The 70125-nt window shown below is 41.3% G+C and overlaps 6 protein-coding genes across 10 annotated transcripts; 3 read left to right on the top strand and 3 right to left on the bottom strand.

The window, feature by feature from the left end:
- Positions 1–3720: 3720 nt before the first annotated feature.
- Positions 3721–7369, bottom strand: LOC122970549 (UPF0500 protein C1orf216 homolog). Its single transcript, XM_044336718.1, has 2 exons — positions 7250–7369; positions 3721–5411 (listed from the first exon to the last, which is right to left on the bottom strand). The coding sequence occupies exons 1-2, from the start codon at positions 7252–7254 to the stop codon at positions 4289–4291; spliced, it is 1128 nt and encodes a 375-aa protein (XP_044192653.1). The 5' UTR covers positions 7255–7369; the 3' UTR covers positions 3721–4288.
- A 6562-nt stretch (positions 7370–13931) lies between these two features.
- On the bottom strand, positions 13932–26938 carry LOC122970279 (claspin). Its single transcript, XM_044336397.1, has 24 exons — positions 26673–26938; positions 25765–25882; positions 24896–25320; positions 24351–24503; positions 24157–24210; positions 23924–23996; positions 23603–23705; positions 22753–23369; positions 22472–22660; positions 22212–22375; positions 21920–22119; positions 21629–21681; positions 21278–21471; positions 20643–21192; positions 20247–20280; positions 19952–20039; positions 19679–19857; positions 19357–19518; positions 18991–19112; positions 18309–18442; positions 18024–18144; positions 16991–17070; positions 16176–16340; positions 13932–14534 (listed from the first exon to the last, which is right to left on the bottom strand). The coding sequence occupies exons 1-24, from the start codon at positions 26697–26699 to the stop codon at positions 14409–14411; spliced, it is 4131 nt and encodes a 1376-aa protein (XP_044192332.1). The 5' UTR covers positions 26700–26938; the 3' UTR covers positions 13932–14408.
- Positions 26939–30463: 3525 nt separating this feature from the next.
- On the top strand, positions 30464–52472 carry ago4 (argonaute RISC component 4). Of its 5 annotated transcripts, none has more exons than XM_044335904.1 (19): positions 30464–30671; positions 37644–37815; positions 37936–38056; positions 39530–39711; positions 40472–40608; positions 41356–41490; positions 42299–42386; positions 42501–42648; positions 42773–42892; positions 43137–43265; positions 45514–45662; positions 46196–46380; positions 46537–46696; positions 47039–47219; positions 48122–48265; positions 48613–48747; positions 48832–48933; positions 49651–49850; positions 50669–52472. In XM_044335904.1, the coding sequence occupies exons 1-19, from the start codon at positions 30653–30655 to the stop codon at positions 50775–50777; spliced, it is 2616 nt and encodes an 871-aa protein (XP_044191839.1). In that variant the 5' UTR covers positions 30464–30652; the 3' UTR covers positions 50778–52472. The 5 variants fall into 5 exon arrangements, with proteins under 5 accessions (XP_044191839.1, XP_044191838.1, XP_044191836.1 ...); XM_044335903.1 differs by having other exon boundaries at positions 43137–43298; positions 45529–45662; positions 47039–47210; XM_044335901.1 differs by having other exon boundaries at positions 43137–43298; positions 47039–47210.
- Positions 52473–56363: 3891 nt separating this feature from the next.
- On the top strand, positions 56364–59563 carry cldn35 (claudin 35). Its single transcript, XM_044336296.1, has one exon. The coding sequence runs from the start codon at positions 58603–58605 to the stop codon at positions 59290–59292; it is 690 nt and encodes a 229-aa protein (XP_044192231.1). The 5' UTR covers positions 56364–58602; the 3' UTR covers positions 59293–59563.
- An 86-nt stretch (positions 59564–59649) lies between these two features.
- c19h1orf109 (c19h1orf109 homolog (H. sapiens)) lies at positions 59650–61874 on the bottom strand. The gene is made up of 4 exons (XM_044336297.1): positions 61407–61874; positions 60561–60740; positions 60364–60482; positions 59650–60219 (listed from the first exon to the last, which is right to left on the bottom strand). The coding sequence occupies exons 1-4, from the start codon at positions 61694–61696 to the stop codon at positions 60179–60181; spliced, it is 630 nt and encodes a 209-aa protein (XP_044192232.1). The 5' UTR covers positions 61697–61874; the 3' UTR covers positions 59650–60178.
- An 85-nt stretch (positions 61875–61959) lies between these two features.
- Positions 61960–68407, top strand: cdca8 (cell division cycle associated 8). The gene is made up of 11 exons (XM_044336294.1): positions 61960–62055; positions 62380–62472; positions 63696–63824; positions 64910–64950; positions 65118–65193; positions 65335–65402; positions 65547–65629; positions 65746–65844; positions 67152–67281; positions 67594–67680; positions 67830–68407. Exons 2-11 carry the CDS (start codon positions 62382–62384, stop codon positions 67863–67865), a joined length of 840 nt encoding a protein of 279 aa, XP_044192229.1. The 5' UTR covers positions 61960–62055; positions 62380–62381; the 3' UTR covers positions 67866–68407.
- The last annotated feature ends 1718 nt before the right edge of the window (positions 68408–70125 follow it).

Genomic DNA, 70125 nt, shown 5'->3' with positions numbered 1-70125 from the left:
TTTTAGAGGTCTGAAGAGACTAAATTATCCTGCAATTCACACAAATACAAAATAAAAAAAGCAAATATTAGAGGAAAGTCTGGAAAAATAAACATAGTTTTGTGTGGTAGAAGTCTGTTTTTCTTCTGCTTTCCTTTTCTGTGAATCACTCCTCAGATTTATCTTGACCTTCATGTTGGGAATCACTTTTTTTTTTTTTTTTAATATATTATATTATTCAGACTGTAGTGAAAAACAATCTGGCCCCCCACTAAGTGCACCACTGCTCCACAAACTGCTGGATGATCCACCCATGTGCAAACTGCTGCCCCCTGCTGTCAAAACACGGAAACATGAACATGTGACAATCTGCTCTAAGTGGGTCTGTGATGGAGTGTCTCCCCCTAGTGGACACTGTTTACTGGTCATCATCACCATCATCATCAGAAAGAGAAGCTGGTGTGTATGCGTGTGTGTGTCCTCCAGGTCAGAGATGTATGAGTGTGTGAATGTCCATGAAATGTGAAAAAAACCTGGTATTTCTCACGGGGGGATTTCCAGCAATACAAGATTTTCTTGTTCTTGACAGCATTTGAAGTGTGATTCAAGACTGAGTCAGAGGTAACAGGTCAAGCAAGCTGAGGTCAACTCAGACAGAGGTTATATTACTGTGTTTAGTATCTCTGTAATGCTCTTATACCTTTCTAAATCATGATTGATGATTTTATTGATTCTGCTGCAGTACAAGAATAATCTTTAAACGTAAGGTTGATCATGTCAGAGTCATTTGTAACCTGATTTATATATTAAAGAAAGCCTGGAACATTAAAGTGTCTCCACTCCACCACTGTGTGTGTGTCTTTTGGTGTTAAAGGGGAAGGTAATATTAGATATTTTTCAAAATTTGTTACAAATTGCATGTTCTGTGTGTTTGTTGGAAGTGTACACTGAAGTGATCACAATGGAAACAAGCCACATCCTCGATGATTGTAACTACTGCTGTGCAGAGTTATTGTGTGTTTTTAGTCATAAAATAATAATTAAACGAGTCAATCAATGATAGATTATAATACTAGTCTGCCTCTTTCTTTAATGTAGTGAAAATAGATCTGATTGTAAATGTATTATTATCAATCAGTCAGGCTATGTGTATCTGAGGAGGTCAGATAAATGTTTATGTGAAAGAAATGTTGAACTTGTGCTGGTGTAAAGGTAAAGACAGCATCAAAAAATAGCTTATATAAAAACCATAAGAATGTCATGTGACTTCTTTAGTGATACTTAGGATTAAAAACACCTTTATATAGAAACGACAGTGTATAAATAGAAGTATTACAGTCATTTTTCTCTCTGGCATGAAAACATAGGAGTCCTTTGTCAGACACTGAAACATAGAAATGTTGTGTTCTCACTGTTGGTGTTGGTAGTGAAGAAGGTGAACTGTATTACAAAACAGGAAGATACAGTCTCACAAATGCAGATCCTCCTCCTGGCGCTCCATGGCGCCGTGGGGGTGCCACCAGGCCCAGCTGTGCGCACCTCTCTGCTCCACAGGAAATTTTTTGCATTGGAACAAAAAAAGAAAAAGAAAAACTGCATCTAACACGCTACCTGTCATTTTCATGCCTTGTTTTCCAACCTCCCCTCTCTCTCTCTCTCTCTTTTTTTTTTTTTTTTTTTTTTTTTTACTACTGACTGAATTAGCAGGTTTACAACCAAACACTCGGGTGCATCCATGTGTGCGCGGTGCGCCCGCAGCGGGTCACAAGTCGCGCTGTGTCACCAAGAGTAATGTGTTCAGGTTCAGGATGAGGAGAGAATATCTCCTACTTCTTTTTATTTTCATGTCAAGTGCATATAAATATTATGAAGTCATCTTTCTTTTTTAAATGTCAGTGCTTTCTAATAAGATACCGTTTATAAAGGGTGTATAACGCATATATTGGGTTGTAACTAACGGCTTTATTGTTGATTAATAAACAATTTACTAATGATTTATTTACAACGTATTCATAAGAACAAATTCTGGTCTGTCTGGCTGGTGTTTAACCTCCTCTATGAACACTTTCTTTGTCTTTTTTTTTAGCTCTTTAGTTCACCAGGGACCTCATGGGACCGTTTGACCTCTGACCTTCAGGAAAACAGCTGCAGAGCATCTGGAACTATATTTATCCTCAACTTTTTTAACACAAGCAATTTGTTGTTTTGACCTTTTGTTATTAACCTCAGACGAACCACAAACGTTTGCTGTTAGTTTATTAGAACGAGAGAAACACGTGACTCTTATTATTTACGACTATTTATCATTTATAGCTGCAGATTGATGACTTATTAGAAGAAAATTCACAGGCAAACTTTAGGTTGATCCCAATCAGTGTCACATAACTGATCTGTAAACCATTAGTAGATGATTTATTAACAGTAAGGAAGTCGTTACACCTCATAAACCCTTTATAAATGGCGCCTTAATAGAAAGTGGTTGGACCTTTGATTCTCACTAGTGGGAGGTGAAATAATAAACATGCCTTCTTCCAGCTGATATTTTCATATTGAATTACAATTCCTAAAACGTCGTCATATGCTCTAAAAAAATACTGAAACACTTATATTTCCTGAGGTGAAACTGAGCAGGTGCCACTTTTTTTTCCTTGCGTGAGCTTTCGGGCTCATTTATCTCTGTGTTTCATAAGCTTTGTTTGGATGAATTTATACCCTCTCCTCCTAACTAGCCTGAAATCACGTCTCGGTTATTTACGAAATCACCATAAAAGCCATGTTTGTTCTTCCACTGTGTCCCTTTTTTCTAGAGGTGGTTGCTTGCACGTTACTTACAAGTCACTATCCCGGTGTAAACATGTTATCCGTCCTCTTTGATGCCTCGCAAACATCCACCTTCAGCCAGAGAACAACGGATCAATATGTAAATTCACTCAGACTTTCACTGCGATGTCTGCGTCCAAGAGAGGCGATAAGCTTTTTTTTTTTTCAAAAAAATGGGAGTAAGTTAGGAGGCATAGCCGGGGATTATCCCAAACTTGCCCCGGGGTTTGGCTCTCCTGCGCGTAACCGGACCGGCGTCTGTTCACCGGGGCCCTTATAGGACATGCAGGGCCCCGGGGCGCAGACTGACAGGCTCCCCGAGGGCCCCCCCTACAACTCGCTAAAGCTGGAGATTATAGGGTGGCAATGAGGCTGGTATCTCTGTGAACACACACACACACACACACACACACACATATATATATACACACACACACGGAAAGAGGTGAGATGATCTCGGGAGTGCCTGAAGGCAGCAGCTATGCCCATAAAGATTGACGCTTGAGCCTCACACGGCTATCACACTCCCTGCAGAACACACACTCTCCAACCCCGTGTGATGAGCCGATACAAACCAACTTTGTTCAGCTGACAAAGAGGCAATTGTTAGCTGAAAGGTCATTCGCCCAAGGGGCTGGAATACAGCAAGAACAGCTATAGAAGATAAAAAAAACAAAAAAAAAAAACTGCCCCTTCTTAGCTTCTATCTTCTCTGAGAGAGCTTTGATAAACCTGCTCCTTGAAATCAACATGCTGATCTGGAATGAAATGAAGGCTCTAGGCCCTTAAAGCGGTATTATCAGCCAACTCTGTCTACTTCCCCTCAGATTAATCTATTAAAAAATGTGATAACGAAAAGTCAGATTTCATTAGATCGGGTTTTATGAGTGTGTAAACAAAAAGAAAGGAACGCACGAAATGTTGAGATATAAGATACTTTTATTTATTGTTTTAATTTATCATAGTTATCTCTATATACAGCTTCATCATTTCCAGGTATAAATCATCTATAACACTGTTAAAGTCTACATGATATCTTCCAATACTTTTTTTTTTGGCATGGCAGGTACTCACAGGTCAAGACAAACAAACACAGCATACACACATTGAACATTTTTCATATAAACAACATATTAATCCCACCATATAGTGTCAAAGCATCTCATTATTTTGACCAAAATACATCCTAAGTTTTAAATTTTGGTTTGGTGTAGATATAGAGGAAGATTTAAGATGAGTTGGATACATTTATTGATCATCTGGGTGGGACATCATAATGAAAATCAATAAAAAAACAAGTTTTTTTGTCATTACAATCAGCAACATGAGTGTGAAAACTCAAAAACATCAGACAGAATGACTGGAGATTGTCTTATTTTCAGGGGAAAATGTCTTCAGGATAGAAGCAAACAGAGCAAAAATGCAGTTTGAGTTCCCTCTCTGTTAACCACTTCCTGTTCCAGTGCCTCCCCTCTCTCTCTCTCTCTCTCTACGACTGTCCGACAGCGGCGGCGGGCGCGGCGGTGGTGGCCACGGCGGCGCCCATACGCAGCAGTTCCTTCCTGTGTGTGAGGATGACGTCGAAGCTGGACTGCAGGCGGTTCTGCTGCTCCTGGATGCGGCCCTGCAGGGTGCGGACCCAGCGGATCAGCGCCAGCCGGCGGTACATGGTTAGCTGCACCTGGTGTTTCTCCATCTCCTGAGCTTTGAAGCGCTCGCGGTCCCGCAGCGTCCAGACGGTGTCCATCAGCTCTGGCAGCTCGCCGTCTGAGTCTGACGACTGATCTTCATCTTGCTCTTCCGCTCCTTCCTCCAGAAGATTTCCCAGGTTGCTTCCTGTCAGCGACTTGCGGCTGCAGCTTTGCTTTCTTTCGGCCGGATCTCTGTTGCTGTTTCTGGTCACGTCGTTCTCCTGGTGGTTAGATTTGGGTTCCCCGACACCGATGCGGTCCCAGCCTCCCATGAGCATCCCTTCACCTCCGCTCTCCAAGTTGAGGGAGGGCATGCTGCTGCCAGACCGGTAGCTGAACTCAGACTCAGAGTCGCTGTCTCCCCATTCGTCGTTATCCTCCAGCTCCACCTCTTCCTCGTCTTTCTCTCTTCCTCTGGAGCCCGAGCTGCCTTTCCTATTCTGCAGCTCCCTTTTCTCTCTCTGCTTCTCCTCATTCTGGCTCATCATCATCATCATCCTCACCTCCTCTTCCTCCATCCTCCTTTCCTCCGCTCCGTCGGGGGGCACTCGGCCGTACCCGTCATCCCCGCTCTCGATTTCCGGCAGAGGCTCAAGGGTTCTCCAGCAGGGCAGGCGGGAGCGGGGCGACACGACCGCCGTGTTGTGATACCCGGGGGACGAGGAGGAAGAGTTCGGAGGGTCGCGACCCAACGGGCCCAAATTACGAGGACGCACCTGGTTTCGGTTTTCGTCTCCCCCTCCGCTGTTGCCCGTCATCGAGAAGTTTTCATCATCTTTGCCAGGCAGGAAGTTGAAGTTGCCGTCTTTGTCACACTTCCTGTTTCGCAGCGAGGAGGAAGAGCCGTTGTCGGAGCCTCCGTAGGCCGAGTTCAGAGGTTGGTCCTGATGGTGAAGCATCATGGACCTCGACTGAGACTCACTGAAATGACAAGGAGACAAAGACACATTACAGCTCTCTTTAAGGTCAAATTACTTACTTATTACTGACAAACATATTCTTAAGCAGACTTAAAGTTGTTCAGTGTTTTTAAAACCTTCTAAGCAGCCAAAAGGTTTAGTTTATATCTATACAACATGAAAATCAACTTGAAAAGACTTGAAACTTGCTTGAGAACGATAATCCATGACAGTGAACATCATGTTGCCTTTACTGGTAATCCGTTTAATGGAACTGAGTGTCAAACCTCAACACATTTCTTGGTATCAAGGAAATCTTAAGTCTTTGTGCGTGTTCAAACAACACTTAACATTTGAGAAGTTTTGCTTTTATTAAAGGGTTTGTAGAAGGATATTTATAATCTTCAAAGTAAGGTTTTGTCATATCAGCGTTAGTATCGAAAGATTTCAACGACACCCGACCCAAACAAGCAACGCCACAGATTGTCTTCTGTGGAAAAGTCCAACATCCGAGAGATAACAGCAACCCCTTGTTTTGATGTAACGAGCTGTCAAATCCACACCGTCCTCTTGACAACATCCTGTGTTTTCCCGTTGTTTGTCTCACAAGTTTGATTTTCCAGACAAAACACTGCTTGTTAACTCAGAGCTGTTCTGCAGTGGACTCTCAGATAGATCTTAGAAGTGGCCTCATCGCACAAGAGCGGCAATCTGCGGCATTATCAGGCGACGATAAAGCGATTTTGACAGCAGAATTAAAAAAAAAAAGGCGACTAAATGTTCTCTGTGATTATATCATGAGCGGTTTTTCCTTTCTCTGCAAGTTGATTTAGTGTACAGACATGAGTCAGAACCAGTAGCTGCATATTAGACACAAAAACACAAGTAATTTGTCTAAAAAGCTTTGATGCACTCAGGAAAACGGTTAATAAAAATGTAAAGAATTAGTCATTTGTGTGCTGGATTATAAGAACAATTGGACACACACACAGATGAGCCAAAGCAACAATAAAACTGAAGAAAAGAGGCTAAATTAAACCCAGTTCACCCTCTCACCCCACCCAAAACACACACACACACTCCTGGGCTGCACCAAATTCCTTGTTTATAATGTCTATAACTACAGGCTGGTCTGCGCACTCCACTTCTATTAGCATCAAATATTTACATGTCTCCTCAGAATGGAAATTTCTCTAATCCTGACTTCAGGCTGCTGTCAATCAATCCCCCCTCTCTCCTCTCCTCTCCTCTCCTCCCCATATATGCACGCGCGCTCACGTGGTGCTGAAGGACAGCGACCGTGTCTCTCTCTCTCGGGGGCGCGCATTCTGGATGCTCGACGATGACAGCAAAAAAAAAAACAAAAACAACTGAACATCCATGTTGACATCGACATATTTATAGCTCCAGAGCTGAATATTAAAACGTGAAATGATCGATATTGTCTTAAAAGCATGCTTAGGGATGATTTCTGTTTAGTAAAAAGGTATTTTCTCCATGCAACAACGTCAAATACGCCAAATATGCCTTTAATGCGATGAAAAAAAAGATAAAAATAATACCGGAACAGTCCAGCTGCAGGGTGGATATGTGTAATATTTAAAAGCGGATGCCTGTTTATGGTCGGACGACGACAGAAAATATATAAAAGGCGACCAATGGCGCTCAGTGGCTGCATCTTTACGGCTTAGTGATGAATATAATTCACTAAAGGTTATAAAAAAAACAAACAAACACCCTATGTCATCTACAGCAAACGACGAAAAAAGAAGCGACATTTATTCTAATCGTGGTTAAATTAGATAAAAAACACAGAGAAAAGAGATATTTCATCTCCGTCGCGCGTTATGTAACGCTCACCCCATATCAGTGCAGTCTCCTCTCTATTCCTTCTCAGTAAAAAAAAAAAACCTCAGCTCAGATCCTTCCTGTCCTTTCCTATTTGCCGGTTGCAAAAGTCAACTGACTGACAGAGATCTGTGTGAATCTATTCGCAAAGGTTCTGGTTTATTCTTACCTTTTTTCGCTGGTTTGCTGTTCGGTGGAGAAGCTGGACTCTACCGCCCTCCCAATTTTTTTCCCCCTCCTCCTCCGACCCTCCTATGTGATGTTTATCTTCATCTTCCTCTCTCCTCCCCCCCTCCTCCTCCACCACTCAGCCCCTCACTCCCACAGTGGTTCTGGGAAAAAAGAAAAAAAAAAAAAACATGGCTGGTTGAGTCATAACACTTCCTAAACTGGGTTGGGACTTATGAGGAAAAGAGGAAACCGTAGAGAATGAGCTGAAACAATTCATAGCGGGAACATGAATGGCTGTCATGTTACTATGATGCCTTTGTTATTTTAGCTACTGTAATGATGCACAGCAACAGCCCTATATATATATATATATATATATATATATATATATATATATATACATATATATATTTATCACTACCCCAACAGCCACATGATGGCACAGTGTTAACCAAATTACAAGGTTATACAGTGATGTCTTGAAATGTTCTTCCAGCCCTCCAGCAACAAAAAAAAAAAACCTCAGAAAGAGTTTTATAACCATACTGAGACTTTAAGTGGTTCTGTATTACAACAAGGACTTTAAAGTGGAAACATCCCAGTAGGCTAAATTTGGTGACTTGCTGTGGGAAAGGCGAAAGTCTTCCATTAGAGGAAAATACAAGATATGTTTGAAAAAGGTTTGGGGACCATTTATTACTTTTGTGAAGTGTATGGACCTGATAGATGATCAAGAGGAGGAGGAGGAGGAGGAGGAGGGATGAATTCACCTTGATGTAAACCTTGATGGCATTCAGATGAAGCCAGTTGGGTCAGCCGCTGTAGTTCTGGTGAGGATGGGATGCAAGAATGCTTTAACGGTGGACTAGGTCAGACAAAAAGGGAAGTGAAAAGTACTTATATGAATTATTTGTGAGCTAGATAAGTAAGGATGACAGCTGGACTACTGAGTGGACGTTAAGTTGTCTATCAAGCCAGTTGGGTCAGCCACTGTAGTTTTGGTGAGGATAGGATGCTAGGATGTTTCCATGGTGAACTAGGTCAGAGAAAAGATGTGCAAAGTTCTGATATAACTATTCAGAAACTCAATAAGTAAGGATGACAGCTGGATTACTGAGCAGGCCGTGGCATTACAGTGACGCTGCCTATCGAGCCACAGCAGTTTAGCCTGTAAGCAGATACAATGCGGATGCAAGTATCTGCTCTTTTCTCGGGATTTGAAGGCAGTTTAAAAATAAAGTTAGGTCAGGGCTAAAGATGGTGTCGCCTGTCATGAAGCCCAGTAGATTTATGACGGTGATGATTTATGCCTGATTCCCACTGCGGGGCTTAACTTGAATACTGAGCCTCCAGTGGCAGGTGGCACATTTTACTATATTGATAACTGACAATGAGGTGTTATTTGATGATCTATTTTCACTTTAGAAATGTGTTTTTTTTCTTTTCAGGGATTACAGATGTACAAAACATTTTTTTTGTGTGTGTCTGAGAAGCAGTTTGTTCTTCATGTTCTGGGGTGTTGGGGTGTACTTCTGTTTACTTTTTGTACCTATGTGTGTATTTAAAGCAATAAACAATAAATATAATGTTTTAAAAATGGTGATTTGAAGGTGAAATAACCAAAGTGGGTTAAACTAGTTCATATATGGTTGAAATCCATGAAGTCATGATACAACTCTTGAGGTCACGAGTATTTTTCTAGGAATAAGGTTCAAGGTTCATTTTAATTATCATTATACAATGCAGGATTGCACAATGAAATTCAGTTGTAGCTCCTCCGCTCTACACACAAAGACAATGTATTAATAAATATTTAAAAGTATCAATCAATCAATTTGGCAATAAAAATAGAACAAAGTAAAGCAGCAACCTGTGGAGGAGTTTACATCCTGCTATTCAAACACTTACACTGCGTAGACTTACAGAGTTTGATGGATGGATTTGTCTTTCTTTGCTTTCTTAATCATCAAAAATAAACAGATTTTGATTTTGACAATTCATTCATGACCTTTGAAACCGAAGTTGACACAAGAATCTCAACTTGGCAGAAAGCTAGTTAGCTGGACCTTGAGTTGAGATTATGTTAATTAAACTCCCTAAAGGGCTTCTAGCTAGACTCATTAATAAACTCACTAATAGTAAAAAATCAACCATAGCAAAAAAAAGTTAAAGGTTATCGAGCTTAGAGACAAAACTCACTTTCATTTACTAAAAATAAACATGATGTGTTGCTTTTACAAGGCTGTTGCTATTTCTGTCTCTCTGTCTCCACCTTCTCCTCACTAATGGCAGCGAGCAAGGTCATGCTCATCCTGTGGTGGTTGCAGAAAGGCACTCTGGGAAATGCAGGCAAACCAACCAAGTGAATTTGAAGTAGAAAAGGCAAATCAGTGCAGAAAATGCCAACACTTTCTGGTAGGCAGTGAACACATCATCATCATCAAGCTGTACAGTATAAACCTAAAAGAGTGTCGGAGGATGGATTTTTTAAAAATCTTATGATATTATAAGTTATCTACCATCTCAGGTGTGTTTAAGGCATTCAAAATGTTACCCACAATGCAACACTGAAAGGCAACATCATGTTTCCAGTCCTCGCAAAGGGAGGACTGCAGGATTTGTTGCAGCGTGATATTTCTGCAAACTGGTGACTGACTGCTTTTATGATTGTCAATCTCAGATCTAATGGCACAGCAGTTGTCTATGAGTGTGTGTGTGTGTGTGTGTGTGTGTGTGTGTGTGTGCAAGTGTTTTCTAGAGGTGTGTGTGTGTGCGGTATAGAGAGGCTACATCAGACAGACTTAACAAGTGTTCACTGTCTCTCTCCTCCCTGCTCTCATCCCCCTGACATGTCGTCGCTGGCGGCAGAAAAACTCATGTCCCCCCCCCTCTTCTTCTCTTCTCCACGCACACACAAAAACACACACACACACACACAAACATACACACACACACACTTCTAGCCCTATCCTCCTGCTCTTCTTCCTCCTCCCCCCCTCCCTTTTTCTCCTTCAACAACATCCCCATTCAAGTGCATCAGCTCCAGGCGTCCTCCCTCTCTCCCTCCCCTCCCTCCCCCCCCCCCCTCCTCCCCATCGTTCACCAGTAGCCTAAGCACATAAAAAATACATCAAACACAGCCGTCCGCCCAAGGCCTCGTCACACGCAAAATCATCTCTCCCTCCATCTCTCTCTCTCTCTCTCTGAAAAAAAAAGAAAAAGAAAAACCCAAGTTACAAAAGACAACTACAGAGGACACTGATAGAAAGAGAGATAGACTGAACTCGGAGGGTTGAGGGTCGTCTGCGAGGCCTCCTGAGGGAAGAAAGATTATTGTAATGTTAACACTAACCACCCTCTCGCCTTTCACGCACACTCACACACACACACACACACGGAAAGAGTAAAAAAAGGAGCATGACTTACCTTGTGCATAATAAGACCTTGTTTGAATTGTACACAGCCTGCAGCGCCATGACCCACTTCCCTCAGTTCAGCTCCACATCTGCTCCAGCACCAGTCTCGGCTGTGACAGTGGCCGAAGGCGGCCAGCACCCATGGGCCTCACTGTCAGATCCCCGGTGCTGAGATGCACATAGACTGTAAAGAGAGCCCTTCTGCACCCGGAGCTCACAGCCAGCACTCTTAAAAAATCAGCCAAATCGGTCAAGACGTGCTAAATTGAAACAGTAATCCAGCACGGGGTCGCTTTGCACAATAATTATACACTTTTATTTTAAGCGTAGATGTGAGTAGACACACACATACAAGTGCATACGTCACGGCACGCAGACAAACACAGCAACACACCCTTGGGTGCTACAGCTCATGTTTCTCTTCAATTATTCCACCCTCTGCCCTCTCTCCTCCTCATAATCTGAATAAAACTAGATCCGTGTCCTCTAGATATTTAGAAGCCGGGGCCTCGGTGCCAAAACATGTAACCTTCCTCCTCTTTCAAGTGTGGAGTGAATTGGGAGTTCAGGGGTTTTTTTTTTGGGTTTACTGCGCTGACCTCGTAATTCCCTCTCGGGGGGTTAAACAAAGTTGTGAAATTCAGTTTGGAGAAGCGCATACGGTGTTGATGCTTAGAGAAGACAGGGAAAAAGAATTAAGGGATAAAAAGCAAAAGCTAAATTACTCTCCTAACATCCACAGTCGTTATTCCTATTAAAATCTAATTAAATTTGATTTCTTGACCCCGCAAACAGACCCTTAGGATTCGGAATCGAGTCTTTATCTCGATTAATTGCATAGTAATGACTCAAAAATAATGATAGAGGCAGTTCCGCACCAAACTCTATCAAATTATTCATTCATTCACAGAATCCAGTGATGTTTCTGAGACTTTTGACTCTCAGAAAAAAAACAAACAAAACAGGTGAAAACCTTTTTGACAATGCTAAAAATGCAATAATTGAATAAACAACACCAGGATTAAGCCCGCCTGCCTGCAGGTACAGCAGCTCACTATAGGCGGGGCCCACCATGGGGTTCATTCCAGACCCTCCTGGCATTGGCCCCTAATGATGTGTAATGGGGCCCCCTGTGCCCATCCTAACCCCGGGACCTCCTCTTAATCACCGTGGCTACTAATGAGATGGAGAGAGATGAAAGGGCTCGTTAGAAGACCCTCCCTTTAATGCCGGCCTATTATTAGCCACTTACCAAATCATTAGTCTCCTAAATGCAATTACGCTTTAAACCAGGAAGAAAAAGTGAAAGAAAGAGTCAAGAGTCCCTAAAAGAGTTTCAGCGAAGGACGGTTGGAGAAGTGTTAGATGATTGGATATTCATGCATGAAATGGATTAACTTGTTTAAAAGCTTTCAGCTCTGTCAAAACCTAAATCACTTTGCCAAAATTGTTTTTTCATGAACAACCAGGAACAAAACATCAGTTATATTCTGTTTCTCCGCTTGTGTTTTAATCACAAAATGGGTTCACTGGTTTCCAGTAGCCTTTTGAGTGTGCAGTTTTTGTAAAAGACACTTACATGTTGCTTTTAGTTGTGGCTTTAAAACCTTTTTTATTAGTTTTTTTCTTCCCTTTTTGTTTCCATTTTGACAATTTAGTTTCTTTTTATTGGGAGTTTGTATCGTCTACCTTTTTAGAGTTATTTTCTGATCTCTATGTTTGTTTTATTGTTGTTCATGTTGACTAGCGACCACTTTGTAGAAGCTAATGGGGATCAAAATAAAGAATAAAGAATTAAGTTTGCCCTTTCCAGGCAAGTGGTGACATTTCAGCAATGTCTGCAGGGAAAGTTCTGCTCCCAAGTGGAAACTTTACTGAAATAAGTGTATCCGCTAAGATAGACAGTATAGTGTTTATTTACAGGAGGCCTGGCAGTGTATATTTGTAGAAGGGTGTTTATTGCGTTGGGAGTAGAAAATGTGCAGAACAGAAAATAAATGTTACCAGTTTTTTTTCCCCCAATGCAGTTTCTACATCAAACTAACTGGAAGGATAAAGGCGAGACGGGAAATTTTTTAAACTGGACTGTACAGAGTTCCCGTTCCTACACAAACTTATTTAAACGAACAAACATCTTCCATCCAGACATGTTGAACATGACTAATCTTACACTTATTCTGCCCCCAAAACTCACCTTTACAAGTATTTTGCATGAAATCTAACTGCCCATGCAAAAAGAACAGTTTTATTTGTATTGTACTCAATGAAAACCCATATTAACTCAAAAGAGATAATAAAAATACTGATCTCTAACAGCTGTATCCCCTTATACCCCTCCTATTAGTCCAGACACAAATCTCCCTACACTCTGAATATGATACATCAACATCATGTTGCATTTCCAATTGAATCTCCACTGTGACGAGCAGGAAGGTTTTTTCTCTCAAATGATGATATTGTGCATCCAACTTTCAAACTGATCTCCGAACTTCATCTCCATGGACAGCCTCCTTTCTTCTCCCTCTTCCCTCAACAAAAATCATTACCCTTTTCATGTTTATGTAGATGAAAGCACTCATAAAATCAATTGCTCTGATGCTGAAGGTGCAATGAAAATGGCATCGGGGAGCTTTGTTGAGGTTCAACAGCCTTTCACTAAATCTGAATTCAGTTGCAGTCATCTGTTCATCAAATTGGAAACCTTTTGACTGGCTATCCAGGTTCAGCTTTTAAAAACAACTTAAACTCCAAGATTGACACTCACATACTTAATATATTCTAACATTAAAGTTATTCCACTCTATTACATATTTGCTATTTAGCTAAATTGCTACCTCGATGTTTTGTAGTTGTTTTTGCTAATAAAAAAGATAAAAACAAAGATTTCATAAGACTGAGCTCAACAAATCCAGGTATGATACAACTTGGAAACAGATTAAATAGAAAAGACATTCAGGGTCTTGCAGGTAGCATAAACCCACAGTGACCCTTTATACTGCAAACTGAATACCAAGAATACACATTATACCTGTTGCACATTAATCTACTACTAAAAACAGGCAACTTTGCATCCAGTCCTGCTGAGATAGACAAAAAACAATTAGAGCGATGTCTTAAAATACACTTTTATTTACAATGTAAAACAAATACATAAAAAAATCCCTATCAATTTAAAACCAACTCAATCCTATTTACATGATAAAACATTTTTAAATGGACAAAAAGGAAAAGCAGTCCAAATAAAGTCAAGTAATGATGTGACGGATGATCGCCTCTGATGGCACGATGGATTTAACTAGTGGACAGCAAGTGTGTGTTAGGAAAAAAGTTCAAGTAAAACATCAGATTGTGCTCATTAGTTTGCGTCGTAAACAAACACGCCCATCTGTATTTGTACATATGAAGTCGTCTACAAGGCATCCCGGGAAACCTCCTTCGTTTTTAAAGTCTTAAATGGAGATTGAAAAACTGGACGTTGATGTTAAATTCAGGCCTCAATCAGCTGCTGGAGCTGCTGGTGAATGACGTCCGGCCTCGCAGCCTGCTGGTGATTATCATCATTCAGTTGTAATGTAATCGTGACCTCAGTGGCCCAGGAAGTTGAAAATGCTTCTCTGGGGGCCTTTCGTCTGTCCAGCAGGTTTGTTCTCCCTGCAGACCCTCTTAGCTGCAGGGTTCACAGCCGCCACCTGCCCCCTCTTCTTCATCGTCTGAGGTACAAGCACATCCAAAAGTCTTTTATCAACACTTGTAATTAAACAAAACGTCAACAAACACTGAAATAATAAAGTGCTGAATGAATAAAAGGGTGAATATTTTTGTGACATAGTTAGTTTTAGCCTCATTCTCACTGCTAAACATGTTGATGACAGGTGTTAAAAAACATCTAGTAGCACAACATCTGTCTGGATCTAACGTGAGCAGTGTGGGCTTTGGCTCCACCTAGTGTCATAAATGTAGAAGACGTGTGTGTGTGTGTATATAACTTCACCCATCACTCTCACATGACTATCACACACTGAGAAGTCTCTCCAAGCTCTTAGGAAAGTATTTTGTTTTTGTGCTTATTTTAGAACAGTGAGGTCTTGCCAAAGAGACACAACCAGACAGGGTTGAGAAATCTAGCTGAGTTAAGTCCAGACCAGTAATTTACCTCTTTTTTAATCAGTAGGGGAAAAAAAAAAAAAAAAAAAAAAGGGGATAACAAATATTCACTTACCGTTTCAGTATAAGCATCGTCTATTCTATTAAATAGATCAATGATTTTTTAAGTATACTCTCCAAACCGGCATTTTATAGATCAGTGGTGAGGTCCAACGTTGCTGTTGCTGTGAGTGACTAATTGCAAACAGTCGTTATGGCCGACGGGTAGAACGACCCCCCTGGTGAACGTGATTTAAGAGGAACACTAAACCAAAGCTACCTTTTATTTAATTTAACTAGCCCTGAAATGTTGCTTATAAAAATTTAAAAAAGGGAGATTTTGAGTGTTTGCATACTCCTTGTATAGCATATTAGCTGATTTTTGTATCCAGCACCTTATGGATGCACACACACACACACACACACACACACACACACACACACATAACTACTCCGACTTCTCCTGGTGAACGCTCGTTAACTGTTTTCCATTTAATCACAAGGCGTCTGGTTAGCCAGTGTGAGTTACAACCTAATGACCCAGAGTTGAACATTTTGCAGTGTGTGTGTATTTTGGCAATATCGCCATGAAAACACATACCTTTGGGACTGACTGAGCGCACGAGTACATACCAGAGACTTAGATTATACTACTTTAGTACTTCTGAGAATTTTTTTTTTTTTTTTTTGCAGCCAGTCTGACATTGTTTTGCTGTTCTGGTTGTAAAAAATGGTTTTTTGGAACATCGGTTTCTTTGTATGATTTCAACACTTCTTTTTCTGGGCTTTCACACAGGATGTGGGGGTTTTGGACATTCTTATACGCAACACTGCAGTTTACGACCACTCACTGACTCACTCGTGTTATACTGCTTAATACTACTGAATTGTGTTGCCTTTTGCACTCGTTTATTTCTCCGTTGTGTACACTGGAGCGCGTAATTCTTTCCCCTGTCTACTGAGCTGGACGACTGTACAGGGAAAGAATAACGATACCTTGTGTGAGCAGTTGATACCAAGACTTAGGTAATTAACTTTTAGCCTCCTTTAGATAGTCTAGTATTTTCAGCATCATATATCTGAGTTTCTGCAGAGTTTGGGTATAACGTTTATATTTGTGCAGCTATTAAGATATTTCACTTCTTATATCTGCACTAATAGGACGACGCGACACGACGCATTCGTTTAGTGACGTTTCTTTCACTCACTTGTTTCTGAGGAGCATCTGAGGTCGAGTTGTTGTCCTTCTCGGGAGACAACGTTTGAAACAGGAATCCGCGGCTGTTTCTGGGCGCCAGAGGATTCCCCTCCGAGATCGAAGCCAACTTCTGCAGGACGGATTTAGGCTGACTCAGGAGTGACCCTCTTCTCACCTGGAGGACATCAATAAAACATAAATCTTAAGACTGACCTTGTACGGATCACAGAGAATACGTAATGAACGTTGTTGGTTAAATATTTAAGGCCGACATCCACTCACATCACATCTCCCGCTTTGCAGCATTTTGAACTCTTGTCAGTACAATTTTTGTTTAGTAGACATAAAGAGACAGTAAGACAGTCATTTTCTCCGCTGGCCTCACTATGTAGCCCTGAAAGGCCAATACGACTACTGGATCCTTTATACTTACAAATGATCTTCTGGATCTTCTCAATTACAGCATTTGGCTGGTAAAGATGTTTCCAAATGATAAACGCAATTAAACAGACCCCAGTAAACAGGTTGTCATATTTGGCTTCAAACAACGAGATGTTTTCTCAGCATAAGATCCAGAAAAAAAGGCTTCAGGTGTTAACAGACTAGTGATGAAGTTATGCTATTTCATAACGTCAGATGCCACCAGTTTGTGAAACAACAAAAACTTTATACAAAAGCTTTTGTTGTAAACTGTCTGCAACTAAACTCAAGATTACAATGAAGTAAAGTCTTCTCTAGTAGTAGCATTTATGTGATGAAAGCAGCACAAAACAGCAGAATGAGAAGTCAGAAGACTTTCCGCCTTCTATATTCACAGTGACGTACCTGTAAGGGTTGCGAGGGTCTCTGGAAGGGATTGAGAGCTGCTGACGTCTTCTTCTCTGGTTGTGGTGCCACAGGAAGCTCTGGTGATGAGAATAGTGAATTAGTCTGAGTGAAAACTCTTCAATAAACCACTCTCTCGATATGTTGATAAAACAGCAGATTTTAATATATATACACAGTATACTTGCATTTCTTCATTTAGATACTTGTTTGTGTATAATTATTATTAAACATATAATTTATTTCTAGAGAGAGCATTAAAAAAGCATTACAGCAGTACAAATAATGAAGCCCTTTCTACCTAACGTACTATTGTAGAGCCACTTTGTCATTTATATTTGAGGAGGTGAAAAGCCCTGTGACAAAAACTCATGAATGTTACATGCAGCCACACAGTTTTATTCATATCTCGTATTGCCGGGAACACAAGAATACCACAGCTATTGGGAAATCAACACTCGGAATCAAATAGTCGTTTTGAAACAAGAGGATTGGCAGCATTTTCTTTGCCAGGTTTGGTTTAGCTGGGATAAACGCCAGTGTTTTGGTGCAATCTGTGCATGCGTGCATGCGTGTATGTGTGTGTGTGCGCGTGTGCGGCTCTGCTTCGTTTTCCAGAGCGCTGAAGCACATCAGGTGACGTTACCAACAGTCTTCTCGACTGAGTTAAGAGGATGAAAAAGCGTATCAACCCAGGAACATCTAAGATTAGACTATTTCTCTCGGCTAAAAATCTGGAAAGTGTAAATCACACTTTCATCACAAGACCTCGATTATATCCTGTTTACTAGCAGTAGTAAAAATAAAAAAAAAAGGGTTTCCCTGTCTTCAGCTTGTTCAACCTGCCAAGATTTTAACTGGAAACACATAAATCAAACTATGGAATCACCTTTTTGAGCCTTTTTTTTTTTTTTTTTTTACATTTTTACCTGGTTGTGTTTTAATGTGTTTGCTATTATGATAATCAATATCAACGGTGGGTTGCTTTTAAGGGTTATTGGATTCTTCTTGTGAGGCCTCGTATCAAACCAACCTTTCCTCTGTAGAGTCTTGGCAGTCACTTTCTTGGCCAGCTTCATAAACTGACTATCTTCATCTCCAATCTTCTCATCATCAGCATCCAAGTCTTCCCCTTTCTTGGCTTTCTGTTCAGACTGTGTGAGAAGAGACACGGAGAAAGGAATGAAGATAAAATAACAACACCCCCCTTGCAAGAGGAGAGGAAGGAGGAGGGGGGGGGGGGATCCAAGCACGCACACACATTTAGCTAGTTAGTAGCTAGTATTACACACAAACATTCACAGAGATATAAAGCTACCTGTTCTCTGAGCCACTGTTCTCTCTCCAGTCTCTCCTTCCTCCTCTGGACCTCAGCGAGGTCCACGTCGCCATCTTCCTCCTCTTCCTCACCCTCGCCCTCTGCTCCCGTCCCGTCCATGTTGAAGCCGTCGTCTGGAGGAAAGATTCAAAACGAAGCTCTAAAATGAGTAAATGGCTCGTGGGAGCAACTTCAAAAGACACTTTACTGAGTTTTTAAAATCCAATTTAATTGGATATTTGACGGACTTCAAAAATCTGCTTTACATCTTAATAAATAATAGTAACAAAATAAATGTGAAACTTGTGATCAGTAGCTCAGAAAGTCAGGTGTTCTCGGCTAATTAAAATATATAACTGAAAGCATTTAGTGTTTTGGCTTCATCATCTACTGGTCAAAGTCCAATCATATTCTAAATTCAATTAGAGCTGCAACAATTAGTCGATGGATAATTAATTACCAATTATTTTGATAACTGATAAACTATTGAGTCATTTTTCAAGAGAAAATGTAAAAAAAGACCTTTGAGGATGTCACCTTAAGCTTTGAGAAACAGCGATCGATATTTTTTTGACCAAACGACTAATCGGTCCATCGAGAAAATAATCGTTAGTTTCAGCTTTGAATTCAACATTAATTACCAGCATCCGGCAGGTATCAACCACCCATCCTGTAAACTTACCCATGTTTTTCCAGCGGAAGCGGCGAGCTCGTCCCGGACCGTCAGAGTGCAGGTCACCGTCGGCCAGGTAGCGTTCCTGGTACAGCCTCAGACGACGCTTATCATCATCCATTATCTGCTTCCTTTAAAAAAAACAATAAATACATTTTTAAAAACGTTTATCTCTCAGTTTAAAAAACAATCAAGTATCTTCCTACTAAAGGTTTTTCCTAAACTTTTCATCCACAGAGGCTCAGTCTGTACTTGCATTAATGCATTTTAGCCAAAATGATATAAAGAAATATATTTGATAAACTGATTATTTCAGTTGTGAACAGCCTCGTTAGTAAGATGATCAACACGGTGTAAAACCAGCCAGTTACTCACATGTGGATCTTGTTGACCTGGTCCGCCAGCTCTTCGTCAGAGGGAAGCTCTTCAAGGATCTCCTCTTCCTCATACTCGCTGCCTCTGTCATCGTCTTCGTCTTCGCTGCCTTCGTCACTGCCCGACAGCTCAGCCTCCGACTCCAAGTAGTCGGCCAAATGCCTGAGAACAGGACGCGAGAAACAACTTTTAAAACGACACTTTATGATGCAAATAGTAGCTTTGGTCACTTTTTCTTCCTAATGACAAATTATCTTATTAATTAAATGAGCGTGAAAGATTCCTCATGTATCAATAAAGGTTGATTTGATTCTTCACTTACATTTTCTTCTTTTTCTTAACTCTGTGCGGTGCGAACACACCCTCCATCTCCTCCTCTTCCACCTCATCGTTCCCCTCTTCCTCACCAGCATCCGCCTCCTCCTCCTCCTCCTCCTCCTCCTCCTCCTCCTCCTCATCATCATCATTATCGTCCTCCTCACCATCCTCATCGTCGTTTTCCTATAAAAAGGCAAAATTCACTTGTTCTGTCACTTGGCCCACGTGATAAAAAAAAAAGACAGTGAGGTTTGTGTTTGTGGAGAAATATTTTTACCTCCTCGCTGTGACTTTCAACATCTGACAGAAGCCGGAACTCACAGTCCTCTTCCTCCTCCTGCTCCTCTTCCTCTGGCTTTGTTTTACTTTATAGAGAGAAATCACTTTGAGAATCTTATATATTATTACACACAAATATTAATATTCCCTTAATCCTTTCATCAAAAACAGTCTAAGGTAATGAGTAAAAGAGGGGGATTCAAATTTTACAGATAGATAAGTGCTTTATGTCAACAAAATGATTGATGAGGATGGTTAATGATTAAAGATCGGATCAGATATTTGTACTCTACCTGTCTTGTGCTGGTGAAGCCGGATGAGCAGAACCTAAAATTGGAGGCGAAAGAAGACAAACATAAAGATTGTGTTACAGGAAGCAAAACCAATAACAGCCTCATAACATTTTAAAACCATGAAAATCTAAAATTTGAGACGGAAAAAAAAAAAGACTAAATGTGGAATCAAGTTACATACTGATAGCAACAAAACCATAAAACGTAAAAAGAACATAACATGAGGGGATGTAGAGCCACAGGACATCTTAACAACAGAACTTTATCAGGTAAGTAATTTGTTAAATGTATCGTCCGATATGATTTACTGAGAGCAGTCTGCATCATATTTAGTTAACTGAAGTTGATTTTAACCTTTTTAAATCAATACACAAAAAGGCACATATGTTCCTTTACCTTGACTGGGAAATTTGCCCGAACACAGTCCCAGCAGCTGGTCCATCGTATTGTCAGTATCTTCATCCTGTTCTCCCTCTTTACTCTTCTCAGTTTCCGTCTGCTCCTTGTCAGCCTGCGTGGGCGGAAACGCCCCCGAGCACAACCCGAGCAGCTCATCTTCCTGTGTCGCCCCGAGGCCTCCTGCCACCTGTCCACCTCCGCTCGAGCTACTCCCCGCCGTCCCAAAAACACCCGAGCACAACCCTAAAAGCTCCCCCATGTTGGCGTCCATGGCGTTTTCATCCAAGCTGTCCAGGATCAACTGTCTCTTGTGGGAGCGAGGCGCACCGGGGCGAGGCCCCACGTTAAGGAAGCCATCTGCGTCAAGTAACTGGGAATGGGTGTCGTCTTCTAGGGAGAAGCGACCTTGGGAGTCTCCTCCAAGGCCGGGACCGGGAGCCGCTCCACCCAAGGGCCCCGAGTCAGCGCCTGGGGAGGGAGGTGCGTACAGGTCTTGGGAGTCCTCAACAGGGAGGCAGAGAGAAGGCTCGGAGAGTTTTCCTGAGCTCTATTGGACAAAAAGATGAAATTAAAACCACCATCATGTAGAAAAGCTGTATAATTTATAACAAAAAATGAATTTTCTGTCTCACCTTGGAAGCAGAGCTGAGGAAGCTGGGCCTGAAGAGGCAGGGAGAAGGGGATCGGAACATGGAGGAGCTGGAAACGCCTCTTCCTGTGGAGCGCTGATGACTGACGGGCTGGTAGGAGGTGATCATGGATCCCGCCAGCTCAAAGCTGCTGTTGTGGCTGTTGTCCTTCACCAGGGACAGAGAGTCGTCCTCTTCTAGAGACGAGGATGAGAGAGGGAGGAAAGAAAAGTAAAGATGTTGAATGAGAAACAATTATCACCATGTTGGAAGTTTTTTCCCCCTTAATTAATAGCAGCTAATGATAACTACACATTAGTCTGCTTTGACTGTAAAAAGTAGGACGTTACTCACCCATCTTATTACTGTTGTCCTGTCCAGAGGGACCAGACCTCCTTACACCATCACTAAAAAAAGAGGAAAGTGCATTTGAAGCTTTATACATTTAAACACAAAACAAATAAGAAAACACTAATATCATCAAAAAGACACAGGACATCCAAGTAGTAATTTTATAAGGCAGTTCTATGAATAAAAAAATTTAAATGCATGTTCTTTTTCACTTGCAAAAGCTACAATTTTCAAAAAGTCTTGCAGATTTTAAACAAAAACAAACACTTGACCTAAAACTCCAAACCCACTTACCCGGTGCGAGAGCAGGAGTTGCCAGGGAACAGCATGAGCGAGCCATCTGTGTTAACGAGGTCAGGAGTCGGCGAGGGTCCGTTCAGCGCCACAGGAGAAGGGCTCCTGATACTCTGGACCACACTGCCTTCTTCCTCCTCCTCCTCCTCCTCTTCTGCCTGATCTTCACCATCATTGCCTCCCAACAGGTCTTCTACACCCTAGGACAAAAAAAAAAAAAGAACAGAGATGATGAAAATAGAAAAGGGACAAAAGCAAAAATGTGTATAAAGTAATTTGATAGTCCTGTTACCTCTTCTTCGTCAGACTCATCTGTCATTTCTTCCTCCTCCTCTTCTTCCTCTCCACACTCTTCATTGTCTAGGCGATTCAGCTCGGCCTTGCGTGCCCTATCCTCTTTTCTCCGTTGGGCCATGGCGAGCTGCAGTCGTTGCTTCAGAGTCAACAGCTTCTCTCCTACGCGGAGGACAAGAGGATGTTAGTCAGTCTCAAAACTGCATGACCAGAGGAAAAACCCTGTCCTGTATGTGCTTGTCATGCATATATCCGTACCAGGTTTGGCGACCACAGGTTCCTCCGCCCCCTCTTTAACCGTCACGGTGACGGACTCGGTGAGCAACTCTTCCTGGCCGGACGGGGTGCTGTCTTTGCGGACGATGCTGAGCTGCATCGTACGCTCTCCTTGGGGGCGAGCGGGTGCCTGGACGTGACGAAGGTAACGCTCCTTCAGGGCCTCCACACCTTATCGAAGAAGAGACGGGAAAACCAGATCTCAGTGTAACAGTAATGGGGTTTAATCAGACTTGAAATCCAAAAAAAGGATCATGACTCACCAGGGTTGAGCGGTGGAGGTTCAAGCTCAACAAAAGCTCCGTCATCAGCGCACAATTTGGCGACAGGTGGGGGGTCCAGTCCGAGCTCCTTTAGTCTGGTTAATTTGTCTTTCTTGGGTTTGGTGGGTTGCTGCGCTGAGGGCTCTGCTGCAGCTGGATCAGCGCTCTCACACTGAGGGGCTGGAGGCTCGACCGAAGCCCCAGATCCAGCCTCTTCTTGCTGGGCTTCAGAATCAGACACGGCTGCGGTCTGGCTTTGTTCTAGAGGGGCTGCAGGGGCTTCTTCTTCTTCTCCAGAGCCAGAAGCAGAAGTCACCGCAGCGTCTGTTGGGACCGACTCTTGCAGACTCTCAGAGAGGTAAAGCATCGGGCCAGATTCTTGGTCGGGGTCCGGGCTCTCAGTGGCTTCCCTGTCTTGACTCAGGCTCTCCTGCTGCGGGGACGAGGTGGCGGCAGGCTGGTGTAAGGGCTGGATCTGAGTGGATGAGAGATCCAGAGAGGTAGGAGACTCCTGCTCTGTCTCTGTGGATGGCTGTTGGGGCTCACTGGGAGGGTTTGCAGGAGGTGGAGGTGGAGCAGGCAGTGTCTCCAACATCATGGCTGAATACTTTGTAGACCTGAAGGGCAAGTTGGATTATTAATTTGTGGAGGTTACTGTGGCAACCTCAAATCTTTTGATTAAGTTTGATTGCATGACAGTAAATGTAAAACTAGAAAGGCAACCAGTTGATCCTAAAATCAGATTAGTCTGGAAAAATAGTGAAAATAGAGAGTGATTTTTGGAATCCATCAGCATATGTAGCTGCCTGCTAACCGGACCCATGTGTTGAATGTTTATTATTGTATTTACTTCAGCAGTGCCATGGCAGGACCCTCTGGCCTGGCTCTCTTCTTAAAGAACTGGTTGATGGTCTTCGGCTCAGGAATGTGGTAAGGCAGACCGAGTGTAGACTCTACAAAGACAGAGGAACATGTCAAAGATGTAGTCTCACTAACATGGAAACCTTTTAAAATACGAAGCACACATTTCTAAGTGTGATCCAAAACACCAAATCATCTTGAGGTTCAGGTGGCAGCGCCAAAAAAGCAGCAGTTAGCAGAGAAAAAAACCCACCAAAACAGTAAACACATTCCATTGATAAATAAAAAAAAGTATGTCTTGTAAACTGACCTCTGATCAGCCTCTGAGACTCACTGTGGAGTTGCTTCATTGCCTCTTTGCTGGCACGTGCAGCTTTCCTCTCCTGAAAACACCACACATGTTGTAAATGAGAAACTCTTTTGGTAAGTATTGGTTTTAATGGTGCAGTGTTCAGGATTTAGTGGCATAGAGCAGTGGCCCTCCCCTTCCAAGCGTGTTCTACACACTGCACCTTTAATTTTACAGCATTTTGCATTGCTTACCACACGCTGGGGTTTTTCTGGTGCCTCTTCATCTTCCTCATCCAAGTAAGGTTCCTGCACGAAAATTTCAAACTGATCACACAAAGCACATTTAATAGCGCACCAATACCGCTAACTATAATCATAACTTTAAATCAAAAGCAATAATATATCTCATGAAAAACACCAATTATAAATGGTTATTTTATTCGTACGTTATGTTTTTTCATCTTATGCTTGACTGCAGCTCGAATGGCATCCAGAGACTCTTCTTCTTCGTCCTCCTCCTCATCCAGACCAGTGTCAAAGAGTTCTGTGTCACCCAGCAGGCATCCACTGTCGTTCAGAGCCCGAGGAAGAGGTGCGTCCTGGGTAGAAATTTGTCTTTTATTATACAATATAATCCATATCTCAAGGAGTCAAGTCTGTTCTACAAAACACACTCAATTCTGCCTGTGCTTTGTTTAACGTTTGACATACACGTACAAGATTTCTGCATATTTTTCTTTACAAATTGCTATACTTTAATTCCTTGATTTAAACAGATCTTGGCCCCACAAACGCTACCATATCAATAACTGTATATCCAATTTTATCCCTTTTTCAAACCTATGAAGGCACAGAAATGACCAAATTCTTCTCAACACATTTTCAGACTAGACTAGGAACCTTGATGTACTTTAACACTGTATACAAAGACTTCAGAGGTACAAGAAGAAGAAAAATTATTATTATTGACAAAAGAACAAGCTGCACTTACCTCACTCACTTCAGAGAATCTCTCTTTCTTCTTCAGTTTTTCCACTGCTTTGCTATGCTTCTCCTTTTTCTCCCGATGCCTCTGGCTCTTCTCCCTCTTCTTCCGATCTTTCATTGATTTTACTTCCGTCTTCGCCTCCTCCTCCGCTTCTTCACATTTCTCTCGCTCTGGCTCACTGTCTTCGCTGTCGACAGGAGCGCGGGTTATTCTCTTGCTCTTCTGCGCCCTTTTCTTTTTCATCTCATCCTTCTCTTCCGCCTCTCCGGTCTCCATCTCCTCTCCACTGGAAGCAGACAACACCAGCGCTTCAGCCATGTGTACGCTGTTGTCTGCAGCTGCCTCCTCCTCCTCCTCGCTGTCGCTGTCTCTGATGGCATTACGGCGAGGTTTTCTGTGAGCTGTGATGTCTTCATCGTCATCAGAATCTGGAAACAAAATAAACATTTAGAAACAGTCAAATAGCACAATGGTCATACTAAAGAATTTGAGACTTTCTTGATGCAGTGTACCACTTGGAAAAAAACCCTGCATGAACATATAACATAAGCAAAAGATTGTTTATCTGTTGTTAATGATTAAACAATTATCTTGAAGCAAAACATATCAGTTATCTGTACATGCAGTAAAGTGCTTGAGAAACTTTTATCTACTGTAGCACTTCTTTTTGTATATCATGGATTGCAATTGAAATATTGATCTGACTGTTGCACTTATTGTGAGCTTTGTGTCTATAAAAAGCCTCAACTGCATAATGTAAATGAACTCGAATTTTGCAGACATTAATATAAATGGACCCCTCATTTCACACAGCCAGAGAGGGTCCTGTCTTGTCTCAGGTTGGATCATCTTCTATTGTTGTGTTACTTCACCTGCACACTCATCTCTATTGTTAGTTGTCTCTGCCACCATCTCCTCTGCTGGAGAGCCCATCCCGCTGTCTGAATCGCTCTCTGTTGCTGTCTGGGCCACAGCTGGGAGCCCCTCAGCCTGGGTACAACAAAAAAAGTGAAATCAACCACCATACAATTTTTTTTTTTTTTGGGCAAAATATGTGGGGGCTACAAGATACTAAGATGTTTGTTTAGAAAGAAAATATTCTCCACATTCAATGCAATGTCTGATCTAGCAAAGGTACAATTTGACAAAAGTGATAAGCGTTATTATTACTGTCATATCAAAAGCAGCATCAATGATAGTTGTCCAACTTACTGAATAACGTGGTAGCTTAAAAGTTATGGCAAGTATCTGTATTTGTCAAAATGCATTTAGGAAACTGATGTTTCCTTGCAAAGTTAACATGAAACATGGAGGTCAATTGTGTGGCTTTGGGAAGCCAAATGGCTGTTAAAGAACATTAGTGGCGCCTTGCAATAAAGCAAACAATGAGCACATAAGTTAGCTAGCGATGGCTTCCTCCGGTTGCATGAGGCATTCATTAAACAGCACAAAATAGACTATTTCAGAGACTCAGCGGCTGTCCCATAGAGGTTATCTTGGAAATATATTTATATACTGTATGACATTTAACAACGATAAAGTAAAACGCCTTTACTCGATGAGAGCAGGCCAAATCTGTAACCACCATCTCAGCCGACTAAACAAAACCTAGCGAGCGAGCTAACCGGCTAACGCTAACAATATCTGTAATTAGCAAATGTCTTCATATTTATAATACTTTCACAATCTTGCCGGTTTGTTCTCATAACTTCTAACTAACGGGGACACATTCATAGTGGATGAATGACCAAACTAGCTGCCGCCGAGAGCATTTCCTCACCTGTTGTTGAGCGAGGACGAGGCTCATTTTTTTCCGCCGTCTAGTTTACGGTCTTTTGCAAAAGAAACCGGTGAAGACAACGTCTCGTCAAATCGTAGCAGCCACAACAGACGTCCAAGAGTCAATGTCTGCGTGGCAAAAGGCTATTTTAGTCGTTTAGAGCGCATTTAGACCGCGTTTAGCTCGGCTGCCTCTCGTCCTCCCGCCTGTTCCACACACCGAATAGAAATTTTGATCTTTCGCGCGCCGTGACAGCTGGGCCGCCGTCTTTCGTCATCGAGGTGTCAATCGCACTGTTATCGCTTTCCTATTGGTCAGCTGGGTGGTTTTGTATCCGCCCGTTTGACGTCACTACCTGAAAAGAGCATATTTTAAGCACCGGGACTGTTCGGGCGGGCGGGGCTGAGGGAATTCCTTGAAAGAAAGAAAGAAAGAAAGAAAGAAAGAAAGAAAGAAAGAAAGAAAGAAAGAAAGAAAGAAAGAAAGAAAGAAAGAAAGAAAGAAAGTTCAATTCAAGTACATGCTATAAGTGCAGATATACTACAATAAAGAAATGTGTAAACAGAAAGTGTCACATTGAAATATTGAAGTCAAGTATTTCAACGAGAGAAGGTAAAATTAACCCTTACATACTATTCAGGGTCATTTTTATTATCTGTTTTTGATCTAAAATATTAACAAAAAGTTAATTGCAGGGTGAACTAGTTAGTGTTAAAACTACAAAACACATCTGCAAGGAGGCTGTTAAAATTTACCTCATGGTAAGACCCGGTTTAAAGGTAAATTAGAGTTAAAGGATAAGTTCAGTCTGTCTTAAAACAACAGTCAGGTGCCCTGAAAGAGGTTTTCCTCACTGTAATCATTCCTCCTGTTCATACTGGCTATTAAAAGATCCCCTTCAAATGTGTTTTCAATCTAAGTGATCCACAGTGTGTCCACACAGTCATTTTGTGCAAAAATGCATTTAAAAGTTTATCTGAAGCTTATATGAGGCTTCAGCAGTCTGAGTTAGTCACATCAAGCTGATATCTGCCACATTTACAGTCTTTTTAGCATCAAATTCCTTCTTTGTATTTCCTCGGACAGTGTTTCCCTGTTGAGCTGCAGTGGAAGAATAGTAACAAAAAGAGGGACTTTGGCACTAAAAAGACTGTAATGTTGAAAGACATCTACTTGATTTTGACTAATTTGGACGGCTGAAGCTTCATATTAGCTTCAGATAAACTATTAAATATTGTGTACAGAAGGAAGACTGTGGATTTTGTCCCCCATCATTTGTATTGTAAGTGATTTATGAAGGGATCTTTTAATGGCCAGTATGAACAGGAGGAATGATTATGACAGGAAAAACATATGTTAATGTTCATTTGGGCACCTGACTGTTGTTTTAAGACAGGCTTGAAAAATCGTGAACCTGTCGTTTAATCATGATGCAGAAGCAGACAGAATATGGGTGGCTGAAATTCCCTTTTAGAGGTCTGTGCATGTTCATTTGTGTGTATCTACGTGTGCTACCTCCATGCTTGTTCATGACAATAGAGAAAAAATTAAATTGTACAGTATATGGGATGTGAATATTATCGAATCACAGTATTTTTACAGAAACAGGCACTTTCTGAATGTGCACATATATGATCTTTCCATTGTCTAACATTCACCTAAGTATAGGCTATGTTTTCCACATATTCCCCTACCCGTCTCACAATGCACTTAAAAACATGTTGCTATGGTAGACAGCTTCAGGTAAGTGGACCGTGAGTTGAGATGATTTTATCTAACTACTATTTCCAAGATCAAGAATGAAGTTTGTGAAGAAGTGAAGTCATGCTTAACATTTTAGCCAACTTGGATGAGTCCTGTAGAGGTGTTATGGGTGAAAGTATAACAGTATACAGCTCGCATGTCAACAGATTCATCCATTAATCCATGATAACCGAGCAAACTGCATCCTCTGATGAAAACCATGTGACATAGTTGACAACTGACTACTGCTTTTTGATATCTTATTCTTTAACTGAGAGTTCATCTACTTTCAGTGCTTCAACTTAAACTTCTTTCAACACTTCCATGTGAACTGCAAGCTCAGCTTTTGACCACCGCTTCACCTTCAACTTATTTCAATTATTCTGCCTTTTCAAATCTTTCAACATGTGATATGAAAGTTGTACCACTTACATTTAGTTGTACTCGATTTTTTGATGACTGCTGATGTTGTGTTGGGCCAATATGCAGCCGGATACTATTGAGCACTATGCTGTTTAATGTCTGTCTTTAACTGTAATGTCATTTATTGTTGTTTTATTTGTCTGACGATTGTCACAGACTCATAAGGGATTTCAGAAAGGATAATAACACGAAACTAACACTGAACTTTCACACATACAGTAAACTTTCTTCAGAAAATCTAATTTCTTCGCTTTACTTCCAGCTGCTCTTGGTTACGTAAATTGTGTGTATTTACATTCCCACATAATGATATTTTCTTATCTTATATGTTTATTCATGATGTCTTTAATATAATAGGCAATAGAAAACAATGAAACACTCACAGGGGCAATTTTTCTGCATTACTTTCACTTTAAGACCATTTTGCTGATAATACTTCAGTACTTTTAATTACTTAAGTAAAATTTTGAATGCAGGACTTGTGCTTGTAATGGAGTATTTCTACACTCTTTTACTTACAGTCCCTTTCTGCTCAAAAATATGTTAATGTTTGAGCTTCACTGTGCAGAATGACATATGTGCAGAGTTTGACGCTAGAAGGCTGTTTTCACTTTCATCTGCTGGAGGGAGAATGTATCTGTATGCTCACCTTAAAATTTAAGACATATACCTACAAGAATGATTTGTGACATCAAAACCAGTTTGGAGCTAACTCTGGTCCGATATGCAACTTACACAAGTGTGATGTGGACACTTGAAGCCTCCAGTGCACATACACTGAGATCAGACTTTTCAGTGAGGTAGGAGACATCTTGTGTCCAGCAGTTAAACTTTTGAAATGAAAAATAATTATGTATTCATAGATTCTGGAGTTTTCCAGGAGGGAACATTTTAACCTGTTAAATGACACTTCTACCCATGGGAGTTATATTTTAAATGAAACCAGGCTTATGTCTGTAATCAAAAGGATTGAAGAACAATACCCTTCTTATTTTGGGTTCATTATTTTCAGGCTTGCGCACCAAAATGGGGGTGCCTGGTAAGAGGTTAATAACAATTTGTTTTAAATGTCTTAAAACATGTCTGGAGGGGATCTTTAAGCAAAGGAACTGAATACTATTCATGACCAATTTTACAAGGGCTGCAACTAACGATTATTTTCATTATAAACTAATCTGTTGATTATGTTCTCAATTCATCAAATAGTCATTTAGTCTTTAAAATGTTAGAAAATGGTGAAAAACGCCTATCACTGTTTTCCAAAGCCCGAGAGGCAACCTAAAATGTCTTGTTTTGTCCCGAACAACTGCCCACAACCCAAAGATATTCAGTTTACTGTCACAGGTTCAAAAAAACCACAAAAACATTCACATTTTAGGAGCTGCATCCAGAGAATTTCAGCATTTTTTCCTAAAAAAAGTTTAATTAATTAAGGATTAATCAATTATCAAAATAGTTGGCAGTGAATTTTCTGCAGATCAACTAATCGATGGATCGACTAATCGTTGCAGCTCTAAATATTACGCCACTGTTACTATCCTCTCATTAAAGTTTGATCTGCCAGTGCGGTACACCAAATTACGCATGCGCACAACGCGCTCCACGGCTTCCCCTGGCGCATGCGCACTTACAAATCCCCAGAACCAGCAGCAGCAGTAGCTCAGGTCAGTCAGTCCAGTCAGCCGTCATCCACGCATTTATCTATATTCCCTTTTCTTAAATTAGCCACTTTAAGCTTCGCGATACCGCCCCCAATTTCAGCGTCGGTACGGAGCCGCCAGGCCGGGACAGAGACGGAGAGAGAGGCCTCGGCCATGGAAGCGCTCGGACCCGGTAAGAAATAAGAGACATTTTTTTTTGAGAGAGACGAGTGAGGAGCGGAGAGAGCCAGCCGTGTGTCGGGAGCGTGTGCGCAAATGCGTCGCTTCACTGGGGGCCGCGGCTGCAGCGAGGCCTCGACGCGCTGACGGGGAAAACAAACCGAGGCCCAGCCCGTGGTGTCCGTGTGTATATACGTGTGTGACATTATTTACATCGAGGGGGGAGCCACGTTTCGCGCCCGAACGAGAAACGAGGGTGTTTTTTAATCGTTTTATTCAGTTATGTCCGCGCGGTTTTATTTATCCGTAGCGCGCACAGCTCGTCGTGTCGAGGGTTGGTATTGTGTGAGTGGGGATTTAACTATCAGGACCTTCCTTCCTCCTTCCCTTTCCTTCCGCGTCGTGGTGGTGTGTTTACGTTGATGTTTGTTCACGGTCTGTTTCTCCTATGGCTATAAAAAAACCAACCAACGTGTTTCCGTAACGAGAACAAACAATACCGTCGAAATTTGGCAAAAAATCCCACATTTATTAAACCGTCTTCCTGCTTTTTAAACCGTTTAAATTTGAATCGCCATCGGCAGTGGGGGGGTGGGGAGGAGGGGGGGGGGAACAACGCGTTTCTTCGGGCTGCCCCCGTCCGAGATGACAGCGATGGATCGGAAAAACAACATGAATGCCAATAAAAACACATGTTACTGGCGTTAAGTGAGCGTACGTGCGTGTTTTTTTTTAGTGAGCCCCTAATTGACTACTGTTATGCGGGTCTTGTCACCGCTTTACGCGCCTCTCCTCGGGCTGCAGCCATGCGCCCGTGAGAGCACAGCAGGGCTGGATGGCGCTTTAATCGATCACATCTGCAGGCCAGCTCCATATTATTTTATCTCCTATGTGATAACAAAGGTACTTATGGATCTAATGACAAAGCATGCAGGGGTAAAGGTAGCCACACACCTGAACACTTAGTTTTTTGGGGTTTTTTTTGTTGGCTCCAGCTGCAAAATAACGTGTTTACCTCCCATTTTTCCTTACAAACTGTTGCTCTTTTTTGTTTGTGAAATGCGCCTTTAGGTAAGGGAGGGAGGGAGAACAAACCACCTTTCTTTTATGGTTTTATTTTTGTTGACTTGCTGAATGTCCACACACAGCGCCCACAGCTCTTAAAGGCAGCTGGTGGCATTAGGAAAAACCTAGGTGTGTTATTTATTTTAAGGAGGAAAATGTTAAACAGATGCAGGGTGCTGTGTGAAGGTCCTAGGGAATGTTTGGAGACAACACTATTGTGCAGCTATCCACAGGTGTGTGTGTGTGTGTGTGATCCCTGGCAGCCTCATTGTCACACGCAAGCCACAAAGGTTTTTTATCCACAATGAAATTAAATCATTTCCAGCTGCATTTTGAGAGAGGACTGGGATTTAATGATTGTTTATCTTTCTAAGTGGAGCATAGATCAAGATTTGCCTGCCACAGTTATGATTTATGCACTTTAATAATAATAACTTGTGTTGCAGTATTATAGGTTTTGCATCCAACAGCCCCATATTGGTTTGAAGGTGCTTTTTTTTTTTTTTAGTGAGTCTTTGTTTAAAAAAAAAAAAAAAGGTTACAAAACAAGTGAAAGCTTGAGTCTGTTACATTCAAACCTTTGCCAAATGAGTTAAAAGAATACTGATCAAGCCAATCACCGCCTTGTAAATCTCTGTATTTTTTAATCTGGTGTCTGTGGTGACATTCCCGTACTGGCGCACCGGTAGCGATGCATTTTTTTAACTCAACCAGCAATGATTGGTTTGCCAGATTTGAGGGGCGTCTATAGAGCATGCGTACCAGAGCCCGAGCTGGCTAACTTCCGGTTTAGCCCTCTGCTAACTTGAGGGATAAAATAATTTAATCATGCGGCTCTACACGACTTTCCAAATGTTATCGTACCAAACGGATCAAATTCGAAAACGAGTCATTTCACAGGGGTTGTGACGCTCAAAACAAATTAATCCACCGTTTATGCATGTACTCACAGAACTGTAGTTACATCCCGGTAACCACTATTTACTCTCACTGCCAAAAAAAAGGGAGGACAAAAGCTCTGCACTGCAGGTTTAAGCTTTTAAAAGTACTTATTTTGATGCAATTAAAATGCTAATTTTCTAATTCAGCTGTTGTATTAAGTGACTATTTTTCTTCATTCTGCAGCCAAGCAGCACCAGCAGAGAAATTCAACAATGGTGCTTTTTAATTGACAGTTAACAACAATATCTGGAGAATTTTGTCTCCATATTGTAATTTTTATATTCTGTATGTATTTGTGTAATCATCACATTGTTGGTATTTTGCGATCAGAAATGTATATAACTATAAAAATGCTTGTTGTTGTAGTTGCATTAGGAAGTGAGATGATGTGACATTGGCTTGTTTGCGAGGTTGCGCCACAGCTGGATGTCCTGTCATGCTATGGCTCAACAATAGAGCCTCTTCTGGTTCAGTTGTTGGGAGGATTTTTTTTTTCTCAGAAACACTCTTCGGCCTTTTCTTTAGTGTAGCTGGAATTCTTTAGGATAGGGCCCCAAAAGCTGCGTGTAATGACTTAGTGGAAACTTGGGAGTGTGTTTTGTAAAGCAGGTGGTTTAATCAGATACAAGCTTGAAGGTTGGCGCAGATGCATACACTGGAAAGATGTAAACAGAAGCGAATGGACGACGATTTGCTGTGGCTGGTGTGACTCGAGCGAAAAAAGGAGCCCTACTCGAGTTGAAAATGTTTTAAAGTAAGCAAGAAATTCATGATGATTTCGAGTTATATTACTCCACAAGGACAGGGCCAAAAAAGCAAAAGTCTAGAGGAAAACAAGTGAAACAGCTTCATTTGTTGTTGTTAAAGTTTTAGAATGATTAATGATCGGTGTGTGTGTGTGTGTGTATGTGTGTGTGTTATTTCAGTAAACATCTGTACTGGTAGTCAGGATATGCATCCATTGGCTGATTGTAGCCTAGTAACATGTACTGCAGGCACTCCAGTGGTGAAATTTTAGCAACTAACGCAACACAAAACCATATTTGCTTAGCATTGCACATGAACTCACCGGTTAAAAATAAAGTGCACCCTTGTCCGCTCTTAAGAAGCAGACGTTTCCATCATGTGAATGACCAGGAAGCGTTTTGCAGTACTTTTGTTGTTTCCGCAGTCCAGTGTAGTACTTTTTTTTTTTTTTTTTTTTTTTTTTAATCCAGGTGATTTGCAGGTGTGGGCGTCAGTGCGCTCCCTGCTCAGTACTGTTAGTCTCTGACTCATCACCAGGCCGAGCCATCATCCTCACGCTTAGCTTTAAGCCCAGCTGTCTCTCTGCTCGATCACACCGCGGTTACCAGGGACACGCATAACATTAGTAGGCTCTGCAGTGTACGAGTAACAAATATGAGTATAATCTAATGGGTTTTAAACATCAGATTAGTGAAGAGAAAAACTCAGCGTGGTAATCTTAGTCCTGTGTGATGTTGCTCTTTTTTGCACATGTTAGTGGTCAATCGGGATCCGAGATGAAAGATGCACATACACAGTGCTACATAAAGAGCAGAAAGACTTTTCTTTTTTTTTCTTCCCTTCCCTCCAGTGCATCTGTCATTTTCTACGCCAGGAAAAGCTAACTTTACTTCCTCTGTGACTCAAAAGTAGATGCAGCTCCGTCTCACTTGGAGCCGAAGCATAAAATTATGGAGGAAGCTCGCTTGATGGGGTTGTTTTTAAATCGAGGCTTAAGTAGCACCTTTAACAAGTCTGCAGGGTCTCTTTGTGCGACATCTATTTTTATCCAAAAACATTTTAAAAGTAATTCCGTCAGACACAAGTGACTTTTTAGTTCAGTTTGTCAATCCCAGTGTTTCTTTAAAAAAACGCATGAACAGCCTCCTTTTTTATGGGATGTGTTAAAATGCGATAGATTGATTTAATGAACACTAAAATATACACGTTCATTAGATTTACAGGCATTTTAAAGACACTCGCACTGATACAAGTCATTTAAAAGACTGTCTTGTTGATGGACATGCTATAGCCTATTACTTCGCATTTGTATCTTCCATTCTTGATGAAGTGGTACTCTGTGATGTTGGATCGTCCGGATGTCATATGATGTTTCTCATTAATTTTCTCATATTAGATTTTTTTTTTATGGCTGCTTGCCTGTTCAAATCTTTTTTTCCCCTTCCCCTGATTCCACACAGTAATTTATTTAAACACTCACAGAGAGACTGTTTGCCATTGTCATCATCGTTCCTTTATGATTACCCCTCCCCCACTTCGTTATTATTTAAGTATATCTGTGCAGGAAAAATTTAATTGATTTAAAATACTCTGTTAAGAACGATAATACTTTGGAAAACAGAAAGAAACAAATTAAATGAGCCTCAAACCTTTTATTTATGAAGATCAGATTGATATACTCTCACCTGCTGTCATGTACTTGACACACCTTTTCCCTGTGACACGTTATGTCCACTAAAATATCCTCATTTGCATGAATGTAGGCCAAGTTGGTTTGTTTTTCTCTTTGCAGAAGCCGTACAGATTACTGAGCTGGCCTGACATTTACCCCAAGTGTTATTCTAGTTCCTACTCATGCATTCTGTTGGGTTTTTCTTTTTTTTTTGTATCTAATGTTTTGATATTATCTCAATCTGTGATCTCTGTCTGTTGTTTTTCTCATCTGCGCAGTTTTTGTCAGCGCCCATGATTTAAACTCACACATTAAAGACATAAAAACAGACACAAAACAATTGAACGTTACCAGTAAGACTCTTTTAATTAAAAAAAAACACAAAAGAAATGGTTGTTGTGGTCGTTGGCGGCAGTACTGACGGCGATAAGTAGACTTCATGTGGCGGAAGGATGTGTTCAGGCATTTCATGCTGATACTCTCACACAAATTTCTAAGTGTGGTAGTGTGGCAGCTGAGGAGGCTAAATATAGGTACCACTCTGCTTTTGGTGAAAGTGGAAGAGGAAGACCTCGCTGTGCTTCATGCACACAGACTAAAACCCTCGCTGTGGTGTTTGTCCGTTCGCCCGGTGACCAAGAAAAAAATAGAAACCAACGTACAATGTCACACACAAAACAATAGCCCTCCTACCTTTTTTAACTTTGGTCAAACGTGTTTATTTTTAAGCTTATATCAAAGAGGTGTTGACTTAACTGTGTAGTAATTTACCCCCATTGTGCACAAAATGTTATAAACACACTTTCCTGCATGTAAAGCTTTCTGCACACGGCGCTAAAAAAAAAAAAAGTGTAAACGAATGCACTTAAATTACGACTGAATTTCAATACACTTGAAACACTTTATCGCCTTTTGTGACACATAAAGCGAGAGGTATACACACACACACACACACACACACACACGGCGTGGAGCTTGCCAGTTTGCAGCATAGTGTAGAACATTTGGTGCCTTTTGTTGCCATCAGTAACAAGGCCAGTAGGACAAAGTAGAGTGAGTCACCAAATGATTTTAATCCAAGTCGTGACAAGGAAGATCAGACGTGCAACCAATAGTCTCTTATTTATTTAAGACTGTATCATAAACAAAATCATTTAGAAAAAAGCTGAATGATGTTTTAAATCAAGCTCATGGTTTGTTTTGTAGGATTGAGGAGGAGGAGGAGGAGAAGGAGGAGGAGTTGGGTCGTTGGGAGCAAAGGGGGGGGGGGGGGAGGTGATACGGGGACCGGGGCTCGATGAGTTCATGTTGGGGAAGCGTGTTTTCAGGAAGCGATGGGGAGGGTCCCGATTGTCCGTGCTCTCGCGCTTCACTTGCTAACTGGAGCGTGTGGGTGCATGGAGTTCAGGAGGACCCCCGCGGTCCCTTAGCTGTCAGTTGACAAAAGCATTACGCCGCCTCCTCCAACCTCCTTCAATACCACCAACACTCTATTATTATTATTATTATTTTTTTTTTATTAATGTCGCTTAGAGCAGACATCACCTTCGTTCCATGTTAATGTAAATGAGTAGTATTGCTGTGTGAGACGGATGAGTCATTATCAGGTTGGCTGTAGCTAAAAGAGGCCTGCGGTCTTAATTAAACGTACGTGCTGTTTTTAACTGATGACTAAAGCATTGTGGACATTGTGCTCCTCCTTTGCCTGCAGTGTTTTTTATGCTACAATGTAAGACTCAAGTGGTACCTGAGTTAGGTGGGTTGCATGTAGGAGTCCTGTATGTATGAGTGTGTGTGTGTGTGTGAGTGTGTGTGAGTGTGGCGTGTACTGTATGTAACGGTAATCCCAGACTCTGCGTGGCACCCCTCCATATGGCCCTGCTGCTGTCTGTCTGAGAGGAGCTGGGTCTTTGTCTCGGCGTGTGGGGTGGGCGCCCTTGTGTGTCTGGGTGGAGCTGGGGGGGTAGGGGGTGGGTGGGTGGGGGGGGGGCGGGCCGGGCCGAAGGATAATTGGAGGTCATTGTTTCGCCGGCCTCTTGTTGACCCATGTAGGTCAGGGGCCAGAGTTACGGATCAATCAAACCGTGTTTGTGTGTGCAGCCGTGGGTTCTGTGAGGCCATTTCGGTGCATTCAAGCAGGTGTCACTGATGAGATAGTTTGCAACGAGCTTGGCGTTACGCCGCGCGCATTCATCCTTCGAATTTGGCGTTTAACGGGAAGATAAACGCACAGGATCTCACAGTCGCCACCTTTGTTCAATGCATTCAAATTAAATGCTCGCATGTTTTTGTTTGAAGCTTGACTAGTTTTAAAGGCAGAATGATTTCTTACAAGACTGCTAGTGACATGGGGAAACTACGAAATGTATGAATTCACTCTCTAATATGAAGAAAGTTAGATATTCTTACCAAAGTTCTCACATATTGATTTGCAATATCCATAAAAGCCCATAAGATAAATGCTAATGAATGACTCCCCTGTGGAGAATCAATAAGTAACTGTTGTGATATGACGACATTGCAAAGCACTCACTGTTCTCTCTGCTCTCTCCTCTCCAGGCCCGCCCGCCCCTACCTCTCTGTTTCAGCCTCCGCGGCGTCCCGGCCTCGGCACTGTGGGGAAACCCATCCGGCTCCTCGCCAACCACTTCCAGGTGCAGATTCCCAAGATTGATGTCTATCACTATGATATCGACATCAAGCCTGAGAAACGGCCGCGGAGGGTCAACAGGTAAACCCGCCGACATTTGAAGTTTGGACGGACTCTAAATGATATTTGTGGTTGAATGATTATGCTATCGCTTCGAGCGTGGTCGTGACTCACCGCCCCTGTCGTCTCTGTCGTTTTTAGGGAGGTGGTGGACACCATGGTGCGGCACTTCAAGATGCAGATCTTCGGAGACCGACAGCCCGGCTACGACGGGAAGAGGAACATGTACACAGCGCACCCACTGCCGATTGGGAGAGACAGGGTCGGTATCTCGAAAAACACTCCACCTCTGTGTCCGTGAGCATGTACGCAGACGCGTTTGAGTGTCTTGTCATGTTTAGGAAAAAAAATCTAAGTAACTCTAAGGCTCCATAAAGCGAGACGTGGTTGGCATTTAAGAGCATCAACGCAGCGGTTTGTTCATATTTTAGGAAGAAGGAGGCATGCATGTGAAATGGTTTAGTGGATTAGGCTGAGCTGGCAGACTCCATGTTTGTGGGTTTGTAAGTGGATGGTTGCCGCCTCGAATTCCAGATCAATTTGGAAAATCTGGACAGAAAATGAGATACCACTGCTGGCATTTCTGGTGAAACCTCTTAAGCGAGATCCCCACCAGACATCGATTAGATCTTTTTATATTCTATTAATACGACCCTTAACTAAAACTTAATTTGCATCCCGGGTGTCATGGTTTTTTGTTTTAAACTTCCTTTTAAACTGCGTCACCTTAACGAGGCTCCGCTTCTTCGACTCGAAATGTGAAACAGTCCGAGTCACAACGCTGCAGCCGATGCCGTTGCCTTTTATTTGTCTGATTTTTTTTATTCTCACAAACAAAACAAAACAAACATCAGAGACTGTGCTGATGCTCCAGTACAGTCTAGACTAGACTCCTTCCTCCTATCACAGCTAATCACAATCATCTGATTAACTATAATAGATCCAGAAGTAATTGCTCAGGATATTGAGTTTACATCAATCCACAAATGGAAGGAAAAAAATTACATTATTTCAATAAAATAGCAAATCGTGGAAATATCATTTGCAAGTAATACAAAACATGGCTTCCTTAACTTCAGTTTGAGATTCATAGTACATCATTCTGGGGATATACATCTAAAAATATCAATTATTGATTATAAACTGTTTTCATTTGCAAATATATTCATATAGTTTGGTTACTGCATCAACAAAACTATGCATAGTGTCATTAGAAAGTATCATTTCTGTCTGGATGATTGGATGTTTGTACAAAACAAACAAACCCTTCGCTTGTTGAGTCTGAACTGACACACAAACTTGACAGATTTTCTTTTTTTTTCTTTTAACAGTGAAAAGATGTTTTAGTTTAGTTGGCACAGAGCAGATCACAGATGTAAACATGATGGATTGAATGTTGAATGATTAAAAAACCCTGCACGCTTGCCAAAACCCTTAATCGTAACATTAAAAAACGATTGATGTAAATGTTTTCTTCATAAAGACTGAAGCAGATATGTTTTCTCTTTGTTTTCTTCTGTGTTCTTGTACTGATGAAATGTTTTTAATGACAACTTTTGTTTATGACAAATTGACTCACGGGGGCGTTTGAAGGTGTTTTGTGTGTCGCTCTCGTCTTTCACTATCTCTGCCCTTGAGTGTTTACTGTCTATCTCTCTCTGTCACCTGCTCTTCAATCCGTTTTCCCTCCACTCATCATTCGCTCCCTTCACGCTCTCTCTCCGTCCTTCTGCAGGTGGATCTGGAGGTGACCCTGCCTGGCGAGGGGAAGGATCAGACGTTCAAGGTGTCCTTGCAGTGGGTGTCCGTGGTCAGTCTCCAGATGCTGCTGGAAGCCCTATCGGGTCACCTTAACGAGGTCCCCGAGGACTCCGTTCAGGCTCTGGATGTCATCACACGGCATCTGCCTTCCATGAGGTACCGATATTCCTTCCCCCGTCTGCCTCTTCTCAAACGCACCACCCACATAATTTTCACATCTGTGTCGGGGTTATTGCTTTTCATCTTTTTATTTGTCTGTATTTCTTAATTTCCTGCTGTCTTGTGTCTTCCTGATCAAATCATATTACACTCTATAATGGATGTGTTTAGTGCCTCGCTACGGATACGTTTTCATAGAATCGATTCCCTAACAGCAGCTTTTTGTAACACAACACGGTGACCACTGAACCAAAGAGAGCTGCTTTTTTTTTTATTTTTTTGAAAACTGCTGACTTCGATTTGGATGTGACATCAAATGACACTAAACTTGTGAAGCCACTACGTTATGAATCAATAGCACTTTGTTAAACCCTGACCCTGTGTTTCTGGTATCAGTAGCTTTGAGTGGGTATAGACTAATTACAAGATTATTTCTTGAAACACAGATAATTAAATGAACATTTTCAGGTGCGTTTGCTTAATTTAACACCCTGAAATAATGATTTGCAAACCTTTAGCAAACAAAAGCTAAACATTTGTCTCTTAAGGTGGTTAAAAAATGCTTTGAGCTATAGTTATGTTTCCTGTATGTGACCATCAAAGTCTTAACTTTGAACCCAAATATCTTACAGAATCAACTGGAGACCAGTTTGAATCTTACTCTGGTTGCTTATTGAAAAATAATCTTTGAGGTGGTTTGATTCCACGTCGATTAATTCCTGTCGGTGACTGATGTTTTTGTGTTTTGCGTACACAGGTACACTCCAGTGGGGCGTTCGTTTTTCTCTCCTCCGGAGGGCTATTACCATCCTCTGGGCGGAGGGAGGGAGGTGTGGTTTGGTTTCCATCAGTCCGTCCGTCCTGCCATGTGGAACATGATGCTCAACATCGATGGTAAGACCTGAGTGGAGCTGATCCCGCCGGAGCTTTGTGTGTGTGTGTGTGTGTGTGTCAGAGATTTGAATAATAATTAAACTGTTCTTTTAGTAGAGTCGTTGATAATATGTGTCTGAATGTACATGTTGTATATTGTATCTGGCTCATATAGGTGTTAACTGACTGTGAGGATAAAATATTCACATTTAAGAAGCTTCCCTCCAAAAGTGACTCCAAACGATTTTATCAGTTATCAAAATAGTTGGCTATTAATTTTCTGTTGATTATCTAATGATTAATTGGCTAATGGTTTCAAGAATTTTAGCACTGAAACCAGTTCCTATATATGTGAACAGTTAGAGATAGTAGATAGTTTGGAGGTCAACTTAACACCGAGACCAAATCACTAACTGTCCCAGTTCATGAGAAGTTCTTGTTTTCATATAAATACGGGTCCTAATGTGTTATCAGGACTGTGATGGTTCGCTTCATGTTTGCTTGAATCCACTCAGTTATATCCAGGAGACCAAGTCAAACTGTTAAAAAGAAGGCCAGCAGTTTGTAGCTGTTGCTGATGAAGAAATGAGGACCTCCAATATGGCGGCAAGAAGGTGTTTTAAGTCACCTGTAAGCCTCCGTATACATCAGCGCTACATTCCCTCTCCCCTCTTCTAGTTTCGGCCAGACATCTTATCGTGATATGTCATGCATTAACTAGTTTTTCCGGTGGATTTGACGGATAATGTCTCTCTTCTATCCCCGCAGTGTCGGCCACCGCTTTCTACCGTGCTCAGCCTGTGATAGAGTTCATGTGCGAGGTGCTAGATATACAGAACATCAACGAACAAACCAAACCGCTGACGGACTCGCAGCGTGTCAAATTCACTAAGGAAATAAGAGGTAAGCAAATATATTTTGACAACTACGACATGGCTTTGAATGACTAGTTTTAATAGACGTTATATACACTACCTTTTATGACCCACTGTTTAGAGAGATTACATGTAGGGTGTGGGAATGTTTGTTTTTAAGCAGGGTGTAAGAACTAAAGAAACTACACACCCACACATGCTGTATCACTAAACACACACACACGCACTGCTTAACCTGCAACAGTGATGAAACACCTCGTGTGTGTGTGTGTGTGTGTGTGTGTGTGATTCTGCCTTTTGAACAGAAACTACCGTAGGCAGAAATACGTCCCATCACACAAGCATTCACATCGGATCTTCTTCAACAAAACAGTTTTTATTCATCACAGAAATATTTTTTTTTTTAAAAATTTCAAGCAAATCTGGTTTCTGTTTTTCTTCACTTAACTACACAAAGAGTCGCCAAATAACCTCGCAGGGAGTAACTGACATTTTTCAGATTTCTTGTAATTCTGAATCAGATACTTGGACCGTGTGGAATTTCAGCTGCATATTTTCTGTGCCAGACACTTGTCAACTCTCTCTCCCCATTCTCCCTTTTTGGTTTGTTTTATAAGCTGTATTGTGACAAATATCTAAAGAGAAACTGCAGAGAGCTGTATGCAGTTAGCCTCGCTGTCAGTATGTATCTTCCTTATTGCCTCAAGACGCCTGCAGAGGAACAACACGCTGCGATTCCAAGCCAGCACAGTCGAAAGATCTAAAAAATACTCCTTCACATTGTGTAACCATCTTTTTTTTTTTTCTTCTTCTTCTTCTTGTGTGTTTTTTAACAGGCTTGAAAGTTGAGGTCACACACTGCGGCCAGATGAAGAGAAAATATCGTGTGTGCAACGTCACCCGCCGACCTGCCAGCCACCAAACGTAAGTTGGTCATATATTACCCTTCCTGTAATTTTTTTTTTTTTTGATTTTTTTGTTTTACATACTTTTACTGATGTGGATTTCTGTCGCCCACGTTTTTTTTTTCATTCACAGGTTCCCGTTACAGCTTGAGAACGGCCAAGCCATGGAGTGCACAGTAGCTCAGTATTTCAAGCAGAAGTACAATCTGCAGCTCAAGTATCCACATTTACCCTGTCTGCAAGTAGGACAGGAACAGAAGCACACCTACCTTCCCTTGGAGGTGAGAAATAGTTAAATATCATAATTAGTCTTCCATCACCAATGGCGACCTTTTCCCTGCTGTTGTTCCTCTTATCTCGGTGTCTTTTTGTTTAATTAATGACACGTTTCCTCCTACGTTGTAGGTGTGTAACATAGTAGCAGGCCAGCGCTGTATCAAGAAACTAACAGACAACCAGACATCCACCATGATCAAAGCTACGGCACGCTCGGCCCCCGACAGACAAGAAGAGATCAGCAGACTGGTGAGTGATGTTTGTTTCCCCTCTCGGGGTGGGAGTGAGACCAGCAACCGGAGCAGCAGCTGGCATTCGGTTTATTTTTCTCCAGCTATCTGTAGTTTTTCAGTCGGAGCCACTGCGTTTGATCTCAGTGACTCCTGTAAACGCTGAATATGAGAAACTTCTAAGACAATTCTGCTTTGTTCTCTGACATCCATCATCAATTCCTAATCTTTCTCCCGTTTTTCTTTTTATTTTTGTAACCAAGGTCAAAAGCAACAGCATGGTCGGGGGGCCGGACCCTTACCTGAAGGAATTTGGCATTGTGGTGCACAATGACATGACGGAGGTGACGGGGCGTGTCCTCCCAGCACCCATGCTACAGTATGGGGGCCGGGTGAGTACAGACACAGGGAGGGACTGTGGCAGGGTGAGTACTGAGCAGGGGCTACAACGCACAGGGGGGGGGTGGTGGGGGGTGGGGGGGCATCAGAGTGAATGGTGGGGACATCGGGGGTCGTTCCAGGTTTGCAGAAGAATGAGACAATCTGGTTTTTGATAATAATTGATTTACATTTTGATTGATTTCGAGCCATTGAAATAAATAAAGGGGCTGCTGATTGAAACAATGCAGTCGATCAGTAGATTGACAGAAAATCAATCAACTGTTTTGATCATCGAGTAATCATTTCAGTAATTTTTTTAAAGGAAAAATGCGAAACATTTGCTGGTTGCAGCTTCTCAGATGTGAATTTTAGACTTGATTGGTCAAAACAAGACATCTGATATGAATCGATAATGAAAATAATCATTAGTATAAAAGTTAGTCGGTATAAAAATTGCATATTTAACTTTTTAAATTAATTAATTCAGACCAGATTTTGATTCGAGCAGACCCTGAACTATCCCTGTGTTTATAATCCTTTGGTGCATCTCAGCAGTCTCTTTAAACATGCATATCTTATCATTTCAAATACTCTTTTTTTTTTTTTTTTTTTCCCTCCACTGAAACAGCTTTTAAGTATGTAAATATCATAATGCTTATAGACAAGGGCTTTGAGATTAACCTTTTGCATTCACCAGTGTCTGTGGAAGTGGAGGGAAGGAGATAAGGGGATAATCATCGTGGACTGCTGAGATTCACCCACTGAATCTCAAATCAGCCATTAAGGCGACTATAGCCGTAATATGGAAATAACTAAGAAGATTAGATAATACATGCAAAAGACAGATGTAAATATAATATATTTTTTAAAAAAACAACAGTACAGACCTTTGACACCTACATCACAGCTCGGTTGTGAGGTGTGAGAGGCTGAATTGGGATTCAAGGATTGTGTGTAAGAGGGGGAAAAAAACGGATGTGCTGCCAACAGGAAGACGATAAGACTCGCAGTCACCCGGCATTAATGTGCAATCGCTTTAAAAGATTCATTACTGTTTTAAAGCCCGTGGAGTGTGAATTAAGATTTTCTCTCCCAACTGTAAATGAAAAGGTCGATATAAATACTACAACAAGCCGCCAATCTAGAGGCGGCGTTCCAACGATTTCTGCGTAGATGAGATGAAACGTTAATGATCCCTGTGGGGAAACTGGTTTAGTGTTTTGGACAGTTTTCCCCTTTTTTTATTTACAGTTGTCCTTTCACTGTTGTAAAGCAGATTGCTGCTTGAAAAATGCCTCTCAGGTGCCAAAGCCAGGCGTAAATCCCTCTATTGGCTGCCTGAACTATATATTGGTTAATTTACCTAAGATCCTATCACACTACACTCTCTCTGAATGGCTTGGCCTATTGCCTGCTGGGATATCGAGTCCAATCGGCTTCCAGTTAAATGCTCTTAAATGTAGACTGACTGCTTTTTCCATTTCACACTGATGTTTGTTGACATACTGTTGCATCAAAGTATTCTCAGAAATAAAGATGAAGCGACTCTACGCACAACATTTGAAACGGGAAAAGCAACAGTCTGTTTCCTCTGTAACATGCACTGTAATTGATGGGTTTTTTTTTTTTTATATTCCTGACAGCAACCTGTAATAATTTACTAGACACTTTAAATCAGAAACCTAAATTAAAGATTTTTGTGGCCGATCTTGGAAAGAGGTGGAGAAGTTCTGAACTTTTTTCCTGGCACGCTATTCTCAAGAAGGTCATTGTGGTCACTTGTTTTGGAAAAGCTCTTAATGGCCTTTGGCGAATCTTGTTAACTTAATTGAAAGCCACTGCCCTTTGAAATTGTATTCAAAACCACACTTCAAGTAGGGGCCACTCACCTAATGATATCTCTTTGAATAGATACAGTACTTTTGTCTGCTGTTCATGATGTCAGGAAAAAAAAAAGTAATTTATCTCTTATAGTCTGTCCTGAGCATTTCTCTCTTCCAAACAAGCCTCACAGTGCACTCTTTGCAGCATTAATGCATCACAGCAAAATCATAATACAGTAAAACTGGTTTAAATGTGTGTAGAATAATCAAGTCTAACAATGTACAGTGTCTGTCCAGCTGTAAACATCTGTGTACAGCTGGATGGGCTTTTAATGCATCATGTTTGTCTGTATACGGAAGGAAAATGAAAGTGTATTTTGCGCTGTAATACCTTTTGTATTGGCTCATCCAATCGGGGGGTTGACTAAGAGAGTAGGGACTCTCTCCGCAGAATAAAACCGTGGCCACGCCCAATCAGGGCGTGTGGGACATGAGAGGGAAGCAGTTCTACGCTGGCATCGAGATCAAGGTCTGGGCTGTGGCCTGCTTCGCTCCGCAGAAACAGTGTCGAGAGGACCTGCTCAAGTGAGTCACAGACTTCAAACTTTTTCATGTTGCGCTGTGGCTTCAGGATAAGACTTGTCTCAGAAATGTACTGGACAAGGAGAAGTAACATAGCAAGGATGTGTAGATCTTCTACTTTTTCTGATTTTTATTTATACTGTTATGGTGTTAAACATGGTCAAAGTTCTCTGAATGCTTCGTCTGCAAAGTTAGCTCTATGTCCTCCTCGTGATGGGATCAGATTGGGTTGTTTGCGTCATCCACTTGCATATTTCTTATCAGATTTGGGCATGAACGTGTACAGATGTATTTGAGAAGTTTCTGTTTCGCATAAAGAACAATAAATAGAAGTGAAATCCTACTACTGCAGAAGACCACAGGGACAATCAGGAAAAAAACAGCTTGTTTCAGACAGAAGCTGAACTGAGGGGCAGCATAAAAGGCCACTATAAGATAGATTCCAAGATATTTCAGGCTTATCCGCCTTGTTTTATCAAATATTTTTAAATGGTCTCTGATTTCTGATGAGCTTGTAATGTTTTTTTTTTTGATAGGAGCTTCACTGACCAACTGCGAAAGATCTCAAAGGATGCTGGGATGCCCATTCAGGGCCAGCCATGTTTCTGTAAATACGCCCAAGGTGCAGACAGTGTGGAGCCCATGTTCAAACACCTCAAGATGTCTTATGTAGGTCTGCAGCTGATTGTGGTCATCCTGCCTGGCAAAACACCCGTCTATGGTAAGAAATTCATGATTTCAGCTTTTTAAGATGAGGATAGAACAAAGGAAAATGGATTTAAACTTAATTATTGTACTCTAGAGGTTATTCATCAGTTTTTAAACTAATTATTTTTTGTGATATTCATTTTCGTGACCTCTGTCTTCTCCTCCACAGCCGAGGTGAAGCGGGTGGGAGACACCCTCCTCGGCATGGCCACCCAATGCGTCCAAGTGAAGAATGTAGTGAAGACGTCCCCGCAGACCCTCTCCAACCTCTGCCTCAAGATCAACGCCAAGCTGGGAGGCATCAACAACGTCCTAGTGCCTCATCAGAGGTCAGCATGAAATACAGTTTCCTCGTTTGAGTCCAGATGGGAGGCTGGAATGCTTTTTTGGCTTTGAGTGTTGTAGCTTGGTTAGATGCTTTCTGAATACAAATAGTCATATGATACAGAGCAATATGAGATGATTTTTGCAGTTCTTGTCATTTGCTTTGTCTGGAGCTTAAACTCAGAGGATCTTTAGGTAAAATATTGTCTGTTTTATAACTTAGTATAATGATATTTGCATCTTTTTTGTTCTTGGTCTTGGAATTAAATATGAAATGTGACGTATGAGGCCCGTGATGCAAAATCTTTCTCTCTTTCTTTTCTTTTGTCGGTCGTCGCTCGGTTCAGGCCCTCTGTGTTCCAGCAGCCCGTCATCTTCCTGGGCGCTGATGTCACACATCCTCCAGCGGGTGACGGGAAGAAGCCGTCCATCGCGGCGGTGGTGGGCAGCATGGACGGCCACCCCAGCCGTTACTGCGCCACAGTGAGAGTCCAGACGTCTCGACAAGACATGTCCCAGGTAACTTCTGTACGTCAAACATAAGTTATTCAATTATTTCTATCAGTAAGTTGTATGTAAGTGACATGTTTTATGGACTCACTCTGTCTCTCTTATCAAAGTCTGATGGACCCTTAAACTTTCTGAGTTTTTATGCCTCCGCGCCGCTGATAACCAAGGCCGGAGGCGTTATGTTTTCAGGCAGTCCGTCTGTTTGTCTCGTTCTCTCGTGAACGCCATATCTCAGTAACGCCTCGAGGGAATTACTTCAAATTTGGCACAAACGTCCACTTGGACTCAAGGATGAACTGATTTAGAATTTGGTGGTCAAAGGTCAAGGTCTAATAGGATTAAAATGATGAAGTGATGACATTTTTATATCCAAAAGGCTGAAGGTCAACTTCACTGTGACATCATAATGTTCTGCAAAAAAACAGTTTTCTGGCCGTTATTCAACGCAGTAACTCAGGAACAGAAGGGAAGATTATGACAATATTTCACATTTGGTTGGATACTGAATTGATGACACAAAATTTGGTGCCCATCTTGAAACCGTGGTGATTTTAAAGATCTTCTGTACTGATGAGTTGAAGATGTGTGTGTGTGTGTGTGTGTGTGTGAAGCATCCACGTTTTAGAATCTGTAGCTTCTTTGCAGTAACATCGATATCTGAAGCTTTGTTTACTGTCATGGCTACAACTTTGTGTTCTATCAGAATCAGCTTTACTGGCCAAGCATGTGAACACATACAAGGAAAACACACTTAATACCTTTTTATTAAATTTCTTCAAAGTCTTCACCGTAAATATTATGAGTCTGGACAGACATGTATGTAAACTGCAACTTGACTGGTTGGTGTATTTCTAGTTGTTAACAGTTTATCTTAGCTTATTTGAGTCTAAATCCTATTTTTTATTTTATTGTCTCTCCAGGAGCAGCTCTTTAGCCAGGAGGTCATTCAAGACCTGACCAACATGGTGCGGGAGCTGCTCATCCAGTTCTACAAGTCCACACGCTTCAAGCCCACGCGCATCATCTATTACCGTGGCGGCGTGTCGGAGGGACAGATGAAGCAGGTGAGACATTGGCAGTGTTTTGCAAAGTTTAGCCAACTATTTGCTTCTCTGTTCAGCTTTTTCCTGCCATATTTGTGGTATTTTGGAACGGAGATTTATAATTTTTTCAAGACTTGCCCTCACGTGGCTTCCACTATTCATAGATGCACTTTTATTTGTGTAATATGTCTAATCAAATTTTTTTTCTGTTATTTTATGATAAACAATTCCATTAGAAAATGGCTACAGAAACACGTCAGTGGTTCACATGATAAACTTATCGATTATTTAACAATTAAACAACATATTTAGAACAAATGTTGTATAAGATGCCTTTCATGTGTGGGTGTCTTTTTGTGTAATTTCAGGTCGCATGGCCAGAGCTGATAGCGATCAGGAAGGCATGTATCAGTCTGGAGGAGGATTACAGGCCGGGCATTACCTACATTGTCGTTCAGAAACGCCACCACACTCGTCTCTTCTGCTCCGATAAAGCTGAGAGGGTCAGTAGAAGTTCACTCTGCCATAATGTTGTGATATTGTATAGGTTTCTGTTTTTTTTCTTACCTGTCTGTTGCCCCCTGCAGGTCGGGAAGAGCGGTAACGTCCCAGCTGGCACCACGGTGGACAGCACCATCACACATCCGTCCGAGTTCGACTTCTACCTGTGCAGCCATGCTGGGATCCAGGTGAGGGTTAGAAGCTCACACACTGAGGTTTACAGATTTTCACAAAAGCTGTGTGACAAATTAAATGTTTCAATTTGATTAAAAAAAACAGCTCTCACACAACAGGTACATTACCAAAATGATGACAAATTCAACGACAAGAATAAAACTGGTCTCATTCAGATTCATTCTTTTTTAGCTTTGAAATATAGATTCAGCACATTTAAATGAAATACAAACTTATGGTTAAAACCTATAATTGCAGTGAAAAATGTCCCCAAAGGTATGGCTGTTTAGCTCTGCAGTTACCATAAGAGTTATGATGCTTAATGAGAATAAACTGCATGATTGGGATGCTTCTTTGACCCATCACATCGTTTGGCTGAAATTCAAAGTAATACATTACCCACAATCGTTAAAGTATGAAACACTGATCCCTTGTAAATTTAAAACATAGCAGTAAAACATGGCTTCAGACAGGCACATCGCAGCAGTCACTACGAACTGCTCTGTTGGCTCACTCGCTTCCTAGTTTGATGCTGCACAGTGTGTACAGGCATTTATCTGAGAAGAATCACAGTGTGGGTCCAGTTCTGGAAAAGAAAAAGAAGGTTTTTCTATGCCAAATAATGCACTTTTATCACAATCTCAGTGCAAAAGAACTGTGAAGTTAACATATTACATGAAATTATCCATGCAGCACTCATATCTTACATGTTACGTCCCATCTGCCCTCAGGGAACCAGCCGTCCCTCCCATTACCACGTCCTGTGGGACGACAACTGTTTCACGGCCGATGAGCTGCAGCTCCTCACCTACCAGCTGTGCCACACCTACGTCCGCTGCACGCGCTCCGTCTCCATCCCAGCACCGGCCTACTACGCCAGACTAGTGGCTTTCCGCGCCCGCTACCACCTGGTGGACAAAGACCATGACAGGTGAGGCGGACCTGCGTATCTCTTTGTTTCCAGCTCTAGAAAGAGATGAATTAGCTCAGATGTGACTGTGTCTGAGTTGGATTAAACTTTAGAGGGTTAATTCATCTGTGCAATGTTTAACAGCATTTAAAACGCCTACACTGAGAAGATAATTATGGTTTTACCACAAGACCAATTTTGGTATCATTTCTAATTTTGGCTCGTCTTCAGTTATGCGTCACATACTGTGACTGTTCTTGTGACTGCAGGACATGCAACTCTGCTGATGATATTGTTGCAACTTTGGTAACTTGTGGCTGTTTTGCTGTAGATATGAGGCGTTTACTGTAGGTCCAGAGACTAGGTGTTTAAAATATAGATCCAAGCTTATACCTGTTTAAACCTCTCCTCACTGGCTTCCTTTAAACTTAAGAATTAGTTATAATATTTAAGTTTTGACTGCTAAAACATTACATGTGCTTTCAGAGAGGTACAATCGCACTGCAAGGAACCTCAAGTCTTTAGGGCAGGGCTTGTACTTGTAGCAACGTTCCTCAAAGAAGACACATAATTTGACTTTCTAAAATGTATCTTAAAGCAGACTTGTGTGTCATTTTTACATCCTCTTGTCTTTATTGTCTCTGCAAAGAATGTAACCTTTGCTTTAAAACATGATTTACTCACCGCAGTCAATGTAAAGACTGGACAGAAAGCCACGTACCTACTTACCTACCAGCTCCTGCTTCTTATTTCCATCCCTGTATTTCCTGTGTTTTTGTTGCGCTAACACAATTCCTGGAAAAAGTCAAATTAAATCCCTCCCTATCTCTGTCTTACAGCGCTGAAGGCAGCCATGTGTCGGGCCAGAGTAACGGCCGGGACCCCCAGGCGTTGGCCAAGGCAGTTCAGATCCATTATGATACCCAGCACACCATGTACTTCGCCTGAGCTAGCGAGCACGTCAGCCAGTCCACCCGCGGACTCCCTCCTGTCTTTTTTTTTTTTATTTTTTTTTTTTAAATCTTTTTATTTGCCAGTCTCTCTCTCTCTCTCTTTCTCTTTCTCTCTCTCTTTCTTCTTCTCCCATATCTTTCTCTCTTTGTAGTCTGTCTCTTTCTCTTCATAACTCACTCTACATTTTCTGAATCTGCACCAAAGCGGCTCTTGGACAGGGGAATCTGCTGTGTCCCGATGTCCAGCAGCTTTTATTTCACGGAACAAGCTCCAACAACCAGCGTTCCCAATCGAGCCGTTGTTCTAACCAGCAATCCAGCACTGCGAAACCCCCCCCACCCCCCGAGGGGTTTCCAATGCACAGAAGAAAAAAAAACAAAAAAACAAAAAAAAAAACCAACAACGAAAAAACAAAAACAAACCATACACACATACTACAAGTTGAGCCATTATTTTGTGTTTGTTTTTGTTTTTTCTATTTGAATGTCTGCACTCTTGTGTTTTTAAGATACACTGAGCAAGGGAGTGGATTGGCACAGTCTGTGTCAGCGCAGCTCTTTAGCTCTCCCAGCTAAGCAGGACTCTTATCTACTTTTACCTCAACGCCCTTTTGGGGCAAAATCTGTCACAAGGTCTTGGGTTTATCGGGTGGCGGGGAGGGAACTCTACATGAAGAGACGGAGGGGAGTCGACCTTTTGAGAATGATATATATATTTTTTCCTTTTTATGAGCGTGTGTTTTAACTTTTTCTCCTTCACGGTCTTTTACAAGCGAGGTGATCTGGGTGTCCATGCCCATTACTACTTTCCTCCCATCTTGGCAACGATTACGCAAGTCTGTATGCGTGTAAGTGTGTGTGCATCTCTGTATATACGTACATGTACTGCTGTTTGTGAGTGTGTGTTTGTGCGTGCATGTGTGTGTTTCATGGCAGGCCACTGAATTGTAAAGGGAAATCAAGGAGATAACTGCTGTAAATTCCTCAGATTTGTTGTTTTTATATTCACACATACAGTACATATAAACATATATTTACATCTATAGAGCAACTTTGAGACATATGACTTAAAACAGGCCTCACAGAGGGCCGGTGTGGGTATTTGTAGCAGTCCTGGGTCGCTTCATTAATTGAAATGATTTAAGTAACATTTTTAAGGTCGTAGTGGGATTCGCACCGTTGGGAGCCAGCTGTTTCTTCACGCTTCAAAAGATCATCGAATCCCAGGAAGTAACTTAATCCATTTCAAGTAGTGAGCGTAGCCAGGTCTGACTGTGTAGCAGTAGTAACCGTGGTCTGGCCTGTGACTGGCTCAGCATTGGGACCTGTTGAACGGCTTGACGGCATTAAACACAAGAGTTTGGTCTTATCCGCCTCGCTTTCTGTGTGAAAAGCAGAATCTTATTTTTCTTTGGACCTGATTATCTGAAAGATTATATGAGAACACTGTTGAACGTTGCTTTTCCTTTTTTTTTTTTTTTTTTTTCTTTGTTAGGTAGTTTCACGGGCCGGAAACCAACGTAGTCTTTTGAGGTCTCCTTTGCTAATAGTGGCCAATTCATTGCACTGACCCGGGACGCTAGGCAAGCAACAGAGGGCACTCTCAATCTCTCTTACCTTTATGCATTTATACATAACGAATCAACAAAGCAGATTTGTAAAAGTTTAATATAAGATGTTTTGTGGTTATCTTAAAAAAAAAAAAAAACCTGTTGTTTAGAATTAGTAGTTTACCATTGATGTTGTTGTTGTTATTGTTGTTGTCAATGTTGTTACTATTGTGATGAAATTTTAAAGGTTGGCAGCAAAGCCAGTTATATAGTTACTAGTGCGAATTCAGGAATAGACTTCAGTTGTTGAGCTGCAGGTTAAAAGGGGTAGAGCTTTGGGTTGGAGTTTTTTTGTAGCATTTTGGCTAACGGTGAGAAGACTTAAGCCCCCTAGGATGGATGAATTCATGCTTCCTCTGTAGGTTCTGATTTCGAGTAAAGGTTAGAGGGAGATTCGAGGTATTGTGTAGCACTCCCGACTGGTGAAACAGATCTACCGCTGTGCATCACTCAGCTGGTATCAGTTGGTTTTTTTTGATCAGATAGATGGAGACAATCAGGGATTGTAATCAGAGTGAACCTAGATTAAGGGATTTGTTTAAAAAAACGGTTTGCGATAGGCAATGAGTTGAATTTTTAGACTTTTTAAAAAATGGTTTCTATTACTCTGTGTGTATTTGAAGTATACCCATCTTAAAGTCTCTACTATTTAACAGTGTTTTCATATTTTTATGCATTTTTAACACTGGATTAAATGAATTGACAATAAGCATAAGCACTGCCCTGGGACCCCCCCCCCCGCATACAAACACTCAGCAAGCTGTTACCATGGACACTGTAGTAACATCACCGGGATGTGCTGTGGTGGCAGTTGCAACAAGTGGCGCCCCCTGGTGTTGTGATTGAATAATGATAGGAAGGGAGGGTTCGGAGAAACAGTCGACGTGCACGCCTCATCAGGGGGGGACAGCTCAGTGAAAACCCTTTTGTAATAAACCACCCGTAAAGCAGCAGGTTTACTATGAATGAGTTTGAGCACCTGCCTGTTGAAGGCGTGGGCGTTGGCCGAGAGCAGAGAGGCAGGAAGTGGAGAAGGCAGCAGGGCTCGTGGGGGATAGGGGGAGGGTGGGGGGTGGGGGTTGAGGGTAGGGGGGGGGGGTTTGGGAGGGTGTTGTCCAGGCATTGCATGCAATAAGTTTCACTCCTCGTTTTAAAAGGGGGCAGATCACGTGCACTAGTCTCACCAAGCCAACTGGGCTGTGATTGAAATATTCATCTGGCATCTCTAACGGGGGTGGGAACGATTTGATGTTTTTAAATCTTATATTTGATCATGAAACTCCAGTCAGATAAATGATCACCCCCCCACCCCCCCTTTGTTTGTAACATGACATTGCAAAGCAATATTAACCCAGTTCCAGTTTTCAAATGTGGAAAAACAAAGCTATAATTCTACTCATTGTGGTTGTTGGTCTACTCTCGCTATCGTGTCTCTGTACTTTTTATTTTTTTAAGTTTTTTTTTTTTTTTTTTTGTTTATTTCATTTGCTCGTATCAATCAGTGGGAATGTGCATTTGGTGGAATAGTTATGTAGGCTTTAGATAATTTTCTTTTTAAGTAACAAAATGTAGACTTTGCTCGCCTGCATGCCGGAGTATTGTCCTTTTTTAAAAAAAAAAAGAAAAAAACATTTTGGAATCATATTTATTATGAGAAAGAAAAAAATATAAATGCTTTTTTGGGTAAATGTTTATCAATTTAGTGGGACTGTTTTTAGGCTAGCAATATTTGTCCAGTCTCTCTAAGGTGTATTTTAAAGATTCCTACACAAATGTCAGTAATTTGGGAGGTACAAGCTGTCTTCTGAGGCGAGGGGGGTCTGCTCTTTGCGTCGTGTTCAAATTCAAACGAGGTACTTTCTTCAAACGTGGACCCGTTAAAGAACCGAACCCCTCTCCTCTTTTGCGAGGTTACTCTAGCGAGCATCCATTTTTGTCTCCTCGTTCCTGATTTGTACCTGTGGCCACACCTCTTGATGGGGAGGGAGGGAGGGATTGGGTGGAGGGTGGGGGAGGGGAGGGGGAAGGGGGGGGCTCTCCTGTCTCCATGACAACTCTGCTGGCCCCTCACAAATGCACTTCCTCTTTGTGAAGGGGTCCCCATGGCATCTACGGAGCAGGATTACCTCTTTTTAACCTTTTTAAAAAAAGATCCATAATTCTTTCTGTGCCCCGATAGAAAGAGAGCATGAATTATTTTTAAATTCCTCTCACTTTGATATATTGTTATATCTTAACGGATTTGTAATTTGACATTGTGTATTGTGTATTTTTATTTTATTTTCCCTCTTTTTGGTTCCTTTTTTTGGGGGTTGTTCTAGCTCTGCTCTGTTTCTTTTTTTTTTTTTTGTTTGTTTTTTTTTGTTTTTTTTGTCTGCTAGTGGTCTCTGAAGCTGTGTGTGATTGTCTAATAGCAATAGATTCATAGAATTGGACGTTCCGACTCTGTGAATGAACGGAACCCTTTCTGACCGTCGTAAAAGGGGCGGGGCATGTTCCGACTCCGCCCCGACCCCCCCGCAGAGGGCCATTCTCTCGCTGTTATTGCTATTATGTGACATGTTCAAATAAATTTTTTTTTTTTTTTAGCCTGCAGGGAATTCTTGTGTTAATGTGCAAAGTAATAAATTGGTATTTTATGCCTATAATATAGATTGTGTGTTCTCGTCATTGATTGCATGTTAATACTATTGGAAAGGGGCTTTTATGTCCAGTATACTGCATAGAGTTTGTTGGACAATCAACACCAAGACATCTATATACATGTATTTTGTCACTAGATGGCATTCTTTGCCAAGGTAAATGGATCACACTAAAGCATGTATGATGTGGCCATTTCCTCACCTAGATGGTCATCTAAGAACAGCTGAATGAGGAAATAAGGTATCAAAGTACATTAACGGTGTTTTTTTTTGTTTTGCTCAATTTTATCACCTAAGGTTAAATATAAGATATTTAAAAAATTTGGTTTACTGTGTGTAGCAGTGTTAATGCTTGATTTGTTAAGATTCATTTTACCTTTTTTTTTACACTGCTTCAATCTTAAAGGCCTGGTGATCTCAGGCTATGTAACAATATACAGGCCAGTTAAGAGAATGTGATATAGCTCAGGGTCTGGTCTAACCTTGTGAAGTCCCAAAACAACTACTTAAAACATTAACTGTACACTCAGTCCACTTTTCTGAGAGTAAATTGTATGTACAATACAGTCACTTTCTCGCAAACATCAACAGATTCTGGTCCCTGCAGTGTTAATTACAACAGAAGTTATTTTGTCCTCTTGTCTAAACCATAAAAAACCTGAAAACTATTATATTGCCTGATACCTTACAGGGCAACTTTGATGCATGATATTTTGGAGGTGCTAAACGCTAAAAAAAACTAGCAAAAATATACGAATGTATGAAAAACAGCTAAATTAAAATGGCACTTGCAAGCATTTGCTAAGAAGTTTTCAGCTCTGGGGTATTTACAAACATAGTTAAATGATAAGTACTGTATTGTCATTAATGTTGAGATAATTTGAACATAACTTACTTCAACAAAGCATAAAATAAAGCAGAATTATATAAATTCATTAATCAACTGAGGATCTATATCCCACATTTATCCATAACTATGTGTGACTAAACATTCAATATTTTAATTACATTTCCCATTCAAGTCTTGATGAATGTATTAGTTGCTAAACATTTACAGCATAATTCATTATTGACTTTTCCCAGTAATTTAGGACACGTTGCTGCGGTTGTTGTGATGCCTGGTACGACTTCTCTGAGACAATCAGCAACGTTGAACTGGGCCTCCAAATTCACTATTTTTGTGTTTCCAAAAAGGATCAAAATTTCATCATCCTACGTGAGACTGAGCTCCAATAATACCAAGTATTGTTAAAATCTAAAATATTTGTTTTTTTACTGTGTATTTAAGGCCACATGAGTGTCGTGTAATTTCTCTACAATCCTTTATTGCACTTGTGCTCATGTAGGTAAACACACACACATCTGTCTGTTTATTCGTTCACACTGGATAGCCATCATTGGTATGTGTCACCTTCCTCTGCCTCCCCTTTGTGTATCATCCTCTCTCCTCTCCCGTTTCCTGTGTCCTGGCTTGTTGTCATGACCACCGTTACCAAGGAGAGCGGGGGGGGGGGAACTACAGAAGAAAGGAAACCTGAACCATAGATCTCAGTGCCATGATATTTAATTCATCGGCACAATGTTGCATCAGGGTTCGATGTGTAATGCAGGTTGAAGAAGAGCAGTCTTGGGCAACTTCTGAATATGAAGACGAAGAGCTGCTGTCAGATCCGTCTGTTACATACAGGGTCTGATTTTTTTTTTTTTTTTTCCTCTAGCTGTTTATTTAGCAACATATTGGCCAAAAATATGAGAAACGTCACATGACAGAGGCCCATTCTTTTCACCTTATTCATGTTTCAGCCACAATTTAAATAAATTTAACTGGAAACAAAGATTAAACCAAAAAGCGAGGTTGGGTAAACCATCAGAATTCAGGCTTTTGTCATTTTTTTTCATTGTCCAAAGGAAACTGCTTGTCATACTACAATAGACACTGACTCTTTACCTGTGACCTGTATATTTTCTCCTGTGGCTTTTCAGCATTTTAGCCAAAGTCATTGTTAGAGAAAAAAAAAAAAAAACCTATGTCCCCTTTTGTAAAGCTGTTTCTCCCTTTCATCACCCAGTCTGACAAAAAAGGCAACCGAAAGCTCATTTTTTTGTGAAAGCTCCTTTAAAATGCACACGAGTTTGTGCGGTATGGGCCAAAACAGAGAGTGTAAATCCCCATTGTAGAGGCCCCCCACATGTCGTCTTTGTGTTAACTGATCCACCTACAGACACCACTCCATCCCCGTCCATCCATTCCTCCCTCTTTTTATTGTCTCACCCTCTTTTGCCCTCCCTCCCTCCCTCCTGCATCGTTTTTTTTTTTTTTTTTTTTTCCTTCCTGGGGTTCAGTGTTGCTCTCATGGGCTTGACTGTCAACAGCAGTGCTGAAGATGGGACGGAGTGACCTGATGCTCTGCTTACCCAGAAGTCTGATTACGTGGTCCTGATTGTTATTTATACCCCTTGTTGGAACCGGATTGACCCATTTGGGCTGCGTTGCTACCAGAGGAAGCTGTTGGGGGGGGGGGGAGGGTGAAAGCCTGGCAGCGGCTGAAGTGGCCTCGTTTGAGGCTTGGACCCCCGTGCGCTTATTGTCAACAAGGAGACACTTCAGCTAGCAACAGCAGCAGTGTCTGATGACGAGTTCTGCTGGCTGTTTTTTCTCTGGAAACCTTTGCTTTTTTTGAACTACAGACACAGATTGGAAAGCCGTTCTATTGAGTCTAGCACACCAGAGGAAGTTTGATGTGGATTTTTGAAAAAACCTTTTCAAACAAGGGATTGGAATAACATGTTTTGATTGACTCTTAAAACAGCTGACTGTTCATCTCTAGTGGATGCTTGTTTTATTTATTCTGTGAGGACTAAACGTCAGATTTTGACAAAGTAGTACAAAGCTACGCCTCTTTTTTATACGGTGTATTCAAGCATCACTATTTTCAACCGTGCTGTGACAAGATACACTCATAGCAGTGTCGGTGGCCTTGGATCCAAGTATCAGGTGATATCAGTCTGCTCCATCTAGGTAAGGCTACACCAAACCAGGAGAGTGGCACTGAAATACACAGCAACTCAACAATCAACCTCCTGGGGCTGAACCAGAGCTGAAGGCAAAAAAACAAAAAACAAAAAAGAAGCCTGGCTGAGATCCATTTCATCCACGAGGCCTGGACTGTGCTGGCTCTGAAGCTTGATCGATCCCGTATCCGCGGGCCGCCACAGGTGGATGCACAGCTATCGGCTACTCAATAATGCATTGACTCAAAACTAAGGAATGAATAGGAGGAGAAAGTGTGTGGACCTCTGATGCTGATGCTTTCAAAAAGGTGGATGACTATCACCAAGTGAGCAGATGTTGAAAAGGAAAAGAAAAAGAGAAGAAAATGACTGCTGACAAAGTGACATTTTGGCAAAGACAGTAGGAAGCTTGGCCAAGCCAGAGAGGAGAGGTACAAGTAAACCAAAAGAGTACTTGGAAGACCAAAAAAAAAAGAAAAAAGAAAATAACAGGCAACAGCAGCAAACAAAAAGGTAGAACAAAAGAAAGGAACACTCGGAAGAAGCTGTTGTCATCATGGTGAACACTGGCATGCAGCTGATCAGCTTCACCTGCGCGGTGACTGGCTGGATCATGGCGATCGCAGTCACAGCCTTGCCTCAGTGGAAGGTCTCGGCCTTCATTGGCAGCAACATCCTGACCTCGGAGATCAAATGGGAAGGCATCTGGATGAACTGCATCTACCAGACCACCGGTCACATGCAGTGTAAGACATACGACTCCATGCTGGCCTTGTCTCCGGACATCCAGGCGGCCAGAGCCCTCATGTGTTTGGCCATCTTCATGGGCTGGCTGTCCTGCACCGTGTCCTGCTGCGGCATGAAGTGCACCACCTGCGCTGGGGATGACCGTCGGGCCAAGGCGGGTATCGCTCTCTCCGGTGGGGTTCTCTTCATTCTGACGGGCCTGTGCGTGCTGATTCCCGTTTCCTGGACAGCCAACACTGTCATCCAGGATTTCTACAACCCCAATGTGCCCCTGATGCACAAGCGTGAGCTGGGTCAGGCTATCTATCTGGGCTGGGCAGCTGCGGTTATCCTCATGATCAGCGGTGCTGTGCTGAGCAGCACCTGCCCCCTCATGGAGAGGGACGGTAGGTACCGCAGGGGCTACATAGGCCGGAGCTTTGCTAATTCACCTGCTTCAGCACCAGATCCCCCAAAACCTATCACATCTAACAGTATACCACTGAAGGAGTATGTGTAGGAAGAGAGAACGATGCATGCGAGCAGCAACACCACGATGAGAACCGAAGGAAGGCCATCAGTGACAAGACTGAGGAGTCAGTCAGGAGACAGTTGATGCTGTTCTAAATTTACTCTGTCCCAACACTTAAGTCTGTGAATTTTCAGTTATGAATCATAAATTGGAGTCTATATATTTATTTATTATATTCAATCTAGGTTTTGCTTATTTTGTTTATCTCTTTGTAACGTTTGTCTTCAGTTCTTTATAACATTCAGATTTGTTTGAAACTTGACTTTTTCTCCACTGTGATTTCTAGTAGTGCCTGAAGAAAGCCCGTCGCCTTTATTGTCAACAAAAAGACTTAACGAAAAAGTATGACTGTTACAAACGGCTTTAATGATGGCTTGTGTGGTAAAGATTGTGGTGATTATTCTCTGACAATGTTATTACCTCTCGATTTGTCACATAAAGCTTTGACTTGAGTTTGCATAAATCAAAATTGTGAAATAAAACAAGTTTGTTAAAACGTGCTTCACCAATAATGTTTTTATATTTATCCTTGTGTGTGCTGGTTTCTTCTGAAAAACACATTCGGTTTGAGCCATTTTGACTATCACAGACAATAGTGACTGTCCCTGTAAGAGCATTCAAGTATGAAATGATGCCACAATGTCCTTCTCTGCAGATAGAGGCATCGCCTGATATGTAGCAAGTCTCTTCTTCATTCTGAATAATCAGCTGCAGATCTAATATTTTACCTGACCTGAAAAAAAAAATCAGTCCTCATACTAATATCCACAGCAAATGCATCCATCTGAGGTTATTATAATAATCCCGCTCCTCTCTTCGAGCCTCTTCATAGAGATGCTTTCAGATTCACAAGCGAGAGAGAGTTCCACTCTGTTCACTGGGACTCCATGAAGAAGGACACTTTGCAAAGTGTATCTGAAATTGAACAGAGAAGTAATTAGTTCACCTTTATATCTCTAGCTTCATAAATTATACATGCACACGTCCTACTACCACTGACAGCTAATGAAAATGACATGGTCTTTTAAACAGCAACACGACAATATAATAGTCATTTACCTGTGATGTGGTCCTGTGCACTGGAAGACTCCAAAGATTTCCATCTCTTGGGAGCAGATTCCAGAAGGGAGAGATTGTCTGCTCGGAGCGTCTGCAGGAGAGTCTTCCTTCTCAGGAATCTGAACACATTAGTTAAGGGAAAAAAAAGCCACACCAATGCAAATCCAAGCCAATCCAAATCTGAACAGTAAGGATACTGCTGTCGATAGTAACGCTCAGCATCCTGCAGCCACTCCAGCATGTCAGCGGCTGACGGGGCGGTGGCCGAGCGCTCGGTTACAGTGAGCAGGTCCAGACTGTCTGTGTTCTGTTCATATAGCTGGAAGGCTGCAGACACCTGGTTACTGACGGCGTCTCTGACAGACTGGAGAGCAGACCTGAGGGAAAGAAGAAGAGATGATAAACAGATTGATAGTTTTGAGATGTTACATCTATATGAATCTATAAAATGTAGGGCTTATAACTGTGCATCAAGTGTGCTAATGTTCAAGTGTTGCAATTAGCATGTGGTAATTTGATTAATTGCAAATTTGCTGGGAAATATGCACCATTACAGTACAATTTAAACTTAAATGATAAGAACTTTAAGGCAGCTCCTGATGTCCTGTAATGTCAGGATGCCCTCAAAGTATGTCAAAATCTAGTTGATTATTTTTCTTACATAGTGTATTTTCCTATATAAATTTGTGTTTAGTCAAATTACGACAAAAAAAGCAGATAGTATTCCAGCACTGGTAATTTCTGGCATGCTGCGAAAAATGTGAATACAACAATATTCAGTGGCATACCATCAGCCACTTCTCAGCTTCATATGAGGGAGGGTCAAGAGGAGCCCGCAGCTCATTTCAGCTCAGGGCCCCATAGCAAGTTGAGCTGGCCCTGCATTCCTGCTGTCATATGAGTTGTTATTCACTGTCTATGAATTAGAGATTTGATCTGCACATCATCACTACAATAATACCTCTCTTCTTGTTTGCAGTCAAGACATATATTACAGACATAATATGTGACTTCTATTTTGTGGTTTCCACCCAGTTACTTACATCTTTTCATTGAGTTTCCCCAGCACTGTATCCGTGGCTTGTAGAAGTTTGAAACGCAGCCGTTCCTCCAGGTCTGGGAAGTCTTTGAGCGGTGTGCTGGAGATCTGAACGTTGGACAGCGCTCTCCACTGCTCTGCCAAGTTCCCCAGAGACCCCATGAGGGGGCTGCACTCGGACAACACAGTCTTCCATACTTTGTGGTTGTTTTCCAGACTCTGGAAGCTTTTCCTCAGCGCTTGTTGAAGTGATAGTAGTGCAGGTTTAGACATTTCAAGTGGCGTTTTATACATTAGTTGACCCTAAAACGAGAGCTGCGTGAGTCCAATAAATGAATCCTTGTATCTAGATGTTTTAAATTCCAGTTTAGAACAACGGAGATGTCTGTAACCTTTAAAAGTGTAGTTATCTCATAGCTGCTAAGAAACATCACATTTCCACCATGTTGCCTGGACACCATTTTCGTTCTCCGGATGTAAACACTGACGTATAGCGCTACGATTGGTCGAAAACAATTCCGTCATGACGCAAAGCAACCGTGTGATCTAATTGGCTGACTTTGGATATTTGCCCCACCCCGCGCGGAGATTTGAAAACCGCTTTGTGAAAGAAGAAGACGAGTCGAGAGGCAGAGGAAGAAAAACATTATCAGGTAATAAATTGCACATAAAGTATGTGTTACAAGTATAGAAATAATTATTTGGTTGTTTTACGAAACGCCTGTGCGTGTTAGTGAAACTGGCCACGACGACAGTCAGCCAAATTGCGGGATAAATTCGTGATCTTGCTAAACGGACGTTAGCATTAACGTTAGCTCGATTACTAGTCAGCCGCATGTCCGCAGTTTCTATTTAAAAGGCAGGAGGCAGTTAAGTTAGTTATATCCTAAAGCTACATAATAGTTAACGTTCCGAAGTTATTTTGTGCTGTCAACTATGAGTAAATTCATCTCTGTTTTTGCTGCTTATCCATGCAGTCATGGCTCCCAGGAAGAGAACCACCAAACAACGGAAAAACAATCCCAAGACGGCCAAGCTGGAGGCTTTTCTGGAGGATTTCGACATCGAAGGTGAATATATTTTACTAATGGATAAAGGACGGGTTCACATTTTCTCAAGTCTGTCTTAAAACAACAGTCAGGTGCCCAAATGAACACTGAAATAGGTTTTTCTTGAACATAATCATTCCTCCTGTTGACTCGCCATTAGATCTCTTCATAATGCACTTATGAGATACTACAGTTCCCACAGTACACATTGTACCTTGTACAGCTTTCTTGTATTGAATGTTGTATTTGTAAGGTAACGTTAAGAATGTTATATAGTTATAATATACATGTATATACAGAATATGACCAATACTGGATGTTTGAGGTCTATACCAGCAGTTATATTTGAGATTTAAAACCTCTGATAATGATATACCAACTAATACTCATTCTTTTTAATGAACACAAAACATAAACACTTCTCACACAAATTCCTTACATTTGGTTACTTTGTCTAACTTTAAATTAATTTAATTTGCACATTTGAGAGTTGACAAATTAATTTGTCAGTGTTTAAACAGTGGACAAACTATATTATAGCAACTCATTTTCAAAAATTCCCTCATACATATACTTGCTCATTTCTGTACTGCAGTGTATTTCTGTTTTCATCCAACATATTCGTACCACTATGATGAGCTGCAACAATTAGTCATTTAATTGATTAGTTGTCAACTATTAAATTGATTGCCAACCAATTTGATAATTGATTAATCATTTAAAGTGTTTTTCCTTTTCTTTCTTTTTTTTTTTTTAAGAAAAAATGTCCAAAGTCTCTGATTCCAGCTTCTCAAATTTGACATTTTTATGGCTTCTTACTTAGTCTTCTATGACAGTAAACTGAATATGTTTGGGTTGTGGACTGTTGGTCAAGACAATTTGACATTTGATGATGCAAACTTGGGCTTTGGGAAACAGTGATCTACATGTTTTACCATTTTCTGACATTTAACAGACCAAACAATTAATTTGATGAATTGATAAAACAATCGACAGATTGATCGATAATGAAAATAATCGTTAGTTGCAGCACTGGCTGATATCTACTGATAGTCCCAGCATGGGCAAATTATCGGTCAGGCTTTTATGTATCACAATACTGGATGAATGTTGCTGATGCATTAAGATGCAATGAGCATTTTAATGTTGTTTGTCAATGAGTAGCCAGTTATAACTTACTTTATATACTTCTGGGTAATTTAATCTATTGTACTGCATCATCAACGCTTGTTATTTTTTCACAGTAAAGACTAGAGTCGAACAACTGAAAGAGAAGATGAACCAGCTGCTGAAAGATGTGGACAACAGCTACAACATGGCACTGATTAAGCTCCCCAAGGCAGTCAGGCAAATGAACTGGTTGGAATATTGCAGTAAGTTGCCACAAACCCTTTCACACTAGTCTTAGGCTCTGTTCACACCTGGCTTTAAAATGCATCTGGGGTGATCCGATCACAAATGGACAGCTCTGAGTACAAGTGTGAATGCACCAAAGACACATTGAGGATGCATTGAGATCCGATTGCTCAGACCACATTCGGAGATGGTCTGGGCTGCATATGGCCTTTTTTTTTTTTTTTAGCAGCGTGTATGCAAATGTGACCTGGGCCACATTGAAGGACCGCCTACTCAACCAACATCCTCTGCGTAAGCGGAAGTATATACTCGTTTGCATACCAACAGTGTCATATTAAAATGCAAAACAACAAGAAGAAGCCACAACAACAGGCAAAATGGATTCTCATGGATGGAGTACGCTTGAAACATGCTGTCTGATTTCCATTTGGGCTGAACAGTTTTGATTTTGCCTGCGCACCAAGGTCTTTGCAAACATTTTCATCTTTTCAATTTCAGGCAGGGGAGGTGCATTGCTGCCTCCCGCCGGTTAAAAACAGCAGCGCATTTGGTCTTTGCAAATGGAAATTATGTACGTGATTATTTGCATATAGAGTGGGGAAGTGAGATCCGATCACAAGATGTCACTCGAGATGCATTCTAATACCAGTTGTGAACTGACGTACTTAGAGCTGTCCCCGTATGATTGGATCACACAAGGCGCATGTGAACAAGGCCTTATTAAACTGGCCTGATTCTATGAACATTGTTTGAACATGTCTTGCAATTGTGCCACAGAAGCTTCATCAGGATTATATGTCTGTATCATTTTATAAATACATAATTGGTCTCCATAAAAATATAACTGCTGCTGTTGTAACATGTTAAATACACTTAACTCTTTTATACTTGCATTATTTTTGTTCATCAGTGGTGGAATGTGGTAAAATACACACTACACATATAAATGACAAAAAATTAGCTAGACTTGCCCCTTTATCTGTTCTAAAATTATCATCTGCACTACAGAGCTGTAAATTCGTAAAATGAGAAACAGTTATAGACCAATATAGCTATCTCTCAACATCATATGAAAAGCATTGATCCTCCTCTCTCCCTGCAGAGTCTGAGAAACCAAAGTCACCCCAGGTGGATCATACAAAGGTGAGTTGATTATCTGTCTCCTATCGTGTATCATGAGTCACACTGTATCACAAGGTTTCAGATTCCCTTTGGCTTGTGCACGCATAGCCCGTGCTGTGTTTAAACATGAAGTCACTTTTTGACCCCTACCCGCACCACATCAGTCACTCATGTCTATCTGTCGACAGAGAGAAGAGGAAGCGGCGATAGTCGAGAGCGTCGTGGCCGAGGATCACGCCGTCCTTCTAAAATCAGTCAAGAAAAGTATGTTAATAGTCGTTTTTGTGTTTCTTTTCAAAGTTTTCTGAAATGAAACTCACAATTTTTAATACGATATTGAAACAGCAGATGCTTTTTGAGTGCAAAGAAGGGATTTAATCAATTTATCTCGTCTCCAACCAACAGCGACAAAGAAAAAGGCCGGAGGCAAATCCAGTTCAGAGGATGAAAACACTCCAAGCGCAGTGAGGAAGGTAGTGTCTGATTTTTTGGATTCAAGCACACAAACGAGAAGCATAATGTAACATCACTGATCATAAATATGTGGGTTGGATGGTATGGATTGTCGTTAGTGTTCAACCCTGTTGTTCTGTTTTAACCGCTTGTTCTTAATTCAGGGGAAAGCGACAAGGAAGCCTCCAACTACCTCAAAAAGAGCTAAAGCACTGTCCGTCAGCAAGCAAAACACCTCCATCAGAAAGTAAGACATTCACGCTTCTTTATTTCTCTCTGTATTTTTTTACTTCAATTTGCATGTCTGTAATAGCCGATACCCTAATTAATACGATAAGCTAAATTTTCAATGTCTGGATTCAGATCGACCAGGAAGCCCATGATCACTCCTGCCAGGAACCTGCTGGATTCTTCTCTGCTGATGGGCTCCACTCCCCTCGTCACCCCACGCTTTGACCCAAGGTAAACATTATAGCTGCAGCCATGCTAAGCTAGTTTTTATCTTAAAGCACAATATGCATCTTGTTTCTGCAATTCAAAAATTGATGCATCATAAATTAGATTTCACTATAGTGAAAAAATAGTACATTGACAGGCACATAAGAAACCAGATGACTCTGAGGAACTGTGTTATGCAGGAAGTCAGACAATGCACATAATCCCCTGGTCACTAAATCTGCATATACATGTAACACGCCAGCAATCTGATTTCTCCCCTACATGAGATTTATCGAGGCTAGTTTGTGTAAATTGCAATTTTAGTTGGACTTTGAATTAAATTACTTTGAATACAAGGGTGCAATGTTGTCACAACGATACTTCCCTCCGTCTGAAATCTCTGTGATGCACCTGTGCACATGTCAAAAGCCGATTAGAAACCCAGTTATATGTTTACATGGCCAAGAAATCATCTTTCCCCAGGAGAAATCTGCCTGGAGAAATCGCATTTGACTAATGTCCCATTGTGATCTGTAGAAAGCCGACAGTAAGGTAGTAACTGAAGTGCACAGAAATGAACTGATTGATGTTCTGGTAGAGGGCGTTCTAGGTATTGACGGGAAAACGTCTTTGCTGAAAAGAAGTGATGAATTATTGTGCATCTTCTATTGTTACTCTTTGCTTCTGCCTTTATCTCTGTGCTCCTCTTTGCCTTGTTTTTATGTCTTGTTTGGTTTTATTTTCTTTTGTAAAGCACTTTGTAACATTGTTAAGAAAAGTGCTATATAAATAAAAATTATTATTATTGTTGTTGTTATTATTATTATTATTATTATTATTATTATTATGAATAAGGATATGAAAGCAAGATGCCAAACTGTATCTTGTCGTGTGCTCTACATGTTACATGATTTCTGTTTTTGAAATTTCAAAAAGTTTTTGTCAACTGGTCATGTGATCTAGTGCAGATGTGTTTTTGCTTTTTATGGAGTTCATTCTACTGTTAAGTAAAGACTTGTGGCACACTGTACTATGTTTGGTACTTCTGATGGCGCACTGAATGTCTGTGCACCAGTCTGCTTCAAATGCTATAATCAGTGTTGATTAACACTAAAGCAATTTCACCACAAGAAATTCATGTACACTTTTTGCTTTTAGCTGTTATAGTGATTGTAATTCTTGGGAAACTTAGCAGGTGTAGGGACCTGATTTACTTTTATGTGTCATACTGTATCTGGCACTGGAGGCTAAGCTAGCTTGCTAGCTTGGGGAGTTTTTGTTTCACACAGTGCAGAACACGTCACTCACCATTGAAACCATCTTTTCTTCAGGCTTCCTAAAACCCCTGCTGTGAGAATTCCCCGCCACAAAGAAAGGGTCTACAGCATCTCCGTCAACGGCTCTCCCATTGCAGCGGGCAACGAGGACATCGTCATCAACGTCCCCATCGGCAACGGAGAGGTGAGTGCACGGGTGGCAGGGCTCAGACTTCTAGATCCCACAGGAGTAGTCATTTATTTGAGTATTAAACCAGAAAGGTCAGTAAAGGGCAGATTCTTATTTACGGAGCAGACTGGCAAAAAAGGAGAGACCTTTTCATAATGTGACAAAAAATAACAATGATAATTTGCTTGAAAATACAGAAATGATTCACAATGTTTTCTTTTTGCACTCTCTTTTGAGTCTGTATGTTTGGGCTGTGTTTATGATGAGACCTGTGTGTTTTCATGGTGAATTTGCCAACCATGTGTCTCGTGTAATGTGTTGATTCAGAGTATTCAGCTGCTGGCCAGTCAGATGGACTCAGTGGATCTGTCTCTACTGGATGAAACCGCCCTGAAGAGCATTCGGCAATTGCAGGTATAGTATAGTATTTTATGTGTTTTTGGATGCATCTTTATCATACTTGGATAAAAAATATACATGCAACGTAGCTGTTTTGTGTAGCATTAGTCGTTAAAAATCTACATTTGCTTTAATTCTGACTTTTTTTTTTCTCTTCCTGACAGAATCGCCTCACGACGCTGTGTGGAACATCAGAGTGATTTAACAATCTGCTGTTCACTTGTATAATACTTATGAGAAATTTTATCTTTATTTCAAAGCTTTTCTTCTGTGGGATGGTGTGATATTTTTTTTACTGATAGTGTTCGATTTTAAAAGATATACACAGAAAACAGTGTTTTGCCAGTATTTTTGTTTTACTGAGCACGGTTTTCTTTAGACCAACATATTAACTGGAATCCAACCAGTTAATGAAAGCTGTCCAATGTATAAATGGTGGTTAAAACTGTACTGTATTTTACTATTTACCACTTTTACTCATTTATTTTTGTAAGATTGTCTCGTTACAGGCCTTACTTCACCTTTTTATCTTCATCTTCTTCTGTTGTTAGTGTTAGATTTAGTTTGCGGGGGCATTCTGCCCAATGTCTGTCTCATTTGATTGCTTTTCCTTTGTCTCCTTGGTCTTTTGTCCCTGTTGACCACACAGACATGTAAAGTTGCATTGATTAATGCATTTACATACTTCATGTATATAGATCAACCATTATGTCTGCAAAACTGATAAAGGACTTTGACACCAGCTTTGTGAGATGGTTTTATCGGGTTTCAGATGTGTTGGTTGGAGTGCGAGTGAGAAGCTTGATCACAAGAAATCACATTTTTTAAGTATAATGCTCAAATCATACACTTGTATATTCACTGAACAGTTCTTTTTCTGGGTAAATTAATCTGGTGTACTGTTGTATAAATGCCACTAGGTGGCAGCATTTAACTACAAAAAAACTGGTTGTCTTCTGACTGCTTTGCTGTCCCTCTGTCATCACCTCTCCTAGATATTCAAACTGTTGTCCACAACAAATCCTTCAATTCAGACAAAAAATTGAAGAAAAAGTATAGGTTTCACTGTAAATAAAAATAAATCAAGATCTCTCAATTTGTTGTAAGAACCTCCTTGTGCCGCACTACACTTATGAGCTTAAAAAGGATACAGTTGATGGATTAATAAATGTCTGAAAGTATCCTAAAAGTGGAGCTCTAGTGGAAAAGTTTTTCTACTAGAGCTGTCTTTGCTTTTCTGTGTAATTTTCCTCTATAAGCTGTAAACTTTTGCTTATGTAAGAAGTTCTTTTTGTCCTTTCATTACTTTGTTTGCACAGCGGGACATTAGTGAATCACGTGACATTCTGTTGGCAGGAAGTGGCAGCCCGTCCCGCTGCTGGCACAGGAACCTGCACTCTGACCTTCGGGGACATCATAACCCTGCCAATTAGAAGCTTGTTAAGCTTCGTTAAGCCTGATTCAGCTCGTTAGGGTTTCCACCTGGGATGGTGATCTGGGTCATACCAGGTCTCACCTTGGGCCCAGATCTCACTGGATTCTCATGCATCATATGTTACCAAACCACAGCATGGGAACTCTGTGCCCCCAGCTGAATCTAGGCCTGGTCCCTTCCATCTGTATCCATCTTTAAGTGCTTTATCATCTGCTGTCTCTCGCTGTGCAAACTGTGTTGCAGAGGTAAAAACCAAACTCTGCATCCCTGCAAACGACAGATGTTGTGGTCAGCAGTGCGTGCAGTTCAGCTCCCTCGTTAGCAGCGTACTGAGCCCTTGCACACCTGCTCTACATATCATAGAATTTTCCTAGTTTTGCCTCTGAATGGATTGGATCCTCTTTTTTTTTATTCTCTAGGTGGAAGGAAAATTGCCATTTTGCACGGATGGCTTGGTTTTCAGTAAGCACGCAGGCAGTGGCGCAATGACAGGTGCGGTATGGATGGGGCGGATTTTTGAGGTCACAGAGCAACACTGCTACATAAATCATCCACTGAGATGTTCTGGATGAGGGACTGGAACCTGAGATAGTGGGAGGGAAAGACACAGTATGGAGATGCTTCCACACTTACCAAGCAAGTCTGTTATAGAGTAAATCCTGCACAATTTTACATTCACATAGCACAAAGGCAATGCAATGAAAATTAGGGATTTATAGCAGCACTTTAATTCAGTAAAGCCATATTTAAAGCTGCACTAATCAATATTTTTATTAACTTATTAAATGACTACTTGTAATATGACTCAGACTCAGAGAATTATCACCTCATGCTGCAGCTCTACAGAGTGTTTTAGCATCTTTCAGTTTAAAGCCTTCTCAGCAGACGTTATGACTCATCACAGTAGGAAAAGCACAGGTGCTACTAATAACGTTAACGACGGTTCTGTTCTATTCAAGTGGCCAAAGTAAGTCATGACGATAAACCAGCATGTACAATACCAGGAAGGTGAAGCAGCAAAAATG

The sequence above is a fragment of the Thunnus albacares genome, chromosome 19 (genome assembly GCF_914725855.1).
Source record: "Thunnus albacares chromosome 19, fThuAlb1.1, whole genome shotgun sequence".
Taxonomy (NCBI): Eukaryota; Metazoa; Chordata; class Actinopteri; order Scombriformes; family Scombridae; genus Thunnus; species Thunnus albacares.
The sequence above is the reverse complement of the archived record's forward strand: the minus strand, read 5'-3'. Positions and strand labels throughout refer to the sequence as shown.

Excerpts from the sequence above, each read along its gene's own strand:
- LOC122970279 (XM_044336397.1), bottom strand. The coding sequence starts at position 26,699 with ATGAGCCTCGTCCTCGCTCAACAACAG. Across the intron at positions 22,120-22,211 it reads ATGAGTCTGACGAAGAAGAG|GGTGTAGAAGACCTGTTGGG; the intron begins GTAACAGGACTA and ends TTTTTGTCCTAG. Across the intron at positions 16,341-16,990 it reads GACCCTCGCAACCCTTACAG|GTGAGAAGAGGGTCACTCCT; the intron begins GTACGTCACTGT and ends GATGTCCTCCAG.
- ago4 (XM_044335900.1), top strand. Across the intron at positions 41,491-42,298 it reads ATTCACTAAGGAAATAAGAG|GCTTGAAAGTTGAGGTCACA; the intron begins GTAAGCAAATAT and ends GTTTTTTAACAG. Across the intron at positions 42,893-43,136 it reads AAGAAGAGATCAGCAGACTG|GTCAAAAGCAACAGCATGGT; the intron begins GTGAGTGATGTT and ends TTTGTAACCAAG.
- cldn35 (XM_044336296.1), top strand. The coding sequence starts at position 58,603 with ATGGTGAACACTGGCATGCAGCTGATCAGCTTCACCTGCGCGGTGACT.
- c19h1orf109 (XM_044336297.1), bottom strand. The coding sequence starts at position 61,696 with ATGTATAAAACGCCACTTGAAATGTCTAAACCTGCACTACTATCACTT. Across the intron at positions 60,741-61,406 it reads GGGAAACTCAATGAAAAGAT|GTCTGCTCTCCAGTCTGTCA; the intron begins GTAAGTAACTGG and ends TCTTTCCCTCAG. Across the intron at positions 60,220-60,363 it reads TGCACAGGACCACATCACAG|ATACACTTTGCAAAGTGTCC; the intron begins GTAAATGACTAT and ends GTTCAATTTCAG.
- cdca8 (XM_044336294.1), top strand. The coding sequence starts at position 62,382 with ATGGCTCCCAGGAAGAGAACCACCAAACAACGGAAAAACAATCCCAAG. Across the intron at positions 65,403-65,546 it reads CTCCAAGCGCAGTGAGGAAG|GGGAAAGCGACAAGGAAGCC; the intron begins GTAGTGTCTGAT and ends TTCTTAATTCAG. Across the intron at positions 67,282-67,593 it reads TCCCCATCGGCAACGGAGAG|AGTATTCAGCTGCTGGCCAG; the intron begins GTGAGTGCACGG and ends GTGTTGATTCAG.